We start from the raw sequence: 72,089 nt of genomic DNA, 5'->3' as shown, positions 1-72,089 counted from the left end.
ACACCTCTAAAACAAAGACCTCTTTGGAAGATCTTATAAATGCAAAGATTGCCTTTAATAAGTCTTCCACTGAGAGCGCCTCTTTATTTTTATTGAAGGCGAGCGCGAAATACTATGGCGGTCAAAATAAATCGGGAAAATTATTATCCAATTATCTTAAGATTAAGCAAAACAGACTCCACATTGATTCTATTATAGATGGTAATCAAATACCAAAGTAAAAAGATTCCGAAATTCTTCAGGAATTTGTCCATTTCTACGAATTCTTATACACACCAGAAACAATACCTTCGGACACAGCTATTCTTCAGTATTTGTCCAATATTCAGAAACATGATAATCCCTCTTCTCATATGGATACTCTGGAATCTGACATTACGCAAGATGAATTCATTACTGCACTTAAAACTCCCAAAAAGGACAAAGCCCCAAGTCCTGACGGCTTTACAGTGGAATTTTTCTGACACTTCGACCAACTGCTCATTCCGCATTTACACTCTCTTCTTTCACCTCCTCCTGCACTTCTTCAAGTTCTTTTCTAGAGGCACTTATATGTTTAATACCAAAAGATGGTAAGGACTCCAGATATTGCAAAAATTATAGACCCATCTCATTAGTTAATGTGGATTATAAGATTGTTTCGAAAGCATTAGCAATACGTTAGAACTGATTCTTCCTTTATTGCTTGGCAAAGAACAATCAGGCTTTGTTAAAGATCGCAGCATCACAGATAATACAAGACTGTTCTTTAGCATTTTATCTAGGATGTCTCACCATTCAGATTCACTTGCTGCAATTGCCCTAGACGCGGAGAAAGCTTTCGATAGAGTCTCTTGGCCATTTATCTACCAGGCTCTTAAATGGTTTGGCTTTGGCCCTAAAACTATATCCCTGATTGCTTTTTTATATTCAGAGCCAAAGGCAGCCATGTCCGCTAATGGTCTTGTATCCCCTTATTTCACGCTTCACAGAGGTGTACGTCAGGGATGCCCTTTATCCCCTTTTCTTTTTAATCTAGCGTTAGAACCTTTTCTTTCTCGTTTGCGACAGAATCATTCTATCACAGGGTTTTCATCCGAATCTCAACACATAAAATTAGCAGCCTACGCTGACGATATTTTAGTCTTCCTCTCTAATCCACAATCCTCACTCCCTGCTTTTCTAAAGGAGGTTGAAGCCTATGGTTTAGTATCAGGATATAAATTAAATACGAGATCATGCCCCTAACTAAATATACGTTTAAAGAAGATTTTCAGATCTCCAATTTTACATGGAACTCCAAACATATCAAATATCTTGGCCTTTGCTTCTTTCCCTCCATAGTCACCTCTATCTCTCTCAACTTAGATAAATGTATAGATTAACTGAAAACACTCACTGCAAGATGGTATCCACTTCATCTTTCCTGGTGGGGACGTTTAGACACCATCAAAATGATGCTCACCCCTATAGTTCTCTATATCATCTCCAAAATACCATTATCTATTCCAACTAAACACTTTCACAAGATAAATTCTATATTGATACCTTTTTTATGGAACAATAAGAAACCAAGGATGGCATTACAAAAAATAACAAGACCAAAATCAGAAGGAGGCGTTAATTTCCACCATTTTTCTAATTATCACAAAGCATTTCAATTGAAGCAGTTATCACATTGGCTATCGGACCATACGTCTAACAGACCATTATGGGTTGACCTTGAGGCTTCATTTATATAACCTTTCTCGTTTTCTCGTTTGAAGAATACCTTGCTTTTACTCGCAAACCTCAAAACAAACTCACACCAGTTATCAAACACTCATGTAAACTATTACAAGCCACCCTCACTCAAGTCCCGCACGATCTTAACACTTTTATGAACTCCACAATCTGGCATAATAAGCAGGTATTAATAAAAAATAAACCGATATATTGGAGAACTTGGAGAAACAAGGGCATAATATGGATATACCAGCCATATGACCAAGGCATACCCCTCCAATTTACACAAGCACAGGAGCTGTATCATTTACAGGCTTCCTCCAAACACAAATGTTTTACTTTGCAAATTGCAATTTCAGATGCACATGTCCAATTTTCGCATACACCCTCCTTATCTTCCATCTCTCACAACACTTGGAACACCTTTCTTCAATTACATCCAAAGGCCTCTACCATCTACTCTCATTTAACACAATCGCCCCGAAACAGAGATAGGTCGAAAACAGAACTCTCTTGGGAGGCAGATCTGGGGGTTGTTTGGCTCAGTTCTTTTTGAATAAAATATGGCTCAAGATAAGAAAATCTTCTAGTGCGGCAAATACCACTCAAATTTTTTTCATCTATAACAGACTGCTTTTTACTCCAGCGCATCTACAAAGAATACATGCTAACACTCCTAGTTTATGTTGGTCATGCTCTCGTCATTCTGCTGACCTGAATCACATGCTTTTGACATGTCCGAATGTTTTTACATTTTGGGAACAGGTTTGGTCTCAAATTAATACTATTTTTAAAACCAAAACTCCCCTATCCTTTATTAATGTTTTCTTAGGTAGTTTGTCTCCTGACTGTCAGTGTAGTCATTCACAACACCAAATCATTGATTTATTATTAGCTGTTGCTTTTCAGCAGATAACAAAGAATTGGAAAGATACCTCCAAAATATCATACCTCACCTCGTGGTATGCTATTTGCCATAATCACAGATTAGACACGACTCTTGTTCATCCAATTTCACTTGCCACAAAACGATTGCATTTATGGGCTCCTGTCACATACTTTTTGGATGACAGTGCAAAAACGTCTTCACTCCCCAACCTTCACTCCAAGAAGTTGCCAAGCCTCCTTAACTTCCTTTCTTTTATACTAGAATTGTTTAATATCCTGCCTTAAACATTAGATATATGTTACCTTATTGAAATAACATTACATTCTCCTCTTGTTCTTCACTATTGTGTAATATGAATCAGATTCTTTTTGCCTTTCGTTTTATTTACCTTTCAATGTGTTATTCTTTTCCATTCCAATGTAACAATATATTATCATTGTCCTTTATTTATTTATTTATTTATTTATCTCTCCTCTAATTGATTATGTGTACGAACTAATGTTGATTAACTGATTATCTTCAATAATCTCATTTTTGAAACTTAAAAAAGTTATTCAGGCCTACCATTGGGCTAAATTAACAGCACACGGTATATAATACAACTTCTCTGTAACTAGTGAAGCTATATCAAAATTTTGGACATCATGAATAACCAGTTGCTACTACATTAATATTACAATGGAAATGTTAGACTATTACACAAACACATTAAAGATAGATTATACTCGGGTGACAATATGATGTGTGAAGTTGTCAGTTATAGTTCTAAAACACCTGATATATATTGTAGAACTGGTAAAGACTTCAACATCTTGAGCATAAACCCTTTTATTCCTACATTAGTCACACAGAATACACGCGAGTGTGAGCTATTCATGAATATATTGCACCCCTGCGGAAACTATTAAAAGAAACTGAAGCAAAACATAAAGTGTAAAACGACGCTTCTCCAAGGACGCCCTTCTCTGCTCTCCTCCTATTTTGCAGAATAACCTGAATTTGGAGTACATACAAATTTGTTGAGTTTCACTACATTAACTATTTCTGAGTCTTTAATCCAGGTGACTTTGAGGGTCGAAAGAACTGGACATTTTCTAAATTTACTGAAATTTGCTAGGACAGATCATGAAGAATTGAGACTGCCCTGGCAAATCCAGGCACTACGGGTCACGGGACTCTGGAGTTCATCATCAACTTGTCGCTCGGGCCATTGGCTACTCATGCTTGCGACTTTGTGAACAAGGCACCCTAAACATTGACAAATGCCCCAACAATAACTCTAGTCCTGCAGCATAAGTGTGCATGGACCCTTAACATCAATTTACACACTGGACATGCGTGAATGGGTCCAATGACACACCTGTGCTGTGAGCAATTTAAAAATAGGTTAGGATTGATTTTATTAAGCATTCCCCGTAGGCAAGGGTTTTAGCAGCAGAATGATGATTGGTTATTTAGATCTAGCCAGATATCGCTACTGAGGCCAGCCCCTCATCAAGAATCAGAACCAAGAAGTTCTTTCCATATTTGATTGTATTCAGTTTTTTTTTAAAAGACAAAAGGATGACCTACTGGGAAAGCAATCCTTTATTCATTTAAACACTACAATGTATATGCTGCCAAATTTGGGGTATAATAGGCAAGAATGAAACAGGCACATCATTTTAACTAAGGTAATTCGTTAAGGGCTATGTTTTGAGGGATGGATTACTGCTTTGTTTTTTTTGTGTTTTGTTTTTTTATTGAAAACCATATGTAATACAATACAATAAATCCAGCTGTACGTCATATAAATTTCATCAAACATAATTGCACACATATTAATGATTAATAAATAGCGTATATTGATCAATACTTGGTAGATCCTAAACGGTCATTTAAAAAAGAAAAAGGAAAATAACCCACCTAGCAACTTTTAAAAGTATCTCAATTATTTATATCAAAATTAATCTAATAGCCAGAAAAATACTATTTCTATAGAGTATGTTCTCTCATACCCAATAGGGCAGACTTAAAAAAGAGAAAATGGATTCAGATAGTGACTTTAGGGAGCATAATCAAACAACTTTGCCCAAATCTGCTGAAACTTCTAAAGCCCCCTATTCGCAAAGCGTATTTTCGTTCACTATTCTTTACATGAGCCATTTTCCGAATCCATTCTATTTTAGAAGGAAGTAAATCCGATCGCCAGTTTTGAAGTAAGAGAGATCTGGCGACGGCCATACCAATATAAAGTATTTTACTCCACTTCTGCGCTGCCTGCAAATCTGGATCATAGCCCCACAACATCAATCGGTCATTCCAGTTATTTGAAATTCCGCATTCCATTGTGAAAAATTTAAAAATATCACTCCAAAACTTCTGAATCAGTGGGCACTGTAATATTATGTGAGTCCAATTTGCGGCTGGGTGGATATGGCAACGGAAACAATGACCCGATTGACTAGGATAGACCTTAGCAATAAAGGCAGGAGTTCTATAAAATAGCCATTTACTGAAATAAAGCATCCTTCTCCAGTTAGCGCCTCTAATTGAACTGAAGTTTAAGATATTGATTGTAGTCCAGATATTAACTGTAAGTTCTTGATTTTCATATTTACCCCACTTTGTAATTGCCTTAGTCTCCAAATCTGACCCTTTGATTCTAGCTAGTATTTTTTTCCACTCCCCAGGTTTTTTTATTAGTTTATCTCCCAGCAGAATATAAAGCAAATCGAGATTTTCGAGAAATTTACTAAGGGTAATACATGACCCTAAGAGGAGAAAATCTCCAGGGATTAATTGAGACATTTCTCTGACGCTAATCCATTTATTGTTCCGAAAAAAATCGGAGAGCTTCAAAAACCCAGCTTTCGACCAGATTTGAGAGAGAATAGCTGAGTCTTTGATACCTGCTGAGATGAAAAGTTCAGCAGTGGGAGTTATATCATTAATAAGTGGGATAGAATAACATTTAAAAAAGGCCTGATATTTATAAAAAACCCAGTGTAGACACTTATATCTGACTAATTTTGGAGAACAAAATATTGCTAATGGGTGATGGATCTGGTTGTCTTTAAACATTAAGTTCATGAAAAAGTTAATTAAAAAACCCGACTGTAAACCCTGCTTAAATCTAGACATGTATTGTGCAAAATACACAAAATAGTATTCTTTGAGATTGGGGAGGGCTAAATCGCTATCTTCCGCATTTTCATATAAAGTGCTGAGTGCAATTCTGTGAATTTTCTTATGCCATAGAAACGCTGTAAACATTGACTCTATGTTTGTAAAAAAGGAATTTAATAATACGCAGGGAATTGTAGAAAATAGGAAACTAAACAGTGGAAGCACTGACATTTTGATCAGGGCAACCCTTCCTAAAATGGAAAGCGGAAGAGAATCCCAGCGGAAAAATAAGTCCTGAACTTTTCATAATAACGGAACGAAATTCAGATCATACAGATCTGAAACAAATGGTGAGAAGTAGACCCCTAAATACCGCTTAGGATTCGGATTAAAACAGGAAAGAATATCGGGGTGTAGGATCTCCGGTGTGTGTACATCCACTTAAAATTATCTCAGTTTTTCTTTTATTAATTTTATAGCCTCCAAATGACTCATATTAGTCAAACATCTGAAAAACTTTGGCCTGCGATTCCTCTTCAGGTTTTATTAAAAGCATAATGTCACCTGCATATAATTTAATCTTAGCCATAGACAGAAATGGAGGACTAATATGCCGATTCTTTCTGATCGCAATCACAAGAGGCTCAATAAAAAAAGCGAATAGCACCGGAGATAGCGGGCAGCCTTGTCTAGTTCCCCTTTTTACTTTTACCTGACCGACCTGTGTAGAATTAATAATGATGTTAGCCGTGGCATTCTTATATAAATTTGCCACCAAATCTATAATTTTGGAAGGGATTCCAAATTTTTTTAAAATACAAAATAAAATCTCCCATATAACCAAGTGAAAGGCCTTTTCAGCGTCCAAAAGCAAAACCAATGCTGGAATCTTTCGAGTTTCAAAATAATCCAGTGCTTCCACTAAAAAATGCGTATTAGTTCCCAATTGCCTTCCTGCAATAAAACCATTTTGATCAGAGTGGATAAAATGCGACGCACACCCATTAAAACGATTAGCTAAAAGTTTAGTCATTCGTTTATAGTCCGTATTTTAAAAGAGTTATCGGGCGGTAAGAATTAGGGTCCTCACCACTTTTCCCTTTTTTAGAAAAACTAACTGCATTCCGTTCTCTAAAAGTTTGTGGTATGGGTCCTCCTTCCAAAATTGAATTAGCCAGAGTAAGGAAAAAATCCCAAATCTCGCTAGCAAATGTTTAAAAAAATTCTGAAGTGAGGCCGTCTGGACCACAGGCTTTACCATTCGGAAGGTTCTTAATAGCTTCCCCTAGCTCTTCTCTTGTGAACGGCCTCACCATCTTGCTATTTCCTAAATCTGTTAAAATGGGTAATTCATTTTCCTGAAGAAACGCTTCCAACAATGGCTTATTAATGGGTTGTTCATAACCATATATCTTCTCAAAATGTTTGAGCATAATGTCTCCTATTACTTCCCTATCCTCAATGCGGTGACCTGAAATAGGGCAGTTTAATGCCAATATTTGGTTACTTACAGAGAGCTCACTTTTTACATAATAATTCTCTGCAAGATTCCGTTTGGCCTGCTCCCATTGTCGATGGTTTGCCGGGGTAGGATTGGCAATAAAATTATTTAGAAATCTTTGCAAATTTTGTTCAAGCATTTGTTTTTCCTCTTTCCTTCCCTTTGAGATCTCTGCATCTTTAGACACTACAAGCCCATGAAAAAAGGCCTTAAAAGAATCCCAAATCATATGTATAGGGGCTGAGCCATAATTTCGGTCGAAAAACTCTCTAATTTCCTCTGATAGGTACTGATAATTTAATTGCCATCTTCTTAAGGCTTTCTTACCTTCCCCTAGTTCTAACTCTAAACTAACCAGTGCATGGTCCGAGATCCCGCTCTGAAGACTTTTTTGTGATTTAAAACACAAATTCCGGGAGATAAGAAAAAAATCAATCAGTGAAAACGACTGGAATCTCCCTGAAAAACAACTGTAGTCTGTTTCAGTAGGAAATGCAGCACGCCAAGGGTCGACAATATCAAGTATTGGGATGTAACTTTGAAACACTTTGAGGGATTGATGCTTTAGCAATTTTTTCCCTTTTATTGAAGAATCACTCTTTGGATTCATCAACAAATTAAAGTCACCTCCCACAATTATCTCCACTGACACTAATAATAAAGATTGAAAGAATTCCTCATAAACGGTGGAATTATCCCCCACTGGAGCATAAAAACTTGCAAATGTCAGGGGTCTATTTCTTACCTTGCAAGTAATCCAGCACCATCTTCCCGCCTGATCACTCACTGAGTTCACCACCTCTACCTGGATTTTCTTACTTTAAAAAATAGCTGTTCTTCTATGGGCAGCAGAAGAGGAGGAGAAAACTTTATGCACAGCCCATAATTTAAACATTGGGAACTCTGCTACTTTACCTGCTGGTATATGTGTTTCTTGCATCAGGATTGCCCCTGGATTTTCAGTCTTAATCCAGGCTTCCACAGCCCTCATCTTTCTCTCATTATTGTTGCCGTTAACATTGAAGGAAATTACTTTCAACAATTCCCTACCCCCCTCCAATCTCCCTTCCATTAGACCTATCAAAACATCTCAAGCACAATTCCCAATTGTTTTTAAATACTTGTGTAACAGTACCCAGCTCCCGTATTCCCAGGGCACCTAGAAGTGAGGAAAGTAACAGTCCCCCCGTCAATTTATCTAATTCATGCTGGACATATGGATTAAGCTCATAGAAATGTTTTTCATTTTTCTCCACATGCTCCCTCTTCACCCCTGTAAACCCTCCCTAATAACCACCCCACCCCCAAGGAAGTGTGGCAACTCTATTTTTTTTCCTTTTTCCTCCCTTCCTTCCTTCTCCCTTCTCCCCTTCCTCCTTTCCCCTCTCTTCCCTCCCTTTCCTCTCCTCTCTTCCTTCCCTTCAATCTGCACAGTGTAGGAAAAGAGTAAGATAAGTTATATAAGTGTTTAACAGAGCCAATAGATATAAGTCAACTACAACCCTAATAGATCTAATGCAGCCACTGATAAATAAATAAATAAAGTGCAATGTGCAATATACAAGATGGCCCAAAAAAAAACCCCAGCCTTTCATGCAAGAAAAGAGCTATCAACCACCTCCATTTATAAGAAATTGAGGTAGACCATATATCAACTCCATATCAGGCAAGGAAAGGCATGATAAAGAGCATACTAAAGTGCATTGTGCATTGTGCAAAATATCCTAAATATTAATCTGTAATGCATCCATAAGCCTGCATATCACCTCTTCCACGCACATCATGGAAATAAGGTGCGGGCTTATAAAATGCCATAAAAAAACGAGATATCAGTAGATACTCCATATAATAGCCATATAGAAGAGAAAGGATAAAGTGTGATATGTAATGTGCAAAATGTGCAGAAATGTGCAAGTTGTACATCCAATCTATGGGCTTACTATAGCATATAACTATTTAAAGAGTTTGGCAATACGGACTACAATTTCTGCATCCCCCCCGGAAAAAATACCCTACACAATGCGTTACACAATGCGTTAAAAAACGACTCCGAGGGGCAAAAAAAAGAATTTTTTTTTAAATAAAAAAGTGGAGAGAATACACTGCAGAATAACGGAGAGAAAAAAAGAAAAAAAAATCCCGAGTTTAACCATTCATTTAATGAGAGACTATCACAGACTACGAAAAACTAAACTTAAGACTATTAAAATAAGTCTGTTAATCACTCATTTTTCATTGTCTTGGGCCATCTTCAAAAGTAGTTCTTGAGCTTCTTCAAGAGAAGAACATAGATGGAACCTTCCTTTCCATAGGACCTTTAATTTGGACTGCTGGGCAATCGAAGCCTGGGCTCCTGCATTCTTAAATTGAATCAGCAATCGTACAAAGTCCTTCTGTCTCCGTGCTGCTGCCGCTGACATATCAGGGAATGCTCGCACTCTGCCTCCACCGGGTAGGGCAATTTCTCTCTTCTGGATTGCTTTGGTTAATACTGTCTCTCTAATGCGGTAATCCTAAAAGTTCACAATCATTGTCCTAGGGTACTTTGCTCCAGGAGATTTGTGAAAAGGAACTCTATGGGCCCTCATTATTGTAAGATCTTCCGGGGCCTTATCCAGCAGATGGTTTCTAATTAATGATTCGATATAAGCCACCGGGTTAGGTTGACCATCTATGCGTTCACTGTCCTCCGGAATCCCGGTGAAACGCAAATTTGAACGCCGTGCATAGTTCTCCATCTCGTCTATCTTAATCTGAGAGACCTGGACTTTCTTCTGGAGAGACGCAATGTCCGAATCACATAATGCAGAGTGGTCCTCGATATCAGATACTCGATGTTCCAATTCTTTAAGTCTTTCAGGTATTTGCTGAACCATAGTTTCAATCTTATCTAGACGTTGATGCAATAATGAGAGTTCCTGTGCTTGCGCGGTTTTACACTCTCGGATTTCTCCCAGAATAGTTTCAAAGAGCAGCTGCATCTGTGTTAACGGGACAACCATAGAGTGGGCAGAGTTTGCCGGGTCTACAGGGTCTAAAACAATATCAGTAGTAACCTGCTCATTATTAGTATTGTCCTTTCCCTGCTGGAACTCCGGATTCCTTACTCCTGGCCCTGCGTCTAATCCAGGTTCGAGTTCGAGTTCGGGTTCTGGTCCCATTGATAGGTCGTGCTCATGCTGTACTGGGGGGAATGGAGACCCCAGGGCTTCACCACCCCTGGAATTATTTTGTAACATTTCCATCATTACCCACTGAGTCGCCTGAGCGGCCGCTAGCAGCTGCCTTGGTTGAATCTGATCTACCAGACTTTTTTCAGGGAGAGTCTCTGCTTCCTTCCCCGGCTGGAGCCTAGTATATATAGCATTGGCTGTGCCCTTCTCCTGATTTTCAGAGGGCCTTTCTAGAGGAAAAGTCTTGTCCACTGAATTGACCAGTGTAGTCATCTGATTAATTTTACGATTCATAGAGAAAACCGGGTATTCCTTAGTGGGATTGGTCCCAGCTCCCAAAGTTAACAACTCTACTACTGCTCCTTCCACGACCTTGCCTTCCACACCAGTTCCCAGATCTGGTGAAAATTCCAATGAAGTGGAGGTAGAGGTAGGGGTAGGGGTTGAAGGAGTTCCAGGAGAATCTGATAGTGTCGAGGAGAATTTCTGGGAGAGAAGGGCCACTTGAGAGGTTGTAACGTTTCTATCCCTCTTAATATTCTGAGCAGTTTTACCTCTTCTGACAGCCAGGATACGAGCCTGGGCTGTCTGACGTCTGGCTTTCTGAGCTGACGAAGGGGAGGTAGGGGGGACTCTGACTGGGGCTCCTGCGCGTGCTGTTGCGCCTCTCAAAACAATCTGGCGCATAGCTCTTAATTCAGTCCCCAGATCACTCTATTGAGCAGAGTAGGACGGAGTATTAGTTCACCTAGGGAATTTTCAAACCACAGCAGACTCTTCACCAGAACTGGCCAAGCACTTTCCTTACTTTCTCAGCTTTTTATTGGGCTCTACGAGTGCGACCAGTCTCAGTGCGTTGCTCACTAACTTCTGCTGTTCAGCTCCTCGCTTTCTTTTCGCCTTCTTTTTTCTCCTTACCTCTCCTTTCCTTTCCTCCTTTCTTTTTTGTTTGTGCCTCTTTCGTATCTTATTTCGACTCCCTCAAGCTGTATTGATGCAATAATGAGCACTGTTTTGCCTGGAGGGTTGTGTTCAATACCCTCCAGGACTTTAGCGGGTGAGGTCGCGGGTGCTGGATTATACTCCTCATTTCTGCCTGAATGAGAGACTGCTCCTCGCATTTGCACTTTGCACTCTGTTTCTGCTGCTAAATACGTTTTTATCCTGTATTTGCTGTATTTGCTGTTTTTAAATCATTTTAACTCCTGGTTTTTTACTTGCACTAAGCCCTTACCTGATCTTTGGCGTCCACATGCCTAAGCGGAAGCCAGTTGACGAGGCTCGTTCAGTTCGGCAGTGGTAGGCGGGGTCTGGAGCCATTGGTGGTTACCGCTCTAGTGCTCGGAGGCTACATAAACAGATGCAGATTCGACCGCGCAGCGGGCGAGCCGCCTGCGCGCCGAAGGCGCGCACAAGGCAAGCCCGTCTGTGCCCGTCCGTGCTCGGTCCGGGCTTAGGGCCAGGTTCCCTTCCCCATGCTCTCCATGTCGCCTAAGATATTCTAGTGCCAGGCCACATGAGCTAAATCCTATGAGTCTCAATGTGGACTGCCCTAAACTTCATCCTCTCCTAGCTTCTAAGCACTCGCTCAAACCTTGTGCTAACTGCCTCATTCCTCTCCCACATTTCCTGGCACTTCCTATCAAGGCCCTTTTCACTGATCACACAATCCCTTTTACGCCTAAAAGCAAACCGGAAGATTTCAAAAGCCTACTGCTCAACACCAGATCTTTGGTAAAGCATAGCTCTGAATGCTGCTTGTTCATAGAATCCAACAATATTAAGCTGGCCTTCATCACGGAAGCCTGGACTGATATGGCCTCTGGGCCGGATATAGTTAAAGCCACCCCCCATAATTATCTCTGCCATACCTCAGACAGACCCATAAGGAAAGGTGGAGGTCTCGCTGTTATCTACCACAATAGTTCAACTCCCACTTTCGAGGTTGCCTCAAATGGCGCATGCAAGGCTCTATCCATCATGGTTCGGTATGGCCCTCAGGACTCGTTGAGAGCAATGCTCCTTTACCGACCCCCTGGCCCTAAAGGTGGCTGTCTTGATGCACTTGGATCTTTTTTAGAAGTAGGTTGCTGTTCCAAATCCTTCACCATTCTTGGGGACTTTAATTTTCATTTAGAGGACGCCTCTGAATCTGACACCGTCAGGTTGCTTGATATTATGGGGGGGGAACCTTTCGCAGCTTGTTGCTGGCCCCACCCACAAGAAGGGTCATACTTTAGATGGTATTTTCACTAATTCTTCCACCCTGTCCATTTTAGACATTTTACCGCTTACCTGGTCTGATCATGCGGCTATTATTTTTGGAATTTCCTCTTCCGTTACCGCCTTGTCTAATGCTAAACATAAAGGCAAAATAGCCATTCGCTCATGGAAACTCATAAACCCAGTCAATTTGGAATCTACCCTGACTGACTCAGTCCCTCCTCTTTCCTCCAACCCTGAAGAAGCTTCATCCAGGTATGAAGACTGGATCAGGACTGCCTGCCACATATTGGCCCCGGTCAAGTGGTGTTCCCCCAGACGTTTAATTCCATCTGCCCCTTCGTTCTCACAAAAATTGTATGATCTTAAATCTGAATGTAAGAAACTGGAACGCAAATGGAGAAAGGACTACAACTTAAATGAAAGAGTTCTCTATAAAACTAGTCTCTCAGCCTATAAGAAAATTTTGGAGGAAGAAAAAAAGGCTTATTTCTCAGCCAAAATTGCTAATGCCAAAACCTCTGCTAAAGAACTGTTTAATACAGTAACTCTCCTCACGACCCCCTCCAAGCCCATTGAGCTTGGCGACTCTGAATTTTGCAACATGCTTGCCACGTTCTTCTTAAATAAAGTAGACACCATCTTCTCTTCTTTTATTAATCAAACAATAACGGCAACTGCTAGAAATCCTGTGATTAATCCTACTCCACCTGCTCCCATTTTCAATTCTTTCTCCCCTCTGACCGTTCCAGAGGTCTGCTCCCTGCTTATGGGTTGTAGATCCGGGTCTCCCAAGGACCCTTGTCCGGCCTCAATACTGAAGATGGCTCCCGCAACTATTTCTTATTCTCTGACCCCTATTCTCAACCAGATTCTGTGCTCTGGGCACTATCCGGTGTCCTGGAAAACTGCCTCCATACTCCCTCTCCTAAAAAAAAACCACTTAGACCCAACTGACCCCAACAACTATCGGCCTATCTCACGCCTTCCCTTGCCGGCCAAGATCCTGGAGAAGGCCATGAACATACAGTTAAGCCGGTTTCTGGATTCCTATGACCTGCTGGATCACTCTCAGTATGGATTTCGGGCAGGGCACAGCACTGAGTCTGCCCTGATAAAAGCCACGGAAGACATACGTGAAACGGTCGATCTGGGCGGTTCAGCCATTTTGATTATGCTAGATCTGTCCGCGGCCTTCGACACGGTTCATCACGACCTATTGTTGAACCGTTTGTCGAAGGTCGGGTTCCAAGGAGTTGCCTGGGACCTTCTCAAGTCTTTTCTGACTGATAGAACTCAAATGGTGGACCTTAACGGGGAAACATCTGAACCTTTTTTCCTTCCTTGTGGAGTCCCTCAGGGCTCCTCCTTAAGCCCGACTCTTTTTAATATTTATGTAACACCATTGGCTGCCCTTATTCGGTCTTTTGGCCTGCTTACTACCTCCTACGCTGACGACACCCAAATTGTGCTGTATGTTCAGAAGGGGAAGGAACAGGGACTTGATTCCAGCTGTCAAAAATGTATGGTGGCCATCTCCAGTTGGATGACAGCCAATTGCCTAAAACTGAACTCGGGCAAAACCGAGGTGATATTCTTTGGCAACAACCCCAATCTCTGGTCCCCAGCTTGGTGGCCGAGTGATATGGGGCTCCTGCCTGCTCCTTCACGATCGGTTAAAAATTTGGGTGTGATGATGGACAACACCCTCTCCTTCGGGGATCAGGTTAGTAAAGTGGTTTCCACTTGTTTTTTCATCCTTAAGACTCTGAAAAAAATTAAACCCCTTTTGGAGGAAGATAGTTTTAGAGCGGTAATCTCTACTCTAATTCTATCCCGTCTTGACTATTGCAACAGTCTTTATTTGTCTATAAACAATAAACATCTTAATAGACTCCAGATGGCTCAAAACGCGGCGGCAAGACTGCTTACTGGCACGCCAAGAGCGGTTTCAATCAGGAAAGGGTTGACCCATCTTCATTGGCTCCCAATCAAAGAAAGGGCCCATTTTAAGGCCCTTTGCATGGTGTTCAGAGCCCTTCAGGGAATAGGATCCATGGACCTGAGAGATCGGGTCAACTGGTACAGCCCTAGGAGAGCCTTGCGATCTTCGGAAGCCAAATTGGCAGCAGTTCCAAGGGCAATGAAGGCCAGCTGGGGTGGCAAGAGGATGGTGGTTAGAGCTACCGCCACCTGGAATAAACTCCCATTTTACCTAAGGTCTACCACGGAACTCACTACTTTCAGACGTAAATTGAAGACTTGGTTGTTCCTAGTCTAATCACCTGGTTTCTTCCAGGAGGTTGGACTTTCCTTCCAGGGTAACAGTGTGCAGCGCCAGGACACCCGCGGGTAACAGTGCGCTTTATAGACTTGTATAACATAACATAACATAACATTGCTGTATTGCTCCACTTAGTCCCGGATATCTCCCCTGGATCCTCCGTACCTGGATTATTTCTTCTTCCAAGAGGCTTCTCGTCCTGTTTCTGTCCCAGTGATCTGCACAGCCGCCGTCTCTCTCCAGCCCCGAACAACACTTTGGCTGCCTCCCGAGGAGCGGCCACCGAAGCACCAGCAAACACTGGGAAAGACAAGCTGCTGTCAAAATGCCCGGCAAAGTCGTGACACAGAGCCGCACCAAACTGGGAGCGTGAAGACCTCTTTACCGCTCAGAATCAAACGGGCGCCTCCAGCTCACTTCTTCCAGCGATGGCGTCCAGCTCTCAACAACCTCCAATTCCCGAATCCTCGGCACCCCTCACAGCCTGCGCAAAAGAAGGGAGAATCCCTGCCTCATCTCGTGTCCTGCCGCAGGCCACAAAGAGCTTCACTCGGCAAAAGCCCGGCAAAATTCTCCCGAAAATCACCCACATCACCAACACGCTGAAAACGCCAGCCAGGTATGAGTCGCCATTACTGTGGGTGGGGCAGCGGGTCACCTGTGGCTACTCGGAGGCGTGGTTCTCCGTAGCCATCCCCCGCACCGATTACTGTTTTGTTTTAACGTCCCTTGTATTTCTAGATGGCAGGAGCGAATTGAATTAATTCTGTTCTGCCTCTATTTTAACCCAGTTTGGGGTCTGTACGTTTTTGCGGGTTGGAAACTGATGAATGAAATGTATGTGAGTGATTATAAAAGGGTCAGTGACTGCAACGTTGTCTTTCTTTGGGGAAGCACATAGACACTGTTAATCGGAGGAGGAGGCTGGGCATGCAGTGTGAGGAAGAAAGGTGGTTTGAGGTAGACAAAGGCCAACATGATGCAGTCATAGCTGATCATTTGAGGCCGCAGTACTGGAGGTGATTTGAAACGTCCTGAGAGTCAGGAAAGATGATATCCAGTCCAATGCTTTGCCCCTGATGCCCATGGTGGAAAGCGAATTTAACAGAATGTTATGGGAGATGGTGTCGAACGCTGCGCTGAGGTCAAGTAAAATCAGCGCAGCGGAATCACCTCTGTCGACTAGGAGGTGAAGATTTTCCATCACTCCAAGCAGTGTCGTCTCAGTCGAAAAGCCAGGGCGGAAACCCGATTGGGAGGGGTAAAGTATGTTGTTTACCTCCGTGAAACTGGCGAGGTGTCCATGGACATGTTTCTCCAGAACTTTGGAGAAAGCGGGTAGGAGGGATATTGGGCGGAAGTTGGCCAGGATTTTCGGATCTGCCGATGGTTTCTTAAGTAGGGGTGACACCATGGCATGTTTCCACATGGCTGGGATCTTTGCTGTGGAGAGGGATAGATTCAAAGTTTGGCAGATGACGGAGAGTTGTGGGCCCCTTTGTGCGTAAATCTCAGTGTATTTTTTTTTATAGAAATGCACTCTCCGTTATACTTTTAATACTGATACAAACACTTCAAATTGCATGCAAATAAGAAGTTAATCATTTCAGATGAATAAACAATGGAATATTAGGTAAAGAAGAAAGGCGTTGTACCCATGGCATGTCATAAAACAACAATTAAGTTAGACGTATAACATATTCTTCCATGACTAGCAGCAGGGAATCTCTCTGTGCTGTCTTAGATAGTAAACTTCTTTGACATTGCCCCCTTTTGGCAGAGAAGTTTTAAGGCATGTGAAAAGTGGGAATTGCCCAGAGCCCCCACCTTCCATGGGCCCTATGGGAAAGTTGAATTTCTGTCTATTTGACCTCTCTCTATAATATTCCTTTATCTAAATCTCTGTCCCTCAAGAATATCTCAAAATAAAATAAATAAAAAACTAAATAAATCTCTGTCTCTCCGTGCTGCCTGTAAGTCTAACCACTCTTTGGGAATTTTGCAAATTTTTGGGGTTCACGAGCAAGGCAACAGTTTTTGTGTGGTGACACTGTTAAGTTTCAACACATAATTTAATATTTGGCAACATGCTGGCTTAAATTGTTCTGCACAGGGGCCCCAAGATATATCTTGCCAGGGCCAACAAAAATTCTTAAAACAACACTGCCTTTTTGGTGTCGGTATCACAAAAGAGATTTGCAACCCCAGTCACAATCACAAACCATTGATACGTCTCGGTGTGAGTCACCAGGGAGGAAGGTTGCCCCATTCATGTCCTGACGTATAAGGGGTGATGCCAAGTCCAAACTGGGGTGGCATGGTGAGCAAAAGAATGATGGATTCAAACCAGATCTCTAGACTGGGAGCGAATGGTTGAAAAAATTCAGCACTCCATCCATCATCTTGTTGTGTTTGCACTATTTTCTTCTCAGTCGCAAAGACTGTCCCTTTAAGAATCATAATATAGCATTAGTTTTTTGCAGTCAGCTTGCGCTTTAATGCACAGCACTCTGTGTGAGGAGAAAAAAAACCCACAGGAAAGCAACACTGTGCAGCTAACATCGCTGAGAGGCCCAGCAAAAGGTACCCCATGTCCTCATGTCCATGGCAGGGACGTAATGAAGGCCCCGGCGGCGTGGGTAGAGCCAACCCTTGGGGGCGGGGGGAAGGGGGCAGCCCATTGAGCCTAATGAATATCTGTGTGATCTGCAAGACGCCTAGGCCCTTCATGACATTCTGCAGGGGGGGGGGGGCATCATTTTGCGTTATGCCACTGTTTGTGATTGAAATAACCTTTGACACATCAGGTCCAAAGCTTGTACGTGTTTTCTCTTGCAAGTATTTTTAAATTTTAAAGACGTTTAAAAACAAGAAAAGAATTGAAGGGGGGAGGAGCCTAGCGCTTGACCAAGATGGCCGCGTGAGCTTTGAGCTCCCGAGACCCTCGTGCCCTCCGTCGTCTATCCTGTATATAATCCTGTTTGTATGCATGGCATCGTGTAGATGACTTGTCAGGGAGGCGATCGATGCCACCCGAGGTCGAATCGCCCACCGGGAACCGGAGTTATGCATGGCGGAAGATTGAGGCCCATCTCCGAGGGATGCCAGGGGCTCGAGTTGGCAGGATGCCCGACCTCTAATTGAACAACAGCGGCCAGGCGAGGTGTGAACTGCCGGACGGAGGTCCCTATCCTTTCACTTTCACTTTCTCGCCCTTTGTCTGCCCAGCCCAGGGAGTGCTCGCGTCTGCTTTATTATCATTTGGACGCTCTGCATGCCACATTGGCGACCCATCGTAAGACGGAGCACTCCTGCTCTCTCTCGCTGAGAGAGGGCAGTCCTGTTTGACCCGACCTGCTCGAGCCCTCCATGTCGGGCAAAGCAGAGGTGGATCGGCCGAAGCCCAAGGCCACCAGGCGGGGAGCCTACACTCAAGCCAACAACATGGACCGCTACGCCCAGCAGAAGGGGTCACCGGGTGCACCGAGCCAGTCCCCGGATACACAGAAGACTGCTTCACCCTTGGCCCCGGAGCTCTCACTGCAGGATGTCATGGGTGCACTTGACGGGCTGCAGACTTCGATTGGGAGACAGTTTGATGCCCTGGCGCACAAAGTGGATACCATCTTGGTGGATGTTAATCTGATCCGCGCGGATTTGGGCAAAACAAATGAACGGGTTAAATCCCTGGACATCAAGACCACGGGCCTCGCCGACGATGTCTCGGACCTGCAGACCGAGGTCCGTAAGTTGCGGAACGAGCATGATCTTGCAGCCCGTCGGCTGGAGGACTTCGAGAGCCAGGCCAGGCGCAACAACGTGCGCATTATTGGGGTCCCGGAGTCCTCGGACGAGATTTCAGTGGACCTGCTCGTGGAGGACTTGGTGCTCAATCATCTGCAGCCTAAGGGTCTAGGGAAGTTCTTCGCAGTTGAGTGGGCCCATAGAGTGCCTGGTGGGCGGCCCAAGGTGGGAGCCACACCGAGGCCGATTGTCGCCCGGCTCTTTCACTTTCGAGACCGGGACGCTATCCTGCAGGCCTCGAGGGTAACGGGCCCGGTCCCCTTCCAGAACGCGTCGGTGAATTTCTATCCTGACTTCACCCAGCAGGTACAGAGGCAGCGGCAGGGCTTCCTGGGGGTGAGGAGGAGGCTTCGGGAGAGGGATCTGAAATACGCCATGCTCTTCCCTGCCAGACTACGTGTGGTGTTTGAAGACCGAACATTCTTCTTTGAGTCACCTGCCATGGCGGATGAATGGCTAAACGCTCTGCCTCGACGACGCACGGAAGAGGACACTGCCGTAGACGGGGACAGTGGCCGGGATGAACAAGGTTGATGTATTCGGAACCGGACTGACTCGAACTGTCTTTAGATAATGACTTGCAGTAAACACGGAGGTTGTGGGAGGACGAGGGGAGCTCTTTCCTCCCTTAGGGTACTTTTTGTAGATTTTGGGTTTGGTAGGGCGACAGGCACACTGCAAGTTGGGGGGGCTTTGTAAGCTGCAACAGGGGTGCAGGGTGGGGGGGGGTTTGGGATTTTGGGGTTGTTGTTGGGGGGTTTGTTTCAGCAAGGCATAGTGATTATTTCCAGGACTGTTCCATGGGGGCTCTTCGGGTGTGGGGTGGGCCTCTTTACGTTTGGGGATGGGGGGTAGGGGTTTAAGTGTTATAAGCTGGAATGTGAATGGTTTGGGGGATCGCATTAAGCGTGGGATTGTTTTGCAATTCTTGAAACGGTCAATGCCGGATGTCGCCCTGCTGCAGGAGACGCATCTTATAGGTAATACGTGCTATGCCCTGAATAGGAAGGGTTATAAATTCATAGCTCATTCGGGATTCTCCTCTGGGTCCAGGGGTGTGGGCATCCTAGTCAGAGCCTCGCTACCATTTGAGGTGGACTCCACCATTGTTGATGATAGGGGGAGGTTTGTGGCGGTGGCGGGGCGGTGGGAAGGAAGAACTTTGGTTTTAGTTTCGGTTTATGTCCCGCCGGCCCTGCAGGCCTCCACTTTCACAGATCTGGGTAGGGCCCTGCTGGACCTCCCGGGGGGTATGCTTGTAGTGGGAGGTGACTTCAACGCTGTTGGCTCCGGCCTGCTGGATAGATACCCGCCCAGAGACACGGGGGGGCTCAGAAGTGGCTTCCAGACTTTCTAGATACGCTTGGCTTGATAGACTGCTGGAGGCTCCGGCACCCCACACAGAGCCAATACACTTTCCATTCCGGGGCGCATGGTAGCCTTTCTAGGATTGACTACCTACTCACTCTGGCTGCGCATGCCTCATTGGTGTCTGAGGCCAGGCACATGGCGCGTGGTATATCTGACCACTCGCCGGTGTGGGTCAGGCTGGATCTGGGTCGAGAGGGAGGGGGAAGGGTGGCCCCTATCAACCCTTGGTATTTCCGAGACCCCAAGATGCGCAGCGCGCTGGTAAAGACAGTAGATAATTTTTTCAAGGACAATCAGGGATCCGTGGACTCGGCAGTGTCGCTGTGGGAAGCATTTAAGACCGTGCTGCGAGGGGAAGCCCTCTCCCTTGTAGTGGCTGCCAAGCGGCGGAGAGATGGCGAGGTTTTGCAGGTTGAGGAGGAGATCGCGGCTTTGGAGGGAGCGCTGGAGGAGGAGGTTACGGAGGCCTCACTGCATGAGCTGTGCTTGAAGCAATCCGAGTATAAGGACCTGGTGATGAATGCCGCTAAGACCCTCGGTAGGGAACAGCAGGGCCGTCTGTATGATGTTGGTGACAAGGCCGGGAAACTCCTGGCTTGGCTGGACAAAAAAGAACGGGTCAATAGAGTAGTGCCGGAGTTGACGGGAGAGGGGGGAGAGGTGATGGTGGAACCTGAGAGGATTGTGCAGTGTTTCTCGGACTATTTCCGTATGGTTTATGCCTCAGTGTCGGACAGGCCGCCCGAGGACTCGCATGACCTCCTGCGTGATATTGCATTGCCCTGTCTCTCTGATATAGATAGGGACGATCTAGATGGTGACATAACGGTCGATGAGGTGGCGGGGGCTATCCGCGCGTTGAACTCGGGCAAGGCCTCGGGTCCGAACGGCTTGCCGGTCGACCTGTACAAGCTATTTCCGGATAGGGTTGCCCCTCACCTGCGCGCCATGTTCGTGGAGGCGCGGGGGAGTGGGGCCCTCCCGTTGGATCAGCGACTGGCAACGATTGTGGTTATACACAAAGAGGGCAAACCCCGAGATAAGTGCGCCTCATATAGGCCTATCTCACTCCTTAACGCAGAGCCAAAAATTCTGGCTAAAATCCTGGCGGCCCGTTTGATCAGGGTACTCGGTGACTTGGTCCATTCGGATCAATCCGGATTCATCCCGCACCGTAACACAGCGTTAAATCTTCGGCGCCTACATGGTGTAATCGCCAGGGCGGGCACGCTGCGTGAACCAGCTATTGTGGCGTCTCTCGATGCCACGATGGCCTTTGACACGGTGGAATGGGCATATTTGTGGGCCGTGCTGACCAAGTTCGGCTTTGGCCACGGTTTTGTGAGCTGGGTGAAGTTGCTGTATGAGGGCCCTCTTGCGAGTGTGGTGGTAAATGGCCGGGCGTCGACTCCGTTTCAGCTTGGGAGGGGCACTCGGCAAGGTTGTCCCCTGTCGCCATTGCTGTTCGCCCTCGCCCTTGAGCCGCTGGCTGCGTGGATACGCTGGCACCCGGACATACGGGGACTTAGATGGTCGCCTGAGCACGAGGACCGTATATCGCTCTATGCTGATGACATCCTGTTATATCTTGCCTCACCCAAGAAATCACTTATAGTGGTCTGTGACGTGCTCACATCTTTCGGTAGGAACTCGGGTCTCGTTATCAACTGGAGTAAATCGTATTTATATGTTCTTAGTGGCGAGGTTCCACCGATCCCTCGAACTTGTTCGATCCAGGTTGCTCAGCAGGGCTTCGTGTATCTGGGGATCTTTATCTCCATGGATTCTGCCGTGCGATATGAGAGGAACCTGCTCCCCCCCCTAGCGCGCCTGAGGCGGGATGTGGAGGGCTGGCGGAGGCTGCCTCTCTCCCTCGTTGGGCGGGCGGCCCTGTTCAAAATGATGTCTCTTCCCCGGTTCCTCTACGCGCTGCAGAATACTTTGGATTGGGTACCGGCCAACTACTTTCGGGAGGTCGAAGGCCTCCAACGAGCTTTGCTGTGGGACGGGCGGCCGCGAATAGCTATTGCAAAGTTGACGCTCCCATGGTACGACGGGGGTATTGTGCTTCCAGACATCCGACGGTACTATTGGGCCACCCAGCTGAGTGCGATTAATCATGGGTTTTATGGCCCGGCCCTCAGCCCTGGGTATGCCATGGACAGGTGGTTGCTGCGTGGTGGTAACTATTACAGGGCGTTGTATTCGCGGTCCCTGGACTCGTCCCTCACGGGGCCCACTGGTGTGGCGGTGCGTGTGTGGAAGATGGCAACTGACTCGCTGGGCTGGAAGGATAGGCTCACCCTCGCTACCCCGCTGTTTGAATCTGAGAGATTGGGTAGGCTTTGGCACACAAAAGGCTTTGACAAATGGGACTTGATCGGCATCTCCAGGGTTGGAGATGTCCTGATTAAGGGGAGGGTGAAGTCCTTTGAAGAGTTGCAGAAGGAGTATGAACTGGGGCCATCTGAGTTTTTCCGCTATATTCAGGTGCGTCACGCCCTCCGATCAGTCCTCATAGAGGGTGAGAAGGTGCCTGAGTCCTCTCCTTTGGAGGACCGGGTCCTTGATGGTCATATGCCCGAGAGCACGATCTCGCTCATCTATAAGAAACTGATAAACGTCCGGGCGGATCTGCTTCTGGGGTTGAGGGACCAGTGGTCTAGGGATGGCCTCGAGTTGGATGACGAGGATTGGCAGTCTGCTGTTTCCTCTCCTAAGGAGGTTGCGATCCCGTCGCGTCTGAGGCTGGTGCAGCTTAAAATACTGCATTGAGTGTACGTGACGGGGCCAAGGTTGGTTCACATGGGATTCTCGGAGGACGGCCTATGCAGGAGGGGATGTGGTATGGTGGGTACTTTCCTGCATATCATTTGGGAATGTGGTGTCATCATGGAATTCTGGCGGAGAGTCCATGCAGTGATGGGGGAGGTGACGGGCATTGCTATGCAGCCGGAAGCGCGGTGTTGTCTCCTGAATGTCTGGGGGCCCACTGATCACAATGCGGCGCAGACCCAATGGGTGACTTTGGGCAACATGGTCGCTAAGAGAGATATAGCGCGATTATGGGGATCCGTGGGACCCCTACATTGACCGCGTGGAAAGAAAATATGGACTGGAGTATGCTAAGGGAGAAGACGGTATATTGCGCTAGAGGCCGCCCTCGGAAGTGGCACGCCATCTGGGGGCGGTGGAACCAATACAGGGGGGGAATTTGTCTTGCCCCTGATCTGGATCCCCCCGAGGAACAGCTTTCCTCCTAACCTTCTTTCCAGCTCAGTATGGTTAATGGACTTCTTTGGCCCCTGCTGTCCCCCTTCTTCCTCTTTTCACGATACTGTAAATGGTAGATGATTGGGGTCCTGCCTCCCCTGGGGGGCTATCACCATGGGCATTCAGTGTTCTTGCCTTGCTGGGGGTTGTTGTGTGTTTTGTGTTTATTTAAAAAATGGAATCTTTGCACTCCTCCTTCACTGTACTGTGGACGCGTCTCTGTTCCTCTTTACCGAAGCTGCCGAACCTCCGGGTTGTCGGCTGAATAGCTGTGTCCAGACTTTTGAAAATAAAGGTTTTAAAAAAAAATAAATAAATAAATAAAAGAATTGAAAACATTTTAAAGCAAGAAGTGGGAAATAGTTTGTTATTTGCTTGTTATATCTATTTTTGTGCCAGGGCTAGTTTGCAGTGTGGAGGTCACACTGCCCCTACCCTACGTCTGTCTATAAAATAGGAAAATAGTAGGATTTGCAGACTTCACAAGAAAAATGAGAAACTTGCTTGGTTTATAGCTGTATCCTTTGTGTTCTTACACACTATTTGTATTTTGAATATTTTTTGATGACGGTTCCCTGTCAAGGTTTATGTCACACCGACATATTTAATCATGTCATGTCAAAACATCATATTTAAATGAGTATACTGTTTAGTAACTGTTTGTTATTATGCCTTTATGTACCTTTTCCAGCTCCCATCCAGGTGCGCAATTTATACAAGATGGATTTGGGGATTACAAAATAGTCCGAGTGCTCAAAGGTTTGCTAATAAAAAATAGAAACGCATTAAAAAAAGAAGACCAGAATTCATTAGCAACATAAAATATATTTCTTTATAACTCTTCAAGTTAAAAAAAAGTAACGATTTCCACTTTATGTAGACAGATAAAAGTACCACTTTGAAGAATAGACTGTACACTAGTTTGTGCTTTGTAATCAGATTTGTAAAAATGAGCAAAAGCAACTGCATTTGATAGAGAGAAAGAAGCCGGCTGAAAAGGAAGGCAGACATGGAGAGCATCGCACAGGTTCATGCAGTTTTACATAGAGCATTCATATCAAGCAGAGGCTGGGTTAAAGTGGACGCAACCAACAAAAGCAATGTGGCGTTGAAACGAATTTATAATTGGGTGGGGTGATACTTTTGAGGTTTTTTTAACATTTTTAATAAGCTTTATTTAGAAAGTGTACTGGAACTTATAAACCTTAGGGGTGGCACAGACCTGCCTCCAGAACGCTCCTTCATTCACACGAGTAAGCTACCTACTGAGGTACTGGGAAACTGGTTCAGCTTCACCCCACTCTAACCCGTGAAGTGGGATTAGCCGGGCCTTGCAAAGACAACAGTGACGGCTCCTGTAGGGAGTGCTGAAGGGCAGTGAGGCGGGGCGGGGGAGGGGCAGGGTGGGGGGTAGTAAACTCCGGCATATGGCCGAACGGAGGTAAGTAAGTAAATAAATAAATAAAAACGAATTACATTGCACGTGCTGCATTGCAGCGATGCAATGCTGTGCGCACAAAGAAATTTGTTTTATTTAATTATTGACTTACTTACCTCCGTTCTGCTGTATGCCGGAGTTTCCTACCCCCCACACTGTCCCTCCCCCGCCCCACCTCATCGCTCCACAGCACTCCCTCCAGGAGCCGCCACTGAAAGACAATGGACACACCTGATACCTAGTGGCAGCTGGTGTACGTTAAAATAGTTGGGTAGCAAAAACTCCAATGGAATTCTACTGAGGGGCTTATTTATGCAAGACCTGCGTCACTTTTGCACCAAGCAAAGTGGTACATGCATCCGTGAGACCGGATTCTCATAAAGATTTATGAAGCCACGCAAAGCCACCCTGCATGGCTTTGAGGGGCCTCATAAATCATAAGTAAGGCGATGCGGTGCAAATCTCTGCGTCGCCTTACTCTGCGCCCAAGAGGCATTCCATGGTCATTGCGGTGGGTTTTCCCACACAACATCAATGAAATTTGGAGCTGCCCGAGATTTACAAAGAGATGTATACCTGCAGAAGCATCAAATATGTACGCCTCCCGAAGTGAGGCGTAACAAGGTGAAAATTGTAATTTCTCCTCGATTTTTTCTCTTTCCATGTGTGCTGCATTCTGCAGCACACATGGAAAGAGAAAAAATCGAGGAGAAATTACAATTTTCACCTTGTTACGCCTCACTTCGGGAGGCGTACATATTTGATGCTTCTGCAGGTATACATCTCTTTGTGTGCTGCATTCTGCAGCACACAAAGGAAAAGGAAAACACCTCATAGGATTGTTTTTGTGCAGGAAGGTGCCCTTTCCTGCACACAAATAATTATGCCTGCAACTGAGGGGCTCTTGTACCATGGTGTAAGGGTGCCTGTGTTGGTGCTAGGCTGCAAAAACAGAGCCGGCGTAGGCAGAAAGGACAGGAAGGCATCGTACTGCTTAAATGCGGTGCATTCATGCCTTTTCACATTGACGTAGCCCTATGCCAAAATGTCATAAATGCGTTCCCGAGTGTAGAAGCAAAGTGAATGCTTTCAAACCTTTTTTTGGGGTATGAAGATTATCCCTATAAATTATCCTAATACACAGGCTTTGTATGCAGTTAAAAAAGAGCATTCATGAAACATTCATAGGCCACCAGGCAAGCCTGATATTTCCAAGAAGTGTTTGAACCCAAGGTCTGCTGAGGAATCCTCCAAAGAGCATTTTCAGCACAGTTCTCAAAGGAAATTGGAAATCAAGCCACATGATTTATAACCAACAGAAATATTCTATGTATGCCTTTATTTCTAATCCGTCTTTCCTTTCAATTGCCCACCCTCTCTCCTCCAAGCAGGTTATCATTCATATATTAAAGAATGAGAATTTACTTAGAACGGATGAAGATGAGAAAAAGAAAATTGAACAAATATCACAGTTTTAGGACATAGACAACACAGATATCTAATCAGGGTAGATATAACTTAAAGAATTAAATAGCAGAACTAGGATACATGTGCTCAATTCCCTGACCTCAGCATATATTCATTAACTGTAATAACTAGTAGGTGGTTTCCCTACTCTATTTAGAGATGTCCAGTATCTGTTACTTCACCTTGTATAGAATTGAGCCTGGCCAACTTATCTTGAGGAACTGGAAGGCAGTTTGACTAATGTCTCCCAGTCTGTGTATCTTACCAAGCGCAGCATCATCCATCTGTACATACTGTAGGACAATAAGGAGCAAAACCTTAATACATAAGAGCCAAGTACCCACATCCTTCTTTACAATGTTATCCTAATCTTATTTATTATAAGAGGACAATATTCCAGAAATTCACTCTGATTTATGTAGTCATTAGATTTTGAAAGGGACTTTAAAAGTGAGGTGCTATATCTCTAATTCCAAGGTCTCTGTACACAAAATGATGGCAGCACTACCTGTATGCGACTGGTCTAAGCAGCGTGGGTGATCGCCTTGCAGTGCTGTAATATCTTCCATCAGCTCTGATGAAAGACCTACACAATTGAAAGGGCTTGATTCACAAATGTAAATTTGGTTGTAAAAATGTAAGTTTATTCTCATTCTGTTAGAAGGTTCTCATTTTCATTATAAGAATAATGACATACCTGTATCTGCCAGGCATCCACAAAGGGAGTTCTAGTGGGTGTACTTGCATTTAAGAGTGTGGAATCTTGAGCCACGCATGCAGAGAAATACCACTTGCAGATCCCACCTTTGGATGAGAAGGGGCGTTCCAAAGGTGTGGCACACAAACATGTGTTTGTTTGAGGCAGTGCCGGAGTAAACACTGTGGAGGCCCCTAGGTAGTTGAAATTTTGGGGGCCCCCCTCACAAATTAACTCCTAATACATTTTTAATTTTACCAACCAACAATTTTAATAAACCAATTTTATTACACAAAACTGAACATTAACAATTATTAATGTTGTTAAATACAATTTTATTGTAATATTAATAAACAAACAAAACTTTAAATATTCACTTTCCTCAAATTGTTTGTGGTGAAATTTATCAGGATATCTTGGAAGTCTACCTTATGTAAGATGTCATATTCATTGTCCCGGAGCCCCTAAAAGGAATGGGGCCCATTGGCCTGTGCCTACTTTGCCTATTTGGTAATCCGTAACTGGTTTGAGGGCATTCTCAAAAAGCGATCTGACCCTTTTCCACCATTAAAAATGGTTCAGTTTTATTTCAGCACAGGGCTGGAGTAACTGCCCTTCCAGGCTGGAAGGGGACAGATTATCCCCACATTTGATAGAGTTGTAGTTTCTGGATATTCGCCATGGGGAGCACTGTTTTTCCCAAGTGAAAAAAAGGAAAACCGTTTGCTTGCACGGGGGTCCCATTCCACCCGTTGGACTCCCCTGTGATAGAGAACTCCATACATAGGGGAGCAGGAGCCTTCGGGAATCGTCACATGACATTCCAAAAAGTACACATAGATAACTGCGCCTGGAGCACAAGGAACAGGGTCAAGACTGATTTGCATATGGCTGGGTCCAAACTGGGGTGGTGTGGTGAGCAAAAAAATGATGGATTTAACCCAGATCCTTGTGACTGGGGGTGAATGTTTGCATTGTCCAGCATTCCGTCCATCAATTGTTTCTTTTGCATTTGGAGCAGCTTTTAAGGCATACATCAGGAAATGTTTGAGTATTCCAAAAAGTAGTGAATCTGTGGGTGCAAACGTAGGGGCAGATTTACAAGCCCCTTGCGCCACTTTTGCGTCACTTTCCCATGTTAGAAGTGACGCAACAGTGGCGTAAGGGACTTGTAAATACACCCCATACTCTTTTTCATGAATATGGCGCAAAATCTGATAGCTGGAAAATGTCACACATTTGTGTGTGATGAGTGCGACTCTTGAGCCCTCTTACATTGGCACGCGGACCCCATTATTCCTGCCTACAATGGCCGCAACAAGGTGTCAGGAGAGTGGCAGATAAAACTGTGCAAGAGGCATGTAGAAATGTATTGATCTCTGCTGAAACAGCTATCCATCATGGACAAAGTTTTAGTTTTGTTTACACTGACAAATGATTGATTTGGTACCGCATCGGTCCGTGGTGATTTTTTAACATTCTTTCAGAGACAGGAGAGGAAGCTGTTCAATCCCTCACTGCTCTTTAAATAAAATGCCGAGGGACCCGGGGCAAACAATAAGTCATAAAGCAGAGACAATAATTCAAACAGTAATCTATGGGCATATATATCATCTCGCGACGGCACATTAATCACTACTCTTAACGACAGGCCGAGAGTGATGACGCTTTTCCAATTGTGTCTCCTGCAACTCAGCTGCATTTTAAAGTTTTTAATCTGCGCCATTACATCAAACTGTAATAACTGCTCTTTAATCTGGAAATGCTCTCTGTTCACTCCGCCCCCTCAGGATTGGAAAAAAGTCACACGAAAGTGGAGGTGACTTTGAAATTCAGCAGAAAAAGACACAAGTTACGCACAGAATATTAGACCATCTGTTTTCCGAGTGCCACCGCCAGGCGAAGACAAGATAAAAGAGATGGGTTTCTGCTGTGAAAGCCAGGGGAGAGCTCTAGCCCGGCTTTGTCCACAGCATTGTCTTTGAGTGACTTAATATACCGTGTTCGTGGTTGTGTTTCTCTGCAGATACTTATATTGCTAAATCATATAATTAGTGGACTGTTTTGTACATGTTCTCCGATAAATATGCTCTAATATCCAGAAATAAACAAGCTACGTAATGTTTGAAGGACAGCATGGTAAATAAATCAATTTTTGTGTACCTGGCAGGGCAAATATTTGTGTATCCTTTGGAGAACATACAAATCTGGCTAGCTGTCGGGTACCGCTCATAACCCATGGGATGGGAGATGGTACTGTCAACAGAGGTTACTCAAAAGACCTGTTCATAATGTAACCTTTTAATGTACTTCTCTACTCCTAAATTATGAATTCATTGTGAAAGGATTTTGCGAGTCCAGTTCTAGACTTTCTTTTTACAACCAATTGTTTTAGGTGTGATAGTATTGCACTATCTGACTTAAATCAACTGACTTAAATCTAAACTACATGTCTCAAAATGCACTAATGTGATAGGTCAAAGCCCAGCACTGGGAAAAAGGTGTTGCCCCAACATGGATTAAAATGATACATTTTCGTCTCCTATGTGTCCATTTAAAATAAAAGTATCTACACTGACTCACTAACATTCAATCTACCAAAATCATAACTAAAATCAATTAAATTTAATTAAAAAACGTTATTCCGTCTAAAAGCAATAGACCATAAAAGTACATAAAAATATTGCACATAACTATAAACACATATCAGTGTTTAAAATAATTGTAAAATAAAAACTATTTAAAAGCGCTCAGACAACTTTTAAGGTTCAAGACAAATGCGATTGGTAATACATCAGATATTCGTGCTTAAATGAGCAACATTGCCATTAAAATACATACAAACATTGCACATAGCTGTAATCGCAATTGCAAGGTTAAAATAAGCAGAAGTTAAAAAACTATTTAACAAGATGCATAGTGGACTTTTGGAGTTCAAGAGTGACATGTCAGGTAGTACATCCAACGTCCACAATTTAAATGAAAACATGAAATGTACTACAAAATCAGATTGCAATGCTTCATGACAGAGTAGGCTATAGAAACTACGATTAAAGAAGCAAAAAGGGGGGAAGAGAAGAGAACAAAAACCTCAGCTAGGGTCCGCCATGCGCTCCTACCATCCCCCATTAGTTGACCCAATGCATCCACCATGTTTTGTGTACCACACTGCAGATCATATTCTTTCGGACTAGCCCGACATAGTCCGTCTAGCCCTAAGTGCTGCTTTAAGAAGGGCACAAACTGAAAAAACAATATTAGGTGAGCACAAAGATTGTAAATGGAGAAAAGCAGGTCTGCAGCAACGAATGCCTATCCTTAATAAGGGTATCAGAAAGTGCTGTTGTGCTAAACTGTGTAAATTGCAAAAGAACATAATATGCAATAATGATTGAGCAGAGTGGTTATCACAGGGTCAGCAGGAAGCTGTGTTCCCCTCTGGATCTAAGAATTGTTTAAAAAAGAGAGACCAGTCGATTGTTCCAGCTCTAAAACGAAAAAGTAGAGACCGCTCCCATCTGGTCAACTCCAGCATCAAATACGGAGAGGAAACATCAGAGTAAAGAAGACTGTAATATTGCAACACCGAGGGTTTAGATAACTCGGATTTCAGCCTATTATGTGCTCGGTGGGCCTCAAATATTGTTTTCACCTCTGTCTTGGCATTACTGGGGATACAGCTTGGTTCAGAGAACCACCAGGGTATGCCGAGCGAGCCAAAAGTGTCTTGTAAGTAGCTCATTCCCATGGTATAGAGCTAACCTTGTCCATCATCAAGCAGTCAGATATCATGTCCTTACAGAGTTTGGCAGCTGGGTTTGAGCAAATGCTGATCCATAATAAAAGTGGCGCCATCTGAATCGTATCATTTATAAAACCCTGGTTTCGCTCTAAATGGGTGGTAAGGCTGGGTGTGGATGGGGGTGTTTCCTTAATCTCCTTTGCAAAAAACGGTTTTCCTCTACCTGAATAGGACCGCACTTACTAAAACCCCATTCTCCCACTAAGTAAATAGCCACACTAATACATTGGGAGCTATCAACTTTTAGAGGCGGAGACAATGTCCCCTTGATTGGTGGTCTAATAAGGTTGCTTACTGTGCCCGCGGTTTTGCTTAACTTAACACAAGCCTGAGCGCAATGGAAATTACGTGACCCTGAGGAACTAAAATGTAATCCTAATTAACAAACATTCTCGACAGATGTCAAGACATGCCCACTGATACTGATTTTATTTAGCCTTAGTTTACCTGGGCCACAGGACAGGATGTGCGACTTGGCAAAATTTGTATTATGATTCAGTTGGTGCATAAAGGAAGCAAAACAGTCCACCTGATGTCTCAGGGCTTTTGGGGTAGGGGCTAACAATACAGCATCTCAGCGTATAGTAGAGCAGGAATTGGAGAGCCTGCGATTCTGGGTATATCTGTGTGAGAAGAGGCTAAGGGTGCTTTTAACCGTTAATATATAAAATAAATAGTAAAGGTGCCAATATACAACCCTACCGCACTCCCACTCTTTAGGGGGAATTCTGAAGAAAGCTCCCCACGCAAGTTTAGATGGATCCGTGCAGAGGGATCCGAATGCAGACATTATAAAAAATTAACCAGAGGGGGGTCCATGCATTGATCCAGCAACATTTGCCAAAGTTTTGATTCCGTTTACTGAATCAAACACAGTGTATAAATCCATGAAAGCTAAGTATACATAACTAAAATCGTAAACAATAATTGGGTAGCTGTGGTTGCACATCCTAGAACATGTAATTAAAGCAGCAGCCGGCACAGGTAAGCACGGTAGGCGGGGCAGGGAGCGGCAGGGGGGGAAGCCGACGGATGAAGGAATAGGTGTTATTTATTTATTTAATTATATCTTTTCCATCGAATGTTGACTTCCCCCCTCCCACCCTGCCTCCGCCTCACCACATTTACATGTGCCAGCCGCTGCTGTATAGCTATGGTGTCCAGTTCCAGAAATAATGTAGAGCCAATAATGGTACTCACATAGTATCTACTCGCTGCTACCATAGGGTGTATGTGGATCATGATCAAAAATGGTTTATAATTTCTGAATTATAAACAATGACACTGAAGCACTCTTCACAAAGTCCAAGAAACAAGAGTCTACCAGCTGAATAGTACAGAGAAATTCAGCAGTATTTATTCTACATATGGTCCACAATTCAGTCCAGAATTTCCACAAGTAGCTTCATTGTGAATTTTGTTACACATCAAATGGCAGCCTAGCATAAGTGATAAGGGTCACGTTATAGATCGAAAAAAACATTTAAGGTAAATTAGTAAGATTCATGCAGAATGTCAAGAAAATCCAGAGTAACAAGGAAACCGTTTGGAGAAGCAAATAAAAGGTAAAATATGCACAATATAATTACAGATGCATGTATACGTATATGACAATTTAAAAAAGGTGCAAAAAGTCAAATAAAGCAGATAAACATACAAAGGTACATAGTTCAGTCTGTTAGGTAAACATGTAGTTCCCTGTTTGTATTAGGCCCCTTATCCACAAATTTTGTTTCAAGTCTTCTGAGAGCTAAAATTCTGCCCCCTCCCCCCCCACCGGTTTGGGTTGTAACACCTCAACTTAAATCTCAGAACACTCTCCTAAGCATGTGCATAATTCCAAAACGGTAGAATGATGGAACCCACATGCATTTAACCAGCATGCTTTTACAAAGCAGTCACTATCCCGACTGCGACGTTACCCAATGTTACTTTACCAGTCAAGTCATTACAATGACTTGCTTCAGGGTGCGTTGGACTTTGGAATAGTATCAAGTACTATTTCGACTCCAGTCTACGCAACAGTAGGGAAGGTGTTGGAGTTAAAATCCAACACCAGTCCAGCAACGCGCCCCCTAAAGCAAGTCATTGTAATGACTTGCATGCTAAAGTAGCGCATGGTAACGTCGCAGTCGGGGTAGTGACTGGATTGTAAAAGCAGGTCGTTGTTGTGACTGCGTCGTAAGGGATGTTTCCCTTCCATAACACTTGCCACATGTAGAACATACCTACTCTCTCATTGAGCAGTTGTCGCGACTAAAATGCCTAGATTCTTGACCACCTTTTTAGATTGAAGGCTGGTACCCAATGCGGGCGGCCACCAGCTGTCTTACCAGTAATCGTGGGCTTTTCCAAACAGCACAAACTTTGTTTTTTCAGTGTTAAGCTGCAGGCAGTTATGGGACTTCCAGGATGCAGTTTTCATCATGCATTCTCTGAATTTGGGCTAACACAAACAAGCTAAATGAAGACAGTGCAGGTGGAAAATGTTTTCCCTCTGTTATTTCACAAAATACAATTTATTACAAAACCCGGATTTGTGCCGTACACTTAAATGTGCCAATACCTGTTGGGCAGTTGCAGGTTAAGGACATTTCCAATCAGCACTGCATGCCAGTGTCAATGGCATATTTTGAATAGGTAAAGAACAGCCCAATGGCCCTCGGTGGTGCTCAAACAAGGTGTCCCATGTTGTGCGAACTCTTCTTGACCTCTTTCTTTGTACCTATCAAGTCGTTACTGTAGTACTGCCACCTGATTGTATTCCAGTACTGTAGCTGGTGTACCTGTGGACATTCATTAACTTACCACTCTTGTTTCTGTATCTGGGGAGATTGGCATTGGATCAACACAGCTGTGATAAACTTTTGCAGAAATGCACTTTCCAGCTTGAGCACAATTATCATCAAGATCTCCTTTTGTGGAAATGATCAGCACACACTGGTGTCCCAAATAAATACCTCAAGTCCTGCCTGTTTGGCTGACAGACCACTCCTCAGGTTTTTAAAGATAAATGAGTACTTTACCCGGCCCAACTGTGATATGCATTTCTCTATATTAAATATTTCTATTTCGGTTCTTAAATGCACTTTGATCAACTAAGTAATCTTTGGAGCATCAGACAAAAACATACATCCGCAAAAGCAAATATATATCGAAAGTGGAGGGTGGAGGGTGAAAAAAGGGAGCACTATGTGCACAATACATAACATTTTTAAATGAAAATGTAATAGGCTACAGTAATAAGAAGGAACACAAAATAGTTCCCTGCTTCTAGCCGGATATCTAGGGGTATAAAATGAGAACGGGTGGCTCACTCATAATAGGTTCTACCCGGGGATCAGATGGTTGGGCCCCTTGCTAGAGAGCAAAGATAACCGTGACTTTCTTCAGCGCTTAATTTTTAATAGAACATATTTGCATCATATACATTTTGCAAATTGCTGTAGCCCTGGACAACAAGTTCAGAGCACTTCTCAGGTAAAAATCTTCTTATACTGTAATAACTCATTATTCTTCCTGTCGTGTTCCCCAGACCCCACAGACCACGCGGGACTCGCCGGAGCTTTCAGGTATCTTTTATTATTTCTTTGTCGTCACACTAGTGGGCCCTGACCTCTTGCCCCGAGGTCCTGCCTTGCAATGCCCTTTCTTCCCCTTGCCCCCTCCCCTCACCGGAACTGGTGTCCAGTGTCCCCTGCCCTCTGCCCTTGCGTCCCAGGGTCCTAGTGCCCCTGGTCTGGGCATGACATCTCCCCCTTTGTTGCAAACAAACATTTTTTTTTTTTTTATTTTTTTTTAGAGAGAGAGAGAGATAGAGAGAGAGATAGATAGAGATAGAGATAGAGAGAGAGAGAGAGACAGTCTCCACGGACCCTTGTCTCCTCACATTTCTTCAATTAGTCTTTTTGTTTTCTTGCATTCTCTTCTCGGTCGTTGCGTTCCGCTGTCCGCTTGATCTCTTTCCTCATGTGTCTCTTCCTTCAGTCGTTGCGTTCCGCTGTCCGCTTGATCTCTTTCCTCATGTGTCTCTTCCTTCAGTTCATGTATTGGCAGCTCCTCTCCTTTTGATTTCAATTCTCTGAAATGCGAGCTGTTGCGCGTGATGTGGTATGGCCCTGCTGAAGCCGTTATCATTGGCCCTTTGACTCCTGTCACCGTCAGTGGGTCCTTTGAGAAAACACTGTCAGACTTTCGCACTTGTCTCTGCCGCACTACCACGGTGTCTCCTTCTTCTATTTTTGTGCTTGCCGCGTGTCTTCTCCAATCAGCATATGCCTTCATCTTTTCCTTCGCTTGGGTGTTTCTCGTTGCTACGTCATGTCGCTCTATGCTTTCCTTTTCTTTCACCTGTGGCAACCTCGTCCTGCTCGACCGTCCCAACACCAGCTCCGCGGGGCATCTTCCTGTGGAGCTGTGCGGGGTGTTTCGATAATCCCTTAGGACCTGGCACAGAGCTTGTCCTATCGAGATCTGCGTTAACTTTGCTCTTTGTATGGCCTTTTTTATTGTTCCCATGAACCGTTCTGCCATTCCGTTTGCTTGTGGCCATATGGGTGTTATTCGTCGATGATTGATCCCGAGGTATGCCATGAACCTTTTGAATTCTTCGCCTGAAAATGGGGGCCCGTTGTCCGTCTTCAGTGTCTGTGGTGAGCCCCATGCTGCGAAGATGTCGTCCAAGACGGGCAGTGTTGCGTTCGCTGACGTCGAAGCTACCGGCCTCACTATTGGGAACCTGGAGAATTTGTCTATTATTACCAGCAGGTAATTTCCTGTCTCCAGAGGTCCATAGAAGTCAGCCGCCAGTTCCGTCCACACGGCCTTTGGTAGTTTGGACATTTGCAGTGGCTCCGGCTTTGGTGGGGGACCTGTTACCTGGCAGATGTAGCAGTGCATCACGGTCTCTTCCACCATGTTGTCCAGTCCCGGGAACCACACCTTCTCTCATAGCATTTTTTTCGTTGCCACAATCCCTCGATGTGACTCATGTGCTAGTTCTACTGTTCTTCTTCTTAGGGTTTGTGGAATTACAATTCGGGTGCCTCTCATCATTATTCCATTTTCGCTTTCGGAGAGTTCTCCGCTGATCTTTTTGAATGCGAGCAGTTCTTCTTTTCTCACTCCTTCTTCCCAGTTGTTGTTGTTGTTGACGTGCCTCCATCTTTGTTGTTTCGTCACTTTCATTATTACTTGCATGGTGGGGTCTTTCCTTGTCTCCTGTTCCAATTCTTCCATTGCTATTGTTGCCGGTGTGTTGAGTTTTAATGCAAAGTTTAGGTATTCCTCCGCAATCGTAGTTGCTTGAGATGCTTGTGGCAGGGGGTGTCTTGACACATAATCCGCCGGATTGTGTTCTTTCCCTGGTTTGTGTAATATTTTGAAATTGTAGTCCATTAGCCGTATCCCCCACCTCTCTATCCTGGGCGGTATTTTTGCATTTGGGTTTCCGTATATTGTTATCAGCGCTTGGTGATCTGTTATTATTGTGAATGGTTTTCCATAGATGAACATGTGGTAGTGTTCACATGCCCATACTACCGCCAGGCTCTCTTTTTCTGGCTGGGAGTATCCTTTTTCGACATCCGATAGGCTTTTGCTTCCATATGCTACTACATGTCTTGGGGAGTCTTTTCCCGGTTGGTGTTGCGCCAGTATTGCCCCTAGCCCCACTGGACTGGCATCTACTGTCAGCTCAGTGCATAGCCTCGGATCAAAGTATGCTAGGTGGTCTACTGCTGTTACAGCGCTTCTTATCTCCTCAAACGCTTTGCTGCACTTTTCAGTCCAGGCGAAACTATGGCCTTGTTTTGTTAGTTCCCTCAGTGGTGCACTTACTGTAGCGAAGTCTTGAATGTACCTTGCACAGTAGCTGGCCAGACCAAGAAATGACCTCACTTCTGCCACGTCACTTGGTTGTTGTGCTCTTTCCAGCGTTTTTACCTTGTTGCGATCTGGTCGCATTCCTTTCTTGGAGAAGATGTGGCCAAAGAATACTAGTTCGTCTCGCTCCAACTCACATTTCTCTTTGTTTAGTGTCAGACCCGCCTGTTCTAAGTGAGAGCACACCTCTCTTAGCGCTCTGTCGTGCTCCTCGTTTGATTTTCCAAATACCAGGATGTCGTCGCTGTAGTTTAGGCTGTTCTTTACCGGCCTTATTACTTGTCGTATTGTCTCTTGAAATATTTCTGCAGCCGACGATACACCGAAACTCAGACGGTTGTATCTGAACAGGCCTAGGTGTGTGGAAAACGTCGTGATGTATCGAGACTGAGGATCTAGTTCTAGCTGGTGGTATCCCTTGCACAGGTCTAGTTTAGAGAATCGCCTCATGCCTGTTAGACAGCTGATCATGTCATCAAGGTGTGGTCCGGGATGTCTCTCGCATTCGATTGCTTTGTTTGGTATCCTCATGTCGACACAAATTCTTATTTTTGACGTATCTTTCTTTGGTACGGCCACAATCGGAGACACCCATGGTGTTGGTCCTTCTGCTCGTTCTATGATGTCTTGCTTTAGTAATGCATCCAATTCCTCTTCTACCTGTGGCTGCAGGTGTATTGGTACCCTCCGATGATGTTGCGCTATCGGCCTTACTGTTTCATCAATGTGTAGTGTTATTTGCCGCCCCTTTAGCTTCCCTAAACCTTGCAGTAGTTTGGGGTATTCATTCAGGATGCTTCCTTTGTCTGATATATTGTAAGTCATTTCAAGCAGACCCATCATCTGAGCCGTGATGTTGCTCAAAAGGCATGGCGCTGGGATGTCGCCCTTTAGCACGTGAATTTCTTCTTTCGTCTTTTTGTATTTGTATGTCAGTTCTTCTGTGAATTTCCCCATGTTTGTTACTGGTGTGCGGGACCCCCAGGTGAAGACTTCAATTCGGGACGGCCTCAAGTTGGGCTTTATTTTCATTTTTTCGTATTCTGACACACACATGATGTTACACGTTGCGCCACTGTCTAAAACGAACTTTGCTTTGTGTGACCCTACACCTATTGTCACCGATTCTGTCTTTTTCATCTTGCTTTTGTCTACCAGACATATGCTTTCTCTGCTTTCGCCCTCCTCATTTTGTTCGGTAGTGACATCCGACATGAGGTATAGTCGTCCCGTCGGTACCTCTTCTTTTTCTTCTTCTCCTTCTGATCCTATTGAGGGGCTCCTTGCTCCTGTGTCGACGTGTCGGACATGCCTGCTGGCTGGTACTCGTGGCCTTTCTGTTCTTCCTCTATCATTCCTGAATTGCATTCCTTGACACACACTGGCATAGTGATTTCTCCCATTGCATTTCCGACAAGTCTGACCAAACGCCGGACACGGCCCTCGATGTGGAAATTCAAGTCCGCACCTGTAGCACGTTCCTTCCGGTCGTTTCTTCACAGTCTGGTCATTTCTGTCTTTTTTCCATCCACTTGTGCGGTTGTTGTTTGTCATTCGGTGCACTTGGTCCACTGACCGTTCCTTTCCTCGTTCCATTTCCTTTGCTTGTGCTGTCGCTCTTGCTTCCGCTCTTGCTAGTGATAGGATGCTTTCTAAAGACGTTGGTTCTTTTAGAATTCTTGCGCGAAATTCTGTGTCACGGCAGCCCTCTATGATGCGCAGTCTGATTGCTTGTTCGTTATCGAATTTGTCAAATTCGCAGTGTGTTACTAGCTTTCGCAGTCTCGTTGCGAAGTCATCCAGCGTTTCGTCTTGTTGTTGGAAAGCGATCGTGAAAGTGTATCGCTCAAAATCAACATTTCTCTGCGGGTCAAATTTGTTTGTCAGGCACGCCTTTAGTTTGTCGTAGGTGGTAGTCTCCTCTTTTGGCAGTGTTACAAGTAGGTCTTCAACCTCATCTCCTGCCAAATTCAGGAATAGGCCTAGTTGTTTCGCTGCTGTCACATCAGTCGCTTCCATGTATCTTTCAAAACGCCTGATCCATTTCTCCCACCGTATTCCTGCTTGTGGCTCTGATGGGTTAAATGGTAGTGGTCTTCTATATTGCGCATTTTGTCTTTCTGCCATCCTTTTCTTTTGTTGCTGCCTCTTTATTTGCCTTTGCCAATGCTTGTTTTCACTTCTGTTTCTTCTTTACTTGTCTTCGCCAATGCTTCTTTAGTTGCTTCTAGTCTTTTTTTTTTGTCTTTACCAGTGCTTGTTTTCTATTTCTGGTGTTTCTGCTATTGTCCTTGCCAATGCTTGTTTCCCACTTATGGTGCCTGTTTATTTGCCTTTGCCAGTGCTTCTTTAATCCATTCTGGTGCTTGTTTGCCATTGCCAATGCTTGTTTTTTCCTTTTTGCTGTTCTATTTGGCACTTCTTTATCACTGCCTAGCCTCAAAATGGCCGCCGGTGGTCTCGCGATACTTTTTCCTCCAATCGGGGCTCTGCCTGACTTTAAAATGGCCACCCGCAGCTTCTTAACGCTTGCTGTCCTTATGTCTGCCTGACCTTGCCCTCTTCTCGCGATATTTCGCGCTCCAAACAGCGCGCGTCCACTCGGCTTTCAATCTCCTTACCGGGTGATGTAGGACAGTCTTCCTGCGCTCTATTACGGTCGGGGTGGGCTCCCGCGCCGTGTCTACTTCGATGGCTGCACACACGAGTCAGGGTGGGCTCCTGGTCTCGATTCCAGTGTCTTTCGACGCCTCAGACCGCCGCTCTTCCAATCTTCTGCTGGGCACTTGTGATCACGCACCTTCGTCGCCAGTTGTCGTGTTCCCCAGACCCCACAGACCACGCGGGACTCGCCGGAGCTTTCAGGTATCTTTTATTATTTCTTTGTCGTCACACTAGTGGGCCCTGACCTCTTGCCCCGAGGTCCTGCCTTGCAATGCCCTTTGTTCCCCTTGCCCCCTCCCCTCACCGGAACTGGTGTCCAGTGTCCCCTGCCCTCTGCCCTTGCGTCCCAGGGTCCTAGTGCCCCTGGTCTGGGCATGACACTTCCTATGTTTTGTTTTTGGTAATTTCTCCTTTTAATCTCAATATCCCATCATGGGAACTTGATGAGGAAAATGGACGCAGTCTTGTTTCTTTAGCATTACAGTGTCTTGGTGAAGCCTATTCTTGTTTCCCTCAAGGAAGTGGTGCATTGCATGAAAGTGGCAGATGCACAAACAGTACAAATAGTCTGTGGACAGCAAGTATCCTCCACTGTTCCATTCATACCATGAGTAGGTGCTCCTGTCTTAGAAATGTATCATTCCTTTTGGGATTTCATTGCAAGATTATGGTGTGTGTGCACCGCAAAAAAACGTGCTGCTTGCCTCTTGCAGTGAGACGTCTTGGGATTGGTCACAGTGTGTGAGTCGAAAGAATTCACTGGCCAACTGGAGAACTTCATTAAATGAAGTGCCAGTGCCTATTATGACTGGATGAAATATCTTACTTTCTCCTTAGTAGGTTATCTGAATGAGAACCTTCCACCCCTTTCCATCCCAAATTGTCCATGGATTGGTGACCAGCTACATTAGTTTGGGCCTTCCACCTCTATGTGAACTTGAACCTCAAATTATAAAAATTGGTGGAGTTTGAGGCCCCACATGTCACAAAATTCAAATATTTGCCCTAAACAACTGTAAAGGACCACTTGTGTTATCAGCACTTTATTCAAAAAAGTCTTTCAGCCATAGCAAAGATTGGACCATAACACAAGAGATTTGCTTTATTTCTTATTCTTAATACAATGAAGGAAGGTTCCTCCCTACCAAGTAAGCTGTTATCTTCTAAATGTGTTTACTTTCATTGTTTTTATCTCCTAATGTAGCAGAGAGCAAGGCAACACCCCTTAGCATACCCTGTCTTATATACATTGGCTGGATGCCATTATTGAGGTCACCAGTAATGCCTTTCCTGCCTTCTCCCTCTATTCGCCTTCGACCTCAAAAGCTCCTTTTCCCAGGAGTGTCCTGCACTCCCCAACAAGCTTATATTTATGACCACTGCAACTATGTGGCAGAGTTTGTCATTTTTACACATGGTAATACTGTCTGGGTAAATATTTCTCCTCATTACTGCCAGTGTAACAACAATAACAGAATAACAGAAATAAGCAACTGAAACACGGAAGGACCTTAGAATTTTAGTAAATTCTGATCTTTGCTAGCTAGAAACAAGATTTTTTTAGTTAAATTCTGCAGATTATGCTGCAGATGATGGGTTATGTGGCAAATGTGGCAGATCCATACTTATGGGTAAAAAATGTGCAGCAACATAATCGCATAATTCCAGTGGCCACAAATGGTATGCCTTGTCCTATTCATCATCACTCTGTTGCATTGTAGCTAGGTTCAAGCTTTACAAATCTCCTATATCCATACTAAGAGACCTAAATATATATTTTTTATTCTGTAATATTAATATTTCTGCTGCCTTAGAGCCAGCAACAGTCTTTATTGAAGAATAAAAAACATTATGCAAAAAATCACCAATGCATTGAAAAACGTCCTCTGGTTCTAACTAACGCGTGATTTGCCGGTTGAACTTGTGACATTACTTGTTTAGAATTATTGGTCACAGAAACGCTTGTCTTATGCCAGGACAAGCTGACCTGAGAAAGGCGATGCAGCACAATTTCATACTCTACTTGGCTCTCCCGGTGGAATGCAAATGGAACGCGAAATTTTATAAATTAAATTTTCTGGTGTGTGTCGTATTAAGCAAGATGTAGGTCACTTCTACGTTCGAGTCCCACAGCTCTGTCGCCCATTGCGTCCATAAGATTTGCTTTAGCAAAATAGACCTCTGTGGCAGAGTAAAGCGACAAACAGAATCACGTTGATGTCGCGCACCCCACAGTAACATTCTTAGTCCTGCTGTTACATCTTCCTAGTGCCCGCCCTCCTGTAAATTTATGTCTGACAATATCTTTTTTAGGAATTACGCTTTGCAAAATGCACTAGGTGATAGGAAAGAATGTTACCAAATAAATAGTTGGTGGAGCAGTTACTCAGGCTTCCAAGTGGATAAAAAAAATCACAAAATTCGGTCTTAAGTCGTTATCCGAAATAAAAGATCTCTAAGGACTTAAGTGTGTCATCATTGGAACCTCAAATGCTCTCTCTGCACAGTGCTCACTCGCTCATATACCTACAGATAAAGATTAGGCTAGTTTGCGCCCACAGTCTGGAGTGTGTGCCCAAAGTCAGCAGTTTGCGGTCCATACTGCATCGCCACACTCAATTTCATCCTCCATTGACCAGCGGACAAGTCAGACAGGGTTACTCAAGGCTAGAAGCCATTTCAAACATGTCTCTTTGTAAGAAAACCAATTAATTCATCCCAAGTGAATTACCAAAGCTAGAGAGCTTTCCCAGCAGACACTATCAGCAAGACATACTGGAGTGATGCATTGACAGCTCACTTACCACTGTCCTCCTTTTTCTAGATAATCCCTTGTTCTCTAAAACTAGATGTGACTAAGTGGGCATGGTACCCATTCTCGGGGGGGGCGGGGGGTACATCTGTGTTTCAAAGAAAATAAGGAATAAAGCTTGCCATCTCATATATGTTTTATAGATTAATTATAATTTAAGAAGACCATTTCTGACTGCTTCCCAGAAGTGGCAATGCCACCCCAGTGCTGCCAAGACAAAATTAGTGTTTGATACCACATTAAAAAAAAGAATAACAAGGTATACATTTAATGTAAGGAATTTCAGAATTACATTACAAGATTCTTTTTAGCAACAGACATAGGTTTGTAAACCTTGGGAGGCAATTGTGGCATAAAAACTGGATTATTGTGTTGCCGGGTGAAGGTGGTGCAGCAATAACAATGGCACAGACACCACAGTGAGTAAGTAATTTGAGTGAGGGCATGAGCACCCAACTCCCTTTTATTCACCTGGGCACATGACCCATGACACTAGTTTGGGATGGGTGTGTGCAGGTGTGAGTGCCAGCCCATTAAATATTCTTCCCAAACAGAAACATATGATAAATCGTCCAATAGACGAAAACATCACTAAGAGTCTGTTAGTGTTTCAAATTCAATCAGGTGGGCAGTGATGCACGCTGAATGGAAGATGCTGGCTGCAAATGGACATTGTAACTGCATAGCCTAACCTGATTGGTGGTTCCGTTTACAAACACTGGTTGCACGGTTTGTCCCTTATATTGAGAACTGCTTCTGATGCCCTATGGAATACATAACTAAACAAGGTCTGGGGAGTTTGGGATCAGTCCACCCTGCTGATGCATGCTACACTTCATGGTTAATGTCCACTGTTTAGTATTGGGCTCTGGTGAAGGAGAAATGCTGAAGTCATGTGGCATTCATGTTGATGCTTGACATCGAAACAGGCTCTACCACTGTTCCTACAGAACCTGATCTGTTGTGCTGCTGGCCCTGACCTTGTGGATACCTTCAGTGAGCTCAATAAGCCCATTAATGTGGATGCAGTGGTGCCCCAAGAGCCTCTCTACAACCCTCACCAGATGCTACTTGAGGGCTGAATCTATGTACATGCGCAAGTAAGAGGAAGGGTGGAGCTTCTCAGCGAGAACTAGCCATCCCTGTGCCAACATTTGCTTGTTGACGTGTTCGCGTTTGTTGGACCACTCCTGCCGTATTTTCCTTTCCCAGTTCTCACTAGCCTTCACCTGTTGGATATTAAGCACAGGCCCATCACCAGCATCAGTAGCCTAGGTGTTTGAAAAGTGCACCCATGCCACTCTTGGGAGTTTCTTAGCCTCACCTTGCTCTGAAGAGGTCTGGTACCCACATGCCCTATGTGCTAGCCAGGTGGAGACAGCTAAAAGAAAGGTCCTGCATGGCCATAGGGTGTGCTCTTGTGCCTGTGGCTCACACCATGATCACATTGCCTCCTTCTTTGTGGGAAGTCATTGGCCTAGTGTTGTGAGGCAGTCCCCGAGCAACAAGTTATCTCTTTTTCCAGATTCTGGTAAATCCTAATCGTAAAGCTAACTCTCCAGTACCATCCCCATTAACTGCAGATACTAAGACACTTTGGTTTACCATGCTCAAAATGTATATTTCTTACTTCCATGTTTCTCCATTTATAATGCATGTATATTCTTATTTCCCTAGTGATTGGAATCAACTAGTGGCTGAGAAGACATTTTAGGGGGTACAATTATTGCATGAGTAATACAGTGCACTATAATATCATTTCATTTAAGAACAGCACTGGTTACGTGATCAGTTAGTGGTCGCACACAGTATATATATTATATATGAGATGGCTGCCCAGTGTGGTGACTCATTTCATTTATATTTTATTGCTTTATTTAGTTTGTGCGATTTACATTAATTGGCTCACATTTTCAATGTGCATTTATGAATTTCCTTGAAGGTCTAATTAAAGTGTTATTCTTTTTATGCAAAATGGTTGCTCGAAAAGTTACTTCTTGGAGTCAAGGAGGAAAGCACGGCCAAAGTCTCTACTGAGTACCCAGTGCCCTTGTTTCCTCTGAAGCAGGGATCTTCAACCTTTTCTGTAATGAGAGCTGTTTAGTTCAATATAAATCATCCCGCGCTACTAATATTAGTGATGTAAGAGTGACCACCACATCCAAGGTTGTCAGCAGTGATTACATCAGTGCATTAGGCAGGGTTAGAGCAGTAAAGTAAGAAAGGCTTTGACAAATTGAATCGAAATATTACATTGGTAATACATAAAAGCCACAGCTGCAATCCCCATGGCACCAAGTAATAATATGAGTGTTAAGCTTCTCCAACTCAAAGAATAGCTGTACATATATTTTTAAATTGCAACCATTTTTCTCCAAACATCAGTTTATAAATTATGAAAACATACATTTTCGTCTGGAATTAATTCTTTTTAATTTGGCATCCATATAATAATTCAACTTATCAAAATATTCTATATTAGTAGGCTGGGCTGCACACAGGAGAGATCCTCACAGGTAGCTGTAGACCTACTGGTGGCTCACGAGCTACTCGATGGAGACACCCACTCTAAAGAATGTTTGGTGACATACCTGGACCAAAGAGTAGCTCGGACTTTCAAGCTGGACCTGGTGGGAACCACCTTCCTCAGGCCCAATGCATTATGTTTTGAACTACTTAAGAAAATGAGAGTTTAACCACAATGCATAAACCAAATTAACAAGCCACTGAAGCTAGCGCTTTCCAATCAATGTATGATTAAATTATGTCAGCACAATTACTTGAATGACAATGTGTGTTTAGATAGAAAACGTGGTTTAAAACCAATCAATGTAGTGTGCTCTGAGCAAGAAAGGGAGCTCACACACACACATATATTATAACATTAACATTCAAAATAAGTGTACTACCACGCAAATGTGCACATAGTGAAAGGTTTTTCTCCAACATAAAGAGAGCAGGAGTCAGTAGGCCACGGGCCTAGTTCATCATTGCATGTAAACAATATTCATTATTTTTCACAGAGTCTATACCAGAGCTGGTTAGGCCTTGCACACATGATAATATTGTATCTAAAAGAAAGTGGAGTATGACATTCCTTTGTCAGCTGAAGAACGATAAGACATACACATCCATTGTCTGTATAAATACACTTCTTGAAATTGGGCTCTGAAATGGGGATTCAGCAGCTAGTGCATTGAGCAGAGTTCTTTGATATAAATATCATGGAAGATTATACTCCCAGTCACGTGTGAGAAAGGGCACAGAAGATGTCTGCCTAGTGAGTCGTGAATGACTGAAGAGGAGTCAGTATGAGTTGGAGGTGGCAGTGGACAGTGGCAGCTGCAAGCTGGAGTTTCAGGCAGTTGGAAACATTCCTGGGGAAAGAGACCTTGAAGCAGACTAGAGAGAGAGGGAAATGCTGAGACCTTATCCTCCCCGGGACATCAAACATCCCTGCAACACAGATTAAGGTATTATAAATCAAACCAGCGCAGAAAACGAAATGGTAAATGTGTTGTTATTGCTTTTAGAATGTGCAATGCAAGGTTTCCTTGGAGAGAGGAATTCATTTTTATGAAGACTTCAATATGAGCTCCAGAGAACAGGGGCCCAATTATGTGGAGTGCCCCGGGGGCGCAACGGGCGTTTGTGCCCGCTTTGTGCACCCCCTGGGCACTCTGGTATTACAAAAGGGGCCGCAGATGTTTGGGTGTCCCCTTCTGTAATACCAATAGCGCTGGCGCACATAGAGCGCTGCTGCACACAGGGCACCGGCGCTATCTTTAGAGGGCGTTCCCTCATTTGCATGGGGGCGTGTCCCATGAAAATGAGGGAATGCCTTCGCGTCTGCACCTGTGCCATTTTACCAACGTGAGCGCAGAGGCAAAGAAGCCTTCAGGAGGCGCTCTGTCAGTGCGCCCTCAGATGGCAGCCCTCTGGCAGGGAGAAAACAGGTCCCATTGACCCCCCCAGGGCAGCACATTCACCATAATGCAGCGCATCTCCCTTCATTGCGCTGGGCGCACCGTTAAAAAGGTGTGCCCAGTACAATGAAGAGAAATGCGCTGCATCTGTAATGCGGCCCCAGGAGAACTTACTAGTGCCACACTCTATTGCAAAATATATATACATGTAAAGTTGGCCATGTAAATGTATTAAAATGTATAGCCAGGCGCTTCAGAAGAACATTGTTTAAGAATGCCAAGGAGTCCAACAATATCTCAGATCTTCTGTGGTGTCATGAGTGAATTTAAAGAATTATAAAAATGTAGATTGACACCACAGAAAATAATGAAAAAATATAAAAGAAGAGAGCTACATTCTAGCATGAGAGAGAAATACATAAGAACATGTTGTTTCATTGAAGGGCAGTAGGATTTATCGTTCATAATTTTTAGAGATATAATTATATTTAGATGGTTCAAAGTTCAATGTACAAGGTTTTGCCTATAATTGAATGACGCAGCTGGTACAAATTCCAGAGCCAAGATTTGTAAAGCACAAGGCTCTGTGGACAGTTTCACCATCTGAAGCAAAGGAATTTTAACTTGGTTCTACATGTGCAAAATATACCTCATCCATGAAGAAATCAAATTTTTTTGCACTGCGTGGAAGTGGTACAGTTGAATTAAAAGCACTGTGTATATGTTTGTTAAGCACCGTTTACTTAAGGAATAGGGATGCCATTTTCAGGATGTAGCTGAGAATAGATGGTTGAATGTTTCGGTTTTGGTTGGAGGGAGGCTGAGAGAAGGAATGTCAGGTAAAAGTCATGTTTATTAATGAGACGTAAGTTTTAATAGCATTTAAGGCTTGTGCCGAGGAGTTCTTGTCTTACACTGACCTGTTCTGTCTATTAAAGTGGCCGTTTGCATTGTACAACTAGTCGCCGGTGGTTATTTATGCAGTCTCCCCAGGGGATGCTCTGGAGTAAGTGAACTACCTCCTTAGTTCAAGACCCTTGAAATCACCTGTACAGTTCTGTATCCTACCAGCTTACCACAGAAAAAATACATGGGCAACACATTTATTTGGTAGTAGAGTAAATATATTAACCTTTAATTTACCTTTATATCCTTCATGTTTAAGAAGACGCTATTGTTTTGAGTGATTGTTCCATCACACAGGTCTGATTGTTTGTTTTTTCTGAGTGTATGAGGGCAGGGACGGGCAGGTCTTTTTCTGCCGGTTATTTCCCCAGTGGGCTGGAGTCTTTGGAGGCCGGTTTTCAAAGGTCAGGGCCACTCCTGGGGCCTCTGTCATTTCCCCAGCTGCCCAAAGTTAACTTTAACAGGCACAGAGGCATCAAGAGTGAGGGAAGGGAGAGGAAATTTAGTGAGACAGTGGACAGAGAGGGAGAATAGAGAGGAGAGAAGGAGAGAGGGAGAGTAAATGAATGAAAAGAGAGATAGAGCCAATGAAGAAAGAGAGCAGGCCGGCTTATACATCTTTGCCAGTGCTGCTTTTGATTCCTCAGTCCGGCTCTGTATTGTGGCTTGAGGCAGAAATGGGAATTATCTACTGGAAACAGATATAACCGATGCATTAACAGAGACATTTTAAGGCATGGGCAAAGTGGGCTCTGGCCCAGGGCCCCAGCCTTTCAGGCGGCTCTGATAGAGCCAGCTCTGTTCTGCAGAGAGTCTTGCACTGATGACCTTGAATAATTCATAAACAGATTGTTTTGAATACTGTTTCTCTTTAATTTATTGTTAATGTGAGTGATGTGTGAGATTCTATTACAGACATTTTGCAGAGAATTGTTGTTTTTATGTTTCATGCAAAATCCAAAAAAATGTTTCTTTTAGATCAAAACAGGACTCGCGTATAAGAAATGGGAGAGTGTCACAAGGGTTATGTGCAGAAATATTAGTGAGCTCTTACAGTATTACAATATTGAAAACACACCTCACTATCCCTGAACATTAGATGTAACACATTTAGAATTTGGACGAGTGCGCCTGTGCACTGTCAGTGACCGTCCAAAGATGTGATGAACGAGCTTAAAATTGGATCATAAATTCAAAGCTGTTCCAAACAGGGGCCCCCAAAGTACATTCGGCCCAGGACTCCAAAATCCTCAAGATGTCCCTGATTACAGACAACACCTATTTTCAATATCCATCAATCCGTACATTTTCTGTTCATGTCATGAGCATAAAGAGAAGCAGGAAATGTTTCTCGTCTTCTCTGAAGGCGCGGCACATAATTCCATCAAGGATGCATGCACGCCTTTCCTTTATGATGACATCTTGTGCGGCGGTGGTTGTGCTCAGCCATGTGGGTGGCTTCTTTTACTTCCCACTGCAGGCCTAATAGAATCCTGTTGAGCTTCCTTGATTAATTTTCCCATCAGTACTCTTGAGTGCAGACCTTTGTGCGGTCCCTTGTCAGAGAAAGATGGAGGCGTTGAACCCTGAGAAGAAACCTTTTGAGCTGACCACTCCAGTAAAGATGCTAAAAATTGCAGAGCTGTGGAATAATCATGTTCTCTTTGGATCTGTGCAGTCCCCTAGAGATCTCATCTACCAGCCACAGAAGTGGCAGGCTATTGTACGGCTAAGCTGCAAAGGATGAGTCAAAAGTAGGTATGTGTCATTTGCAGAATGCTAATAAGGGACTTCTTTATCATCAGACCCATTTTCACATGAGAGAAATAAACAGTTGATTGACACTAGATAATTCGCTATTATTTCAAAGGTTTTGCCAAACATGATAGTTTTACTAAGGTAGGTGTGTCTAGCAAACGTAAGCGATATTACAGGGCGATGCTTGGTCCTAAGAGGCAATGCACGAACCAAGCCATCAAAAAAATGCGGCTTTTAAATCGTGCAACAAATGCCATGTAGAAGCGCAAGCAAGGCTCTTCAAAATTCAAAGAGGTGATTCTCTAACACCTGAAAGTGATTCGCTCTAACATATTAGACTGCACCACTGCATTGAGTGGCATTTATTGGAAGTGATAGGGGATATTCTCAAGAACGTCTGATAACCGTCGCAAAATTAGCTTAACGCAACTTCTCACATCGCAGTCTATCGCAGGAAAATAACTTCATGTTAACGTGGTATTCCCAAGCCGGCGGCACCATGCGATAGTCCCATGACAACGCATCAAATGACCGCGCTAAAATCAACGCGACTCCGTAAAAATGCGAAGCACCAACGCAAAAAAAGTTGCGATGCCCCAAATCGCGATATAAAAATCAGCGACAACCAGCGACAGGCCTGCAAATCCCACGCGTCATGCGGGAAAATGCACTATAAAGCAAAAAAGAAAACACACCAAAACCAAATCAAACTGTGTAGCACCATGGATGCACCTGGACCGGGTGCAGAGGACAACCCGAACCCCACAAGCCCCACGGAGGATCAGCCAGGAACCCTGGGGTTGGGGAAGGGCAAGGAGAAGAGGAAGATGATGTTCAGTCCGCAGGAAGACCGGATCATCGTCACTGAGGTGATAGAACACTACCCAACTGTTCGTCACCTCCACTGCGTCATTGGCAACACAAACAGAAATATGGCAGTCCATCGTCACCAACGTGAATGCAGTCGGGGTATCAAGGAGGTCAATGGAGGAGGTCAAGAGGCGCTGGCATGAAGTGCACAGCCAAACCAAGGCGAAACTCGCTGCCAACAGGAAGGCAGCAAAGGCGACTGGAGGTGGGATCCTGAGCCACAGGAGGAGCTGGATGAGCTGGAGGAAATGGTGGCCACAGACATCAGTGTGGAGACGGTGGCAGGAGTTTGGGGTCTGGACACAGCTCGATATGACCTGACCCAACAACAACAGGGTGAGTAACGACCAGGGACTGGGGGGACGGCGAGAGATGGGCACAATGGCACACATGCACAATAATGAGCAGCGCACTGCACACCCACAATGAGTGTGGAACATGTCCCTGATACCTTTGGCACAATGCAGCACACATAGAAACACCAAGTAGGCCCCCGTCCACAATGTGCACAAATGGGCCCCCCTCAATATCACCAATGCCACAACCTACCCATGCACATGTGCTGAATCCCCAAAAGCAGCGGCTCTGTGAGCCACACGGACAATGCAAGAGACACTGCATTACAGATAGCATGGCTGCAGTCACAATACATGACATGGTGCACGAGACGACTTTTAGGTGGCTGAGTGTGGACCACTTCCATAAAGGAGCAGGTCACACTCTGACACATTCACATGCACCTACAAACCATAACGTCAAAAACACATCTGCAGACAAACAATTCATAAGAGTGCAAAAATCGTCCAAGAGCACAAATGACCCAAGACGCAAACATCCCAGCACCCGAAAAGCACAAAAGTGAAAGGCTCACTGACTCAAAGGGATAAGGGGCCGCCAAATCAGAGCTGCAGGGGAGACTCACCAACAATGCAGCACACACACATAGCAAGCACAGTACGTCAACATTGATGACAATGTCGTACAAGTGCAACCCTTACACCTCAGGACAGAGGACACAACTGGTGCCGCTCGTGCATAGTAACTGGCCAATCACATCTGGCATTGCATGACACTGTGAGATGATAATGTACAAGTACAACCTCACATCCATCATGTAGTCGAAATGTCCACTATCTCTCATCAAATAGCCAGCTTCACCAAAACAGCCAAAATGAACACTGTCATGCAGTCTGAATGTAAACATCTCCAATTTGTGAACATACATGGAACACACTGTTAACCTGCATCTCCTCGTTACATTGCAGAGGGACAATCAACACCTCCTGCAGAGCAAACCACACATCTATACAGTGATGATGAAGAGGACACCCTGCACATTTGGCCAGACACCCTCCAACGGCTCGTGGACAGCCTCCGCACACCACCCCCAGGAGCAGGGAAGGCCAGCTGCATCGCGGTTACCCCACACCCTGCACAAACCACACAGCAGGAAGCACACACCACCACAGCTGGCTCAAAGGACCCCCACGACCAACACATGGAATACCAACGCCGCGTGTTAGGGTGCCAGGAGAAGATGGCTGATCAGCTGCGGGTGGGGTTCGACCTCATGGCAGCCAAACTAGATGCCATATGTGGGTGTCTGAGTCCCATCAGGGACCACTTACAGTCCGTAACGGACACCCACTGTCCGCACCATGTTCACCACCAATCCTTGGCTGACCTCGCTGGGCCCATTACTCGTATACAAGAACTGTCTAGTCAGACAGGCTCCGGCGATGACACCACAGAGTTAGCACAGATGCGGAGGACAATGGAGACCATGGAGTCGATGCAGGCTGGAAGTAGGGCTGCCACGGCTGAACACCAGCGAGATGTAGCTGGGATCTTCCATGCCTTGCAGATCCTCATCGGTCCATTGCTGCCACAGAGCCTGTCCCAGATAAATGCTTCTGGAACGTCGACACACACATCTCCGCCCCCTGATGTGTCATTGGCACACAGTGATGCAGCCAAATGTCCGACAGAATATCGATGGACAGAAAATCAACCTACAAGAATATCGACACAAAAATATCGATGTCCAAAATATCGAAGTCCTAACTGCATAATGGTAAGTACAAAAATAGCGAGAAAAAAATATTGTTGTCAAAAATATCGATGTTAAAAATATCGTTTTTTAAAATGTTTTATTAATAATGTAAAATTAAGTATATAATACATATAAATAAAATAAACATAGTTATAAATACTAAACCATGTTTAAAAAATAATAACTAATACATATAATGGTAATATAAATTAAACATAAACATATACATTAATATATATACTTACTCCACCTAGTGCAACAGTAGGGAAAGCGTTGGATAGCGTAGGGGTCAAATTTACTATTTCCACTCCAGAGAGTGTAACAGTAGGGAAAGCGTTGGATAGTGTAGGTGTAAAATTTACTATTCCCACTCCAGTGAGTGCAACAGTAGGGAAAGCGTTGGATAGCGTAGGGGTAAAAATTACTATTCCCACTCCAGTGAGTGCAACAGTAGGGAAAGCGTTGGATAGCGTAGGGGTAAAAATTATTATTCCCACTTCTGTGAGTGCAACAGTAGGGAAAGCGTTGGATAGCATAGGGGTTAAAATTACTATTCCCACTCCAGTGAGTGCAACAGTAAGGAAAGCGTTGGATAGCGTAGGGGTAAAAATTACTATTCCCACTCCAGTGAGTGTAACAGTAGGGAAAGCGTTGGACAGCGTAGGGGTTAAAATTACTATTCCCACTCTAGTGAGTTCAACAGTAGGGAAAGCATTGGATAGCGTAGGGGTAAAAATTACTATTCCCACTCCAGTGAGTGCAACAGTAGGGAAAGCGTTGGATAGCGTAGGGGTTAAAATTACCATTCCCACTCCAGGGAGTGCAACAGTAGGGAAAGCGTTTGATAACGTAAGGGTTAAAATTACTATTCCCACTCCAGTGAGTGCAACAGTAGGGAAAGAGCTGGATAGCGTAGGGGTTAAAATTACTATTCCCACTCCAGGGAGTGCAACAGTAGGGAAACCGTTGGATAGCGTAGGGGTTAAATTAACAGACTTATTAATTAAATGAATTTTGTAAAATAAATAACATATTAAAAATTAATTAACAAAAAAAAAATAATACATACCAATAAAATTAAATTAATATTTACCTAAATAACATGAAATTACTTCCCACCCTATTCCCCCATAAACACACAACCCACTACACATAAAGAATAACACAATTAATGTATTTTATTTTATTTTATTTATTTTATGTCATTTATAAAGCGCTTGAATCACCCCGGATAGGGTATCTCCGCGCTGAGGACGAGAAAGGTGAGAGCTAGAAGGAATTAGAAGAGTGTTGTTTTAAGTTTTTTCCTAAAGGACAGGTAGTTATTACAGAGCCGGATGTCCAAAGGGAGCTGATTCCAGAATTGGGGGGCCAGGTAAGAAAAGGATTTGCCTCCCAATCTGGTTTGTTTTATCCTAGGGATGGTCAGGAGACCTTTCCCTTGGGAACGTAGGGTACGTGAAGGTGAGTACCTAACGAGTTTGTCCGCCAGGTATGTAGGTCCCATGTGATTGAGGCCTTTGAACACCAGGCAGCAGATTTTGAACTGGATCCTCTTACGTATAGGTAACCAGTGAAGTTTACGGAGTAGAGGAAGAGACGGAGTGCGGTAAGGAGCACTAGTCGTCAGACGTGCTGCCGTATTCTGGACCACCTGCAAGCTATTTAGGGAGGATTCCTTTGCGGCTATAAATAGGGCATTGCTAAAGTCCAGATGGCTGAGTACTAGGGCATGTATCAATGTTTTCCGAGTGGACATAGGAAGGTAGTGGAAGACTCTGCGGAGTAGGCCAAGGGCATGGAAGCATGCACGTTTAGTTGATTTTATGTGTTCGTCCAGATTAAGTTTACTGTCAATTAGAACTCCTAAGTTTTTAATCACTGGTTTCGGGGAGGGGGGCGGGCCTAGTTCTTCGGGCCACCAGCTCGGTGCCCAGCTAGTAATTGCATCCTTGAATAACATTATTTCTGTTTTTCCCGCATTGAGCTGTAGGAAGTTGTTACTCATCCAGGATGTTATAGCTTTCATGCCTTCTGAAAAGATATTTATGGTATTGGGGGAGTCTTTATCAAAAGAGAGAAGAAGCTGAGTATCGTCAGCGTACGAGATTGGAGTGAATCCAAGGTTTCTCAGAAGAGTAGCTAAAGGAGTGACGTACACGTTAAAAAGTGAGGGGCTGAGGCAAGAGCCCTGAGGAACTCCCTTTGTGACCAACGTGGTCTTGGAGCTAAAAGGACCTAGATTAACTGTTTGTGTTCTTCCTTTAAGGAAGCTCCTTAGCCAGTCTAGAGCCATGTCCTGTATTCCTATATTTTGTAGTCTTTCTAGAAGGATCTGGTGCGAAATGGTGTCTAATGCAGCGGATAGGTCGAGCAGTATGAGAATTACTGCTCGGCCAGCATCCGTCTGCATTCGAATGTCATCAATGACATTGACCAAAGCAGATTCTGTGCTGTGCCGGGGGCGAAATCCTGATTGGGAAGGGTCGAGGCAGCCGGAGGATTCAATGAATGAGGACAGGTGGGTGTTGATATGTTTTTCTAACAGTTTGCTGTGTAAGGGGAGTAATGAGATTGGACGATAGTTAGAAATCACGTCTGGAGCTAATTTAGTGTTCTTTCTTATAGGCATAATCTGTGCTGCTTTCCAGTCATTGTGTAGCTTGCCTTCCTCAATAGATTTGTTGAGGATTTGACAGAGTGGTAAGGCAAGTTCCCCTGCTAAAATTTTCGAGATTTTGGCTGGAATAAGGTCCCTGGGAGAGCCTGATTTGACAGATCTCAATAGTGATTCAGTTTCTTGAGATGAGAGCAGAGGAAATGTATGAAGGCTGAGTGCAGTAGGAGGAGGGGAGACTGCTGTGCTGTGTACAATCTGGGGCGAAGTGGTGGAAGTTATTTTAGTGTATATGTCATTTATTTTCTGCGAGAAGTGATTAGCTATATTGTCACAAAGTGCCTGAGTGGGATCATCTTCCGGATTGCAGGCTTTGGGGCTGATGAGAGTATTGAGTAATTGGAAAAGGACTTTAGGTGTATTGTCTGTAGCCTCTAAAAGATTGGCTATATGGCTTTTCCGGGCAGCTTTAATGTTTTTATGATAGGAGTCCAGGGCTAGTTTATATTTGCTTTTATCTGCAGGGTCCTTTGTTCTGCGCCATAAACGTTCTATTTTTTTGCAATAGCTTTTTTCCGCACGGAGGTTTTCGGAGTACCATGGGGCCTGAGTGCGTTTAGTGGTGGCTGAAGAATATTTCAGAGGGATTAAGGCATCTATGGAGGATTTGATTGAGTTATGGAGAGTGGCTATACAATTATCTAATGAATCAGCGGCAGAGAATTGAGGAGGGATGAATGTGTCATGGAATAGTGTGGGGGTTAGTTTGTGCCATTGTCTGTATTCTCGTGAGACTGGTTTATTTATAGTAATTTGATCTGCAGGGCCTAATAGATTAAATTCTATAGAGGAGTGGTCAGACCAAGTCAAAGGACTAGTAGACAGGTATTTAATGTGTGATGTATTAGAGTGGACTAAATCCAAAGTATGGCCTCCGCTATGTGTTGTATGTTTCAATTGATCAATTAATACAAATGTATTAACAAGTAATAAAAAATTTACACCACATTAATTAACAACAATAATAACTAAAAAATAATAAATTAATTATAATTAATAAAATTATAAATTAATCAATTAATGAAAATTAATTACCAATTAATAATTATTTAGCAATAAATTAATATCCAATAACAATAAATAAAAACAATATAATTAAATTACTTTCCACCCTATTCCCCTATTAACCCACAACCCGCTACACATAAAATGTAACATCATTATTTTAATTATCAATTAATCAATTAATAAAAATGAATTACCAATTAATAATTAATTAACAATACATTAATAAACAATAACAATAAATATTAATACATTTATTGTAATTAATATAATGATAAATTAATCAATTGATCAACATTAATTACCAATTAATAATTAATCAACAATAAATTAATAATCACTAACAAAAAATAAAAACATATTAATTAATTAGTTATAATTAAATTACTTCCCACCCTATTCCCCTATAAACCCAGAATCCGCTCTGATACTAAAACGCAAAATGTACTATAAAAGAATTACTAATTTCTAAACATTTATTACACATATTTAAAAATAATAAAAATACATTAAAAAATGCTAAACATACATATAAAATACATACTAAAATACATAACACTAATATAAATATTGATATTATTAACAACGACATTTTTGCTAACGATATTACTCACTTCGATATTACTTACTTCGATAGTAAAAAAAACAATATTACTTACCTTAAGGTCGATATTCTGGTCACCGATATTCTTGACATCAATATTCTGTCCATACGAAATTAAAAACTCGATATTAGTGTAGGTCGATATGAAAAAATTTATATTTTGACTGCACACCGATGCAGCCCTATCACATTCACACCCTGATGTGTCAGTGCCCCACGGTGATGCAGCCATAACACCACCACACACACCTGACACACCATACACAGAAGACGTCTCAGAGGAGTGAGATGTGGAGGGTAATGACTGTGTGAGGAAGGAGGCAGTAGCATCTGTACCCGCCACATGGCCTGTCCCTGCCTGGTTCTGCCCTATGCACCATGCCCTGGAACAACACCTCCCACTGTCCCCCAGAACACTCAGCGACATTCACCTGGACCCCGACATGGCCTGCCATATCTGCTCTGGTACCAATGATGCAGCAATCCGGCTGCGGACTGAACTCTTCCTCTTCAGATTAACCTTGTATTCCCCCAAGGATTCTGTTTGGCCCACGACTGGGCAACCATGTTATGTGGGCTTGAACTGGCCATGTACCCCTCCAGCTCCGACACTCCCCAGAATGTGAATAAAACATTCCAAATGACACAGATGTGTCATGTCTATGTTCACTCACGTATACAAGTATGGATGATTGTAGGGACATTGATTGCACAAAAAGGCACACCCTGTTAAATGTCATAAATGCGCATGTTTGACCCTGACCCACATGGCCAATTAGATGACTGTGAAAGTGTGAACTAGCTGTGGCCTCATTGCACATGAACAACAATCTCGCAACCCCCCAACGTAGTCCCATGTCCATGTGCCATATAGGGCTGTGTGTGGAAATGTCAAAATCGGTTGCACGTCTGAAGAAGTGTTCCCCATCGCATGTGGCTACTGAACATCTCTTCGCATGACCTACTCACACACATCAGTGTGGACACAGTCTGTTTTAATGGATCACATTGATCCACATGGCAAGAAGTTGGGCACCATACTCACATTGCTTAAGACACGTAAGAGCACAGGTCTACCAGCAACTATCCCAAACACAATGTCTGGCTCACAGAGGTGGAGCTGCCAATAGGGATTCACCACCAATGTACATGCGGCAGTCAGTCCCTCCCTGTATACGGACAATCCTCATTGAGGCACAGGATTTGTCATACTAATCAACACTCATCACAGTTGTACACTGGTGAAGTTGCGTAGACTTTATTAGCATGTTCGTGTCAGTATGGCAAGTAATGGGCCACAACGGGCAGACAAATGCTTAAGACACTTACAGGCAGAATGGGAACATGTCGAGGTGCAAGAAATGGGGAGGCAAAAGTGAACACATATCCTTACGGATGGCAACGGTCTCAGCCCCCCTTGCCTTGCTGGTCGAGTCACGTGATGTTTGGCGTCTGCTCATTGCCCCGTGTCCGGGGACACGACACACAGCCAATGGATCTGCATGGAGCTGTACCACCGGTCTACGACGACTGTGTGCTATGCTGACAGTGAGCAGGTGAATGGGACCAACAAGGTCACATGTCACGCTACATTGCCATGTTTGTAGTCTCCCTCCAGCACTATGTCAGATTTAGGAACGTTGCCTAACGACGCTGTGCAGCTCCGCCCATGGGGCTGCATCACCTTGCACAGGTGTGTGACAACACGAGTAGGTGTACGCACATGCATTCTGAGTACAGGCGAATGCATACATGTCCACTGTTGTTGTGGGATGTGTGACCATTCCTCCACGATGCAACACGGTGTTGGGACCTGTGCTCTGGGTGTCAATCAGTTGTGGCTGCAGGAAGGTAGTTACTCGTCCATGAATGCGAGCACAGCTTCATAGGCAATCAGTTCCAGAAGTACATCATTCTCGAGTTCAAGGAACACGAGGCAGAGCCAATCCATTGACTCGTCTGGACAAATGTGCTCCGCCCACGATGTTTAACCAGTCCGCAACACAGTGGGCAATAGGGGAGAGCCTCGATGTAGTCACTGCACACAATGACTTGTGCAATCTCCCATCCACTACTGCCAGCACATACGCCACAGATCAGGGCGTACCATGCACGAGTAACCCGGTTGCACTCCTGTTCATGGGCCAACAGGGGGCGCACACACAAGTCATAATCCAGTTCAGCTACCATTCTGTTGGATAGGCAGACCTCCATGGGCCACTCGAATGTGCATGATCGACAGTGGAACCAGGGCTGGACGCATGTGACGTACGCAAGCCGGAAATTCAGATGGTAACTGATTCACAAAACTGCCATTGGCAGAGCTCCCAACAGATGCAGCATTCATGCACGGTACAGTCCCACGTGACAGGGGTTGTGCATGTGCCCGGGATTGCCTGCCATTGCGTTTGTTGGTCTCGTGCCACCGGCACTCCTCAGACCGGCAGCAGTTCTGTGGACAATATGCCACAGCTCGGAGTTATGAGTCGTATGTGTGTTCAACGTTTGGACATATGGGTTGTTTTTTACAAATGTGTCAGGGGCATCCCATGGAGGTGTAGCTTGAGCAGGGACAAGTGTGTGTGGGGTGTAGACACGTTGGTCTTTCATTAGCGTATTTCGTGGTGTGGGAGTCGTCAGAGTCTGGTATGGTATCTCACTCAGGGGGTGCCGGGCGCATTAAAGACCAAGGTCAGAGGGTCGGATGTCCTTCCGCCTTGTGTATTGAGACAAAGGAGCTTTCATGCCTAATTTTAGTCTGACTACTGCTTGCATTTCTGGAATGTGATGTGGCCTTCGCGCTGAAATTGATGCCACACCTTAGATTTAGGGTGCACCAAATGCGAAACACACGCAACAGTTGGCATGTATGAGCCAAAAGCCCGATTGTCCTTGCGCTCCTTGTTCAGTCTCTCTCTCTCTCTCTCTCTCTCTCTCTCTCTCCCTCTCTCTCTCTCTCTCTCTCTCTCTCTGTCCTTTGATGAGTGCCTGACACACCTTCTTATCATGGATATTGTCTTACAGGCTGTCACTTATAGATTGTCCAGGGATGACCGGCTATGACTCTTCCAAATAGCTGTTTGGGGACATATTTGATTGTGACATTTTGTTTGGACTTTCAATGGTGAATGATTGAGTCTGCTTTTTCTGTACTCACATGACTGTTAGTTATTGTAATTCTGCGGCATCAGGCGAATGATTTTGTTCATGGTTTCATGACGTTGATGTGCAATCTCTTGGTCTGGGGGAGGTGGGGAGTGCCCTGGCTAGGGGCCGGGAGGGGGTGGGGGGTGGACCGGGGGTGGGTGGCGGTGGGTGTTATGGCCCTCTTGAGACTCCGAGCTGCATGATGAGTAGCTCCATGGCATCTGTTGTTCTTCAGGTGTGGCTGTGGACTGTGCTCCCTTTTCTGGTGCAGGTTGTCGTACGACTTTGTACCAGATCAGAGCAGGTGTTAGTTTCCTGCTGCTAACACGCCTTATCGCCTGTTTTGTGATCTTATCGCAGATCTGGCTGGTCGTTAAGAATGTTGCGGAGTGGTGTTGTCGCGGCTTTTTGCTCGGGAACACCTACTCTGCGTCTCATTAGCGATAGTTGCCGGGGTAATCTGTGGCGATGTCTTTTGTGGCTGCTATCGCAGGTAAACTGGTGTTATCGGCTGTTAGCACCAGCTTGCGAATGGGGTGATGAATTTATTGCAACTTTGGCTGAGATAAAGTGCCGATAACTCGGCGATAGATCCTTGAGAATATGCGCCATAGTTTCTAAACATGATTTTTGAAATATTCATGAACTACCCTCGCGTTGGATGGAACGAGAGAGCTAGCGCTAGTCAACGAAGGGAGCGGGCTGGTTTGAGCATTTTTGCGAGGGCTGATTTTGGTTCCCCAGCCGGCCCTGCTCTCCCAACACTTCCACAACACTTCTTGGTGCCTTTGCTATCAGCTCATCTGACCTTCCCCGCCCCAATGTGGTAATAAAAATTGAAAAAAGACAGAGAAGCTGCATTGGCCAGAAGCCCCTCCACTGCAAAGAGGAGTTTGAAGAATGAGGTGAGAGCGCAAGGAATAAGCCGAATGAAAGCTTGGTTCGGTTTTGTTCATGACTCCAAGAGGACCTTGGGCCAAGCTAGAGCCTTTTATGGCTTGTCCACCTCTAGAGTCTAGCTAACCATGGCCCGCTTCTAGATCGGTATTGACATATATAGAAATTGAAATTTAGATTTTGAAAACAGTTCCAGTCTCCTCACTAATCTGTAATAGATTGGTTAAGGTTTGATGGAACTGGATAAACCAATTTTTCCAACAATTTATTTTTTCACCACACAGGAACATTAAAATATTGTGACAATTTTCTGAAATGGCAAAACATACCAATATGTGTTCTCTGGTATAGACTCAGGGCTATTGAAATTATGCATCAGATGGTCGAACAGATAGTATGTGCTGCAAATTAATATCTACCCAGAAATACACAGCAACACCATTATGTTCTTCCAGGGGCCCTGCCTACACGACTCTAAAGCACTAGTCTGACCCAGCATTTGTTTGTATTTTAGGTCTGGCACAAAAGATCTTTATACTTCAGAACATACAATTTATTTTTGTTGAAGAACAAACCACAATCTAATTTGAAATACAAAGTAATAGCACAGCCCCCCTAACCACATTGTCCCCAACAGCAGGTGGGGTTTGGACCAATGGTCCAAGAGGAACAAAAAAGGAGTGATAGAAGCAATGCAGCAAACAGAGGCTTCCCTAGCTAGCCTGCAACATGACATCAGAAAGATAAGCTTTCTGGTGGGTCTGGTAAGCAAGAATCTGGCTGTCTCACTGAGGCAGCTGTCATGCAAGTAAACTGTTTTCTCGTTTAGCAATCTAACCCTATGTGGGCCCATTGAGATAATCCTCACTTCATCTTTCAGGCTCACCGTTACTTCACTGGGCTTGTTTGCCCTTACTGATGTTTTAATTGACCTGAAACATGCCCTTTCTGTCTTCCTTAGGCTCTTTCACATAAAAGCATGGTACTCTGCTGGAGATGTGTGTGGTCATTGATGTAACACAAAATGATAGAGCACCCCTGCAAAATGTGAACAGGCCCCTTAGTCTCCCATATCTCACAGATATGTATTGCTTGTGTAATAAATGACCACCCCTGAAGGTTTGAGGGTTCCCTGAAGGGTTGCCCCCCCCCACACCGCAGGGTCTTCAGGGGCTTGCGTTACACCCCTATCTGTGATTTGTCTCCACTGAGCTCCATGGTTTATGAATCTTATCCCTGCGGACTGCAGTCTAGCATCCAGACATTTGATACCTCAGTATTCTGGCATGCTGGAGTGATTCCTGCTACTGGCGACATCCTATCCCTAAGTTTTGTGGTGATTGGTTTAAGTTGGCCGAACAAAGTGCGGGGGGTCTCTAAAGGGGCTTGTCCTATGAAGCATAACGAATAACTACTTATAAGAGGCATGGCCTCTAACTAGAGGTGAATTGGAATGCATGTGAACTAGGATTACTTTTTTTTCCGGAGTTTTATATAGAGCAAACTTGACCCGAAGGTATCAGAGCGCTTTACATGAGCACCACACTGGCATAACGAAAGCTGAGGGGGCCCCCCCTGTAAGGTACACGGAGGGGCCTATATTCCGGATTTATTCCTGAGCTCTAAGGCCCAAGTACTGGGCGGAGGGGGCCCCGGCAGCTCGGCCCCCCCCCGCACTGCGGTGGATGAGGGGGCCTGTGTTACGCCCCTGGAGCACCAGATGCGTTACACAAGGACACATTCATTTTGTTTTTATAAACAGAGCCATTGGTGTTTCTGACACTTCCACTTTCATTTTATTTGCAGCTTTAGAGGCCTAGTTTCGTCTCTAGCAGAGTAATTTCCTGTTCTTCTCTACAAGTCATGAAAGAGGTCGTATCCAATGCATTGCGTCCGTCAGATCATGTTTATCTCACATATGTCTGTGATTGTTATCGAACGCAGAGGGAATGTTATAATCTCCAAAACTCCTGCTTGTTTTTTCAGGTGGCATTACTGTAGTAGTAATCTCTGCATTCTTCATTCTGTTCAAAGATTTCACAACTGATCTTAGTTTGCTTGGGGTAATTCATCAGGCTTATTGATGTTTTTTAAGCCATACCTTAGAGCAGAGCCAGGTAAAGGTGGTGAATATGAGTTTGGTGGTCTATAGAACTGCCAAACCTGCAGTGGCGCAGCGGCTATCGCTGTTCCGGCAGTCCGACTGCCCTATTTTGAGTTTGGACCACCGCAGGCTTGCTGCAACCTCAGGTGAACCGCCGTTTCCCTGTGATATTGCAGCGGTGTGAGGCAGTAATATGATGGCGATGCGGTTGTAGCACCGCCAAGCATTTCACAAGTTTCCTCACTGCCAGCCTTTTCATGGCGTTGAGCCTGCCATGAAAAGTCTGGTGGTGAGGGAACTAAGAGGACACTACAGGGCCCCCTAATGCCTCAGGCCATGGGGATGCATGCAGAGGGGCACATGTTGTGCCCCCTGTGTGCATGCACCCCTTTTCCTGCACAGCATGGACTGCAGAGTCTAAGCCATGCAGGAACAAGCTTTGGCATTCCCATTGTGGTGCCTTTTTCAAAGGCACCGCCATGGGAATATCACAGGCCCACCCGCCAAACAACGAGAAAGCTTGTAATCTGGTCGGCCGCAGGTGGTGGGCTTTGGCGGTGTGGGAGTGGGGCAGTGGCATGCCGCCCCGCTCCCACACCGCCAAACACAGAATCAGGCACTAAGTGTTAGATTCAGCATTAGGGTAAGGCTAAACTGAAACAGGTGCAGTTTCAGACCCTATCCTTTCCTCTACCTGCAGTTTACTTTTTGCTGTCATTTAAGCCTTTTCATATTTCTTCAGCCTTTCTCTCTCCTACCATAAGTATATGTTGTGAAAGCTTTTCCTTATTTCCCCTACAGATGTCACACGATGTGTTTGCTCTGCTGTAGTTTGCCCCCCTGTCACCACACTCAAACCATCCAGTCATGTGACAACAGTTTGTTTTCATGGTGTGGTGGAGCTGCATGGATGTGATGTCACCTTTCAGACACTTCTGAATCTTTGTTCTACTTTTGAGGTTAACTAGCACTGCTCCTTACAAAGGACTGAGATGAGAAACAGTGACAAGATGGCAGTGAATCATTACTCAAGCCCTCTTCCTCCTCACAGTACTTACAAACCTTTCTCATACCACTCCTCCCAGCCTTCATATTTGCCAGTTTCAAACTCCTTCTCAGGAAATTGATTTGGAAGCCATATTAAAAAAACTGACCACCTTCCTTCATATTATATCTAACGGTAGTTCACATTTGTATAAGATATGAGAAAATCTACTGGATATTTGTGAATGTCTGTAGTAAAACAAAAGTAAAATCTATGTATCTGATGATAGAAAATCTTATGAATGATTCGTATACTTATGTGAAAAGTGAGAAGAGTGCATCAGACAGATCTGTTGAAATATGTGGGCTTTTGCCATTTCACACACGTCTCTCATCACATACCCCCTCCCGAACACATCTGTCAGATGCCTTTCCGTGTATTAATGGGAAGATATATGTACTATTGTACACCTTTCCTCTAGACCTCTTCAGTGCATTCAGCAATAAAGACCTGGAAACATGGAAATACATGTGCACTCAGGTAAGCAGTTGCATGGATGCTGGGCATGGCAACACTGCATTGCGTAATTGCTGTGATGAAGAATACCAGGACAGGAAGTACGGCAGCCCAGATTTACCAACGTGTTGCGGTAGGTTTGAGTTATATTTGTAACTCAAACCCAATGCAAACTGTTATGCTGGGATTTACCATCCAACTCAAATCAGGATTTGCTTTGGAAAGTGTACCAAAGTAAAGTAAAGTGTGCCTGTGTCTTCCCTTGTGCCTCTTTGCTGCTTTCTGTCTCTTTTGTGCCCGTGTCTGCCATTGTGCCTGTTTGCTGTTTTCTGTCTCTTTTGTGCCTGTGTCTTCCCTTTTGCCTCTTTGCCATTCTTTGGCTCTTTTTGGGTCTGTGTCTGCCCTTGTGCCTCTTTGCCGTTTTTTGTCTCTTTCTGTGCCCTTGTGCCACTCTTCTGCTTTTCTGCCTTTTTTGTGCCCGTTCTGTTCCTGTGTCTTTTTCCTGTTATTGTTATTCTGTCCCCCTTGTGTCCGTTTTCTGCCTCCTCTCTTCCTTTGCGCCGCCGCTGCCCCGCGCAGCTGGGAGGCGGGAAGCAGGAACAGGCAGGAGGGGAGGTGCCGCGAGGGCAACAAAAAAGGCAGAAACGCAGAAAAGTGGTACAAGGGTGTGCCAAAGGCCAGCCCGTCTGCGCCCATCCGCGACCCAACCGCGACCAGAGCCAGGAACTCTGGATCTACGACCTTCCACCGCTACAACTCTGCTGCCCTCTTTGCACTCAACCCCAGAAGAAACAACAACTGCCAGAGATCGATGCTAAACACCACCCACGGCCAGTTCTCCTGCAGACACTGCCGACAATCCTTCACCATCAACAGCACCCCCTGGACTACTGAACCCAAGACAGATGCCCGCACCACCGAAGCCCGGACCTGCATACTCCTCAATGTGCGCTCCCTCCACAGGCACGCCATGGAGATCTGGGACCTGCTTGACACCCTCTCGCCAGATGTCGCCTTCTTCACATAAACATGGACCAACGCCACCTCTGCCCCCGACATCGCCACCAACATCCCCGACAGATACAATATCCAAAGAAAGGACCTCTCCCACCGCCCAGGAGGAGGACTCGCCATTGCACACAAGAGCTCCATCTGACTCTCCACTTCCAGCACAAGCGACCCCCTCTCCAACACAGAGCACCTCCACTTCCAGATCCAAACCAGCCCCAAAACCACGCTGCGCGGGACACTGGTCTACAGGCCTCCCGGGCCACGCGCCTTTTTCACCACCACCATTGCCGACCTCGTCGCACCTCACGCCATCGCCTCCACAGACTACATTCTCATCGGAGACCTGAACTTCCACCTCACCAACCACAGCGACCCCGACTCTACCACCTTCCTTGACAACCAAGCCAACCTCGAACTGAAGCAGCTTGTCACCACCCCCACCCACGAAGCCAGACACACCCTCAACCCCATCATCGCAGGAGGAACAAACATACACTTCAGCCCCACCACGCAGCCCCTCTGGGCAGACCACCACTGCGTACACTTCACCTTCAACACCTCCACCGCACCCAAACCCGCCCGTGCCACCACAAAGGAACTGGAGCAAGATCACAGAGGAACACCTTAACACCACTCTCCTCCACGACCCCCCTCTGCCACGACTGACACCAACTCTGCAGCCAGAGAACTACACACACTGGATCTCCAGTTGTGCTGACAAGCCCAGACCACTCCGCCACCCCATCAAACAACACCCCCGGAGGGCCGCCTGGTTCACCACCGACCTCCAAGAAGCCAGACACGCCTGCAGATGCCTCGAGATACTCTGGCGGAACAGGAAAACCACCGCAGACCAGATCAACTCCAGGAATGCCATGAAAAAATACCACCTGCGCATAAGAGCAACCAAGTGGGCCTTCATCAAGAACAAAATCAACACCAACGCAAGTAACGCTAAAGAACTCTTCAACGTCATACAGCAGTTCACCAAACCCCCCAATGATGCCATGGATGTCACTCCTTTCCAGGACCTCTGCAACAAGCTCAGCTCCTGCTTCCACCTTAAAATCAGGGCCCTCTATGACAACTTCAGCTAACAGACTCCGGACACCAGTACCCTCCCCACAACTGCCAACCAGCCAACCATCACCACCTGGAAACCTGCTACTACTGAAGACACCACCACGACCATTAAGGACACCCACTCCGGAGCCCCCACGGACCCCTGCCCACTGCACATCTACCACAGAGCCACCACCACCATACCACCCGAACTAGTCCTGACCATCAATGCCTCCCTTGAATCCAGCATCTTCCCCGACGACTGGAAGCATGCAGAGGTCTAGCCCCTCCTCAAGAAACCCTCAGCCGAGGGACCAGCGCGTCTCTCTCCTTCCCTTCACAGCCAAATTCACCGAGAGATTCATCAACGCCCAGCTGACCACCTTCATCGGAGTGAACGCCATCCTCGACTCCTCCCAGTCTGGATTTCGCAACAACCACAGCACCGAGACTGACCTACTCGCCACCACTGATGACATCTGCATGCTACTCAACCAGGGCCACACTGCAGCCTCATCATACTAGACCTCTCCACAGCCTTCGACACCGTCTCACACCACACTCTCGCAGCCGGACTCCACGACACCGGTATATGAGGAACCGCGCTTAACTGGATCCGCTCCTTTCTCTCCGGCATCTTCGTGTCCTGTACCTTAGTGTTGATTATATTGTATAGAACACTACAGGACACGAAGATGAGTACCCGTATAAAATCGGGACTACCGCCTGCCGCTCCTGGTCACAACTCAGGGCGTGGGGCAACGCTCTCTCCGTCGTTACCCCGGGCTTCCTTCCAGGTTGCTCCGAGCGGTGTATTGTTCTATACAATATAATCAACACTAAGGTACACAGTTGGTTGTATCGTTCTGGTTTAATATACTTTTTTGACAACTACACGTTTTAGTGATTTAGGCACTAAGATTTAACTGCAGAAGTTTATGTATGGTCCTGAAGAAAGCCATGATCATAATTCTTTGGTCTGTATTGGCTGAAACATGTAGACCTTTGTTTGGTTTATTATATGCGCGCTCGCAATTTCATTTAGACCGCGCCACTACTCTTCTTTTATTGTTGGCACCGGTAGATCATTATTAAATCATTTTTCTCCCTGTAGTCAATTTTATATCACTTTTTTCTTACACTGCACTCCATTTTTTCACCTTACCTAGGCTGGCTTCATTGATCTTTAGGAGATCTAGTTCTTCCTGTATAGTTTAAACATCTGCGAGCTCCTCCCTTAGACATACGCTGGGAGTAGTAGCTCCTTAATCACACCAGGTGTGGTTAAGAGGAGATCCCATATGATGAAGCATGCCACCACGGTGGGTGATGGGATTATGTCCTCTTTATGAGGACTTTCTTGTCCAGATAGTGATTTTTGTATTACACAGGTTTTCATATTTTTTTCTTGATTGACTTCTGTCTCTCTGTTTTTCTGACCCCTGGACCTCTTTGTTTATACATAATTAGTGGGGGACTTGTCTAGGTTGGTCGGGTGTTTCCCTCGGACCCTATTTCTCACCTGTTACATGTCAGAAATAGTGGGTGACATCTTTGGAGCATTGATACCAGCAGTGGGAATATCTCTGAATGCAAACAAAATTAGAAAATTATCTACAGTAGTGGATCGCTTGTCAACAAGCACCGCTGGAGGATTCTTATTGGTAAATACTGAAATGGTTGCCATGCATACCATGGTAATGCAAAATCGACTTGCCCTTGATATTTTATCGGCAAAAGAGGGTGGACTCTCTGGAATGCTGAAAGTTCAACATTGTTGTACTTACATTCCAGACGAAAGCAAAGATTTGAAAATCTATATTAGAAACATAACTGAACTGCATGATGAAATTGCACTACTGGAGGTTGAAGGTGTTTGGGAAAAGATTGGAAAGAAAATAGCTGCTATTAAGAATTTCTTAGTAAATTTAAGTAGTACCTTTTTAGGTAAAATCTTATTCCCATTAACATGTGTGGTTTTCTTAGTATTAATAGTAAAATTAGGATGTCTTTGTCATAAAAAGAAGAAAATACAGAAAAGATTAAAAAGAGAAAATTTAAAGAGAAAAGATAAGAAACAAGAAAGGGAATTTGAAGAAATAAAATTAGAAGAATTCAAGGAGAATGTGTATAAGACAGCAAAGAGAGAAGAGACTGGGAAGACTGACATATAAATAAAGCAAGAAATCACTTTGAAACTCCATGAAAAGGGAAACAAAATGTTAATGGTGTGGTGATAAAATCACCAAAGGGGGATTGATGGAGCGGGTAGTACAAAATGTTGTATACCCCCCCTAATTGCATGTTCATACTAATTAGAATAATCTATTAATTATAATACTATTAATGTGTTTGTGTGAAGTTTAACCAACATTATTAATGTATGAAACATACGTGGGATTTGCATTTTGCATGGCTAAAATAATTTGTAATTAACACGTGTACGTATATTAATATTAGAAAAATAGAATATTGCATGATATATGTTGCTTTGTGACGATATCGTATGTTGCACCAGATGACATCACTGGGTGAATGTAAACGCTTTAATTGTTGCTATACGCTAGATAATTACAAGCACATAGGGGAATTAGTGAGGGTTTAACATTTTATTCGCTATTTCTATGTTTTAATTACTTTTTGTGTTTGTTTTGCTTAAGTTAACCGTTGGGCCTAAATTCAAGATGGTAACCAGAATGCCACGATGTAATGGCCACCGTTCCACGAGGTTCGGGGTGAAGTGCGCCGGCGCCACCACAAGTATCAGTGGCCTCGTCATGACCCTAGCCTCATGTAGCCTAGCAAGGACACGATGGGACGCGTGCCAAAATGTTCAAACAAAGGACTTATGCAGAGAACTGGATGGATCACGTCCTATGACCTAAGACTTTTTGGACTGTGTGAAACCGAAACGGACGATCTCAGCCAACCAATCAAAAGAGCCCAAAATTAAGAAAATGTTACATTTGACATTACTATTATTATAAAAGACGGTAGATAGAGAGGGAAAAAGCTTCTTTTCCTGCTGCTGAATGGTGTATTTCCATGCTGACGGAGACGACGGTGACGCGACGAGACAGCTATAATCCTGAATCTTTGACAGACTGAATCGCTGCCCAATATTTGATGAACTACGAACTTTCCTGAACATTATGGGCACTGATTGATGCTTGCACGTCTCTGGTCCTTGACCCAATCTTTGGGACTGTAGCGTGCTGCATGAAGAACTTTCGATTTCTGTCAAACTGACGACCAAATCTGATGATTTAGAGGACGACTGATAGCCAGATTAGGTAAATATGGTGTTCTGTGCTTGCATAACGATTAATTAAAATTCTTGCATTATTTAGATAAACAAAATTATTGATTAACAAGAAATGGTGTTTGGTCGTTTATTGAGAGGGAATAGATCAGGATTTGAATGTGCTTGAGAGAGAATTAGATCACCACTCGAATCCAACTAAATGATCTATCGATCATTGTGGAAGGAGTAGCTTAAGGTTCAGGTCTAATAGGTGCAGGAATGAGGATAATTAGTGTATAGATATGTAAATAATTTTTCCTTTATAGGTCTTAAGGTATTCCTTTCATGTCAGCCCTTGGAACAATCATCCCTCCCGTAAGTGCAGATCAGTGAGAAAGTGAAGTATGAGTGTTGGTGTTATGGGCCCCACCAATGAATGCATTGAGTGAATGTGTTAGTGTGGTATCTAGTCTGTGACGAAGGGAGGATTTCGGTACGGGGTTTGTTCTGATTCCCGTTACCCAGGTTTCTGCGCTGCATCAACAGCAAAGACTTAGAACGAGCTCCCAGTCAACATTAGACGCTCCCCCACTCTGCACACCTTTCTACTGATCCGGAGCTGCACCCCCCACCCCAGCGCCTTGAGATCCTCACGAGTGAGGAGCGTGCTTTATAAACCCCTGATTGATTGATTGAACAGAAAGTTGCAATATGATGTGCTATGCATCACTTTGCATTAAGGGGTCATTCAATGGCTGTTATATGGGTGTTCCCATGGAACCACTCAGGATTTTGACACAAACCTACGTAAAATCATATGCTTCCTCAAGGTAGGTGTAAGGAGGAGAAATATTTTAATTTCTCCTCATTTGTCCTACCTTGCCTAGGTGCTGCATTGTACGGCACACATATAAAGCAGGAAAAGTGTTAAAGGATAGCTTTTGTACTGGAAGGGTCCATTTCGTGTGTAAAAACTACTCCTTACAAAACACACACAGTCTTGCACTAGGACGCAGAGAGGGAGAGGAAAATAGTGCATATCTAAGTAGATACGGCTCTCTTCTGCTCTCTCCTTTTTTCGCAACGCAGTACAACTGTTTTAGTTGCTGCACTATGTTATGTGAATTTTTTGTAAATCTTTGCCAGCATATTTAATGAAGAGCTTCATAGAAAGCAGTTCTGTAATGTCTGAAAGAGCTAACTAGACATTAGGAGTAGACAAGTACCAAAGTCCCATGCCATCTGCCTAATCCACAGTAGTGGCTCCTGGAGGGAGTGCTGCAGGGCGGAGGAGCAGGGTGGGGGGTAGTAAACTACGGCTTTCGGCCGAACAGAGGTAAGTAAACAAATAAATAAATAAAACAAATTTCATTACGCGCGCCGCATTGCCAAATGCGATGCAGCGCGTGCAACGAAATTTGTTTTATTTATTTATTTGTTTACTTACCTCTGTTCGGCCATATGCTGTAGTTTACTACCCCCCACGCTGCTCCTTCCCACCGCCCCGCAGCACTCCCTCTAGGAGCCGCTACTGCTAATCCACTTCCTGCTGTAGCACCATAGACCTCTGTTACTCTCTTTTCTCTTTCACTGTTCTTTCTGCACCTGTCTTTGACAACCATTGGCATTATTAGAATTATAACAACTGTTTTGTGGCACAAAGTAGGGGTGAGCATAACTTGTGAAATTCTGTGTAGCGTAATTTCGCAAGAAGTGTAATTATGCATTTAGCACTATTTCTTAGCACCCAAAAAATCCCCCTTGTGTCCAAATTGTACGTGAGGATGTATTTTGTGCTAAGAAATAGTTCTAAATGTAACAGAACACGAATAGCAAGCAGCTGCTTGCGCTCACTAAATGTGCTCTTGGGGTAGGGTTTTTCCTCAACTTACTACTGGCATTTAGCACTATTTTCATTGTGCAAAAAGGATCCTTGCGTCCAATTTGGACGTTTGGATGCATTTTGCGCTAAGAATCAAAACTAAATGCAGATGTACACAAACAGCGAGCATGATCGCTGCCTTGCACTTGCAAAGGGTGCTCTTGTCGTAGGATGTGTCACCCCAAATTTCTCTTAACCCCTTCGATGCTCATGACGGAGCGGTTCCGTCATGAGCATCAGTTGGGCTGTGCTCATGACGGAACCGCTCCGTCATGAGGACAGCCCCTGGGGGAAGCGCTGGCGCTCCCCCCCTGGGGCATCGATCGTGCCCCCACAGACGGGGATGGCAGCGGAAGAGTTTCCGCTGCCACCCCCGAGCCCCCCCACGCTTCCTGGTGACGTCAGCGCGCACAGCGCACGCCGGCGTCATCAGGAAGTGCTCGGACGCCTGGAAGCCATTTGCTTCCAGGCGTCCACAGCGAGTAGGTGAGTCTTGTGTGTTCCGGTGGGGCGGCGGGGGCCTTTCAGAGCGTATTGAGGCATCGGGGGAGAGGAAAGAGTATTTCCTCTCCCCTGATGTCTCAATACAGGGCATTCCTGCTCCACGATCGCGCACAGCGTCGCGATCGTGGAGCAGGGATGCCCCACTAGACACCAGGGATGTGTTTTATTTTATTTTGGAAGCGACCCCTTGGGTAAGGGTCGCTTCCTGGGGGCCATATATGATTATAAGACTTTTCTGCCCCCTCTGGGGGCAGATCGGTGGTTTTTTTTCGCCGTTTCTGCTCCCAGGGGGGGCAGAAAAGCCCACTAGACACCAGGGATATCATTATTTATGTAGGAAGCGACCCCTTGAGCAAGGGTCGCTTCCTTGGGGCCCTAAATTGTTTGAACACTTTTCTGCCCCCTCTGGGTGCAGATCGGTGTCATTTGTTTTGCCGTTTCTGCTCCCAGGGGGGGCAGAAAAGCCCACTAGACACCAGGGATCTTATTATTATTGTAGGAAGCGACCCCTTGGGCAAGGGTCGCTTCCTTGGGCCCACAAATTTTTGAAAGACTTTTCTGCCCCCTCTGGGGGCAGATCGGTGTCATTATTTTGCCGTTTCTGCTCCTAGGGGGGGGCAGAAAAGCCCACTAGACACCAGGGATCTTATTATTATTGTAGGAAGCGACCCCTTGGGCAAGGGTCGCTTCCTTGGCCCCCTAAATTTTTTGAAGACTTTTCTGCCCCCTCTGGGGGCAGATCGGTGTTATTTTTTTGCCGTTTCTGCTCCCAGGGGGGGGGGGCAGAAAAGCCCACTAGACACCAGGGATCTAATTTTTGTTGTAGGAAGCGACCCCTTGGGCAA

The sequence above is a fragment of the Triturus cristatus genome, chromosome 2_2, assembly GCF_964204655.1.
Source record: "Triturus cristatus chromosome 2_2, aTriCri1.1, whole genome shotgun sequence".
NCBI classification, from domain to species: Eukaryota; Metazoa; Chordata; class Amphibia; order Caudata; family Salamandridae; genus Triturus; species Triturus cristatus.
This window is presented reverse-complemented; position numbering follows the sequence as displayed.